The 72089-nt window shown below is 44.8% G+C and overlaps 1 protein-coding gene across 1 annotated transcript; it reads left to right on the plus strand.

Moving 5' to 3' along the window:
• Positions 1–21509: 21509 nt before the first annotated feature.
• Positions 21510–34818, plus strand: LOC121274064 (sialic acid-binding Ig-like lectin 12). The gene is made up of 6 exons (XM_041181202.1): positions 21510–21603; positions 25604–25972; positions 28943–29311; positions 31689–31985; positions 33581–33742; positions 34457–34818. Exons 1-5 carry the CDS (start codon positions 21510–21512, stop codon positions 33718–33720), a joined length of 1269 nt encoding a protein of 422 aa, XP_041037136.1. The 3' UTR covers positions 33721–33742; positions 34457–34818.
• The last annotated feature ends 37271 nt before the right edge of the window (positions 34819–72089 follow it).

Consider the following 72089-nt stretch of genomic DNA (forward strand, 5'->3'; position numbering starts at 1 on the left):
CTTGAGTGTTGTTGGAGCCGCACTTATCCAGGCAATTGGAGATTATTCCATCACACTCCTGACTCGTGCCTTGTTGATGGTGGACAGGCTTTGGGGAGTCAGGAGGTGAGTTACTCACCGCAGAGTTCCCAGCCTCTGACCCGCTCTTGTAGCCACATTATTTCCTGTTGCCGGGTTGTTGCCAGGGCCAATAGCCTTTGATGTATCCAGTATCATCAGCTGATTCCTGATGTCACGTGGAGTCAATCAAATTGTCTGAAAGCTGACATCTGTGATGCTGGGACCCTCTGGAGGAGGCCGAGATGGATCATCCACTCAGCACTTCTGGCTGAACATGGTTGCCAATGCTTCAGCCTTGTCGTTTGCACTGATGTGCTGAGCTCCCCCATCATTAAGGATGGGGATATTTGTGGAACATCCTCGTCCTGTTAGATCTTTAATTGTCCATCACCATACATGACTGGATGTGGCAGGACTGCAGAGCTCAGATCTGACCCGTTGGTTGTGGGATCGCTTTGCTCTGTCTATAGCATGTTGTTTCTGCTGTTTGGCGTGTATGTAGTCCTGTGTCTCACCTCAGCAGCTTGGCACCTCTGTTATATGTGAATCCTCCTTATAGAAACCTGCATGTACATGGATATTATCAATAAATATTACATAGATAAATGTTATTTGTAAAGACCTTTCAGGCATAGACAATATCACTTCACAGAATTACTACATGTACATAGGGAACCATTCTCAAACTGTACCGGAGTCATTCATTGGCTGATTTTACAGAGCGAGATTCCAATGAATGGAAAGCAGGATTGCTTGGAGCTGGAATCTGTTTGAGTGTTGGACTGATTGGATTCTTCATCTTCAAGTGTGTGAGAAAGTAAGTGTGAAGGTTTAATTGGTTGTTTTTGAACATGTTTTCTTCAACCTTCTCTCCTTTATGAAAGAACTTGCATTTCTATAGCACCTTTTCCAACCGAAAACCCTTCACAGCCCCTGAAGAGCTTTGATGTTCACTCACTGTTTAACATCTCATCCAATACTCACTGTTTCACAACTCAGTCCTGTAACTGGCAGTGTTGACCTGGACCATAAAATACCTTGTGACTTCCTGAGGATGTGAAAGGGGATATATAAATGAAAAAAATTATTTTGTTAGTGAATGCAATCTCTTTCCATTTTCCCTGTCTCATTCATTCTCTCTCTTATCTCCACTAATGCTCTCCTTCTCATTCTCTCTCTCATTCACTCTCTCTCCATTCTCCACTAATGCTCTCCATCTCATTCTCTCCCTCATTCACTCTCTCTCCAATCTCCACTCACGCACTCCTTCTCATTCTCTCTCTCATCCTCTCAGACATTGTTCAGTCTCTCATATTTTTAAGGAGCGCTGAGCAACATCTTCTCCTTCAGAAGATCCACCTCAACACCTGGTGTGAGCAGTGAATTGAAACTCGCTCACCGACTGTTCAGCTTTACACAGGAATCACATCACAGAGTCAGGACACAAAGGGTTAACAGTCTGTTACAACACAACACTAAGGCCCTACGTTTCAATGAAAGGGTTTTCACAATTGTTCCCCAAATCCTGATTTGTCTCACAGAGACACATCAACCCTTTCTCATTAAATACACAGAGGGAGCAGCACAGGAAGAGGTCATTCAGCCCAAGCAGAGCATGTGGGCAGTTCCTCCCCAGGCGAGCAGTCGGACAGGTCCTGGGTAAGTAACGGAACGATTGGAATTCACTTCCACGACCAACACCGTCCTTTGTTGATGTTGTGACTTTATAAAGACAGATTCCAATGATTGATGCTTTTGAAAGATTTCTACTGATTATTGGGATCCGGGTGTGAGGCTCAAGTCTGTTGTACAGAACATCTTTCTGGTTAAGTTATGCAGACAGGTTACACACAGTCTACGATTATATTCCCTCGGGTCTAGAAGATTAAGGAGTGATCTAATTGAGGGGTTCAAAATGATTAAACACTCGATAGGGTCGATAGAGAGAAGCTACTTCCTTGGGTGGGGGTGGGTGGTGGGGGTCGGGTGGAGTCCAGAACAAGGGGGCTGGAACTTCAGATTGGAGCCAGGCCGTTCAGGGGTGATGTCAGGAAGCACTTCTTCACACAAAGGGGAGTGGAAATCTGGAACTCTCTCCCCAATAATCAAACCCAACACCGAATACACATCATGTTGATTGTCACTCTGTCCATTTCCATCTCTATTACAGAAGAGAGGCGAGGGGAAAGCAGGAATCAAATCGAACCATCGTGTTGATGAATATCCAGGTCCTGTTTATGAAAACTGTGAGCGTGGTTGGGCTTTGAGGAATCAGGTGAGTCACACACCACAGGATCCCCAGCCTCTCAGCTGCTCCAGTAGCCTGGTTATTGATATGGCTGCTCCAGTCCTGTATCTGCAATGTTTTATACAGTCACTCTCAAACCCAACCAAACTCACACCCAACACCGTTCAGTATCAATAATCACACCCCGTTCAGTATCAATAATCACACCCCGTTCAGTATCAATAATCACACCCCGTTCAGTATCAATAATCACACCCCGTTCAGTATCAATAATCACACCCCGTTCAGTATCAATAATCAAACCCCGTTCAGTATCAATAATCAAACCCCGTTCAGTATCAATAATCAAACCCCGTTCAGTATCAATAATCACACCCCGTTCAGTATCAATAATCACACCCCGTTCAGGATCAATAATCAAACCCCGTTCAGGATCAATAATCAAACCCCGTTCAGTATCAATAATCAAACCCCGTTCAGTATCAATAATCAAACCCCGTTCAGTATCAATAATCACACCCCGTTCAGTATCAATAATCACACCCCGTTCAGTATCAATAATCACACCCCGTTCAGTATCAATAATCAAACCCCGTTCAGTATCAATAATCAAACCCCGTTCAGTATCAATAATCACACCCCGTTCAGTATCAATAATCAAACCCCGTTCAGTATCAATAATCACACCCCGTTCAGTATCAATAATCACACCCCGTTCAGTATCAATAATCAAACCCCGTTCAGTATCAATAATCACACCCCGTTCAGTATCAATAATCAAACCCCGTTCAGTATCAATAATCACACCCCGTTCAGTATCAATAATCACACCCCGTTCAGTATCAATAATCACACCCCGTTCAGTATCAATAATCAAACCCCGTTCAGGATCAATAATCAAACCCCGTTCAGAATCAATAATCACACCCCGTTCAGTATCAATAATCAAACCCCGTTCAGTATCAATAATCAAACCCCGTTCAGGATCAATAATCAAACCCCGTTCAGAATCAATAATCACACCCCGTTCAGTATCAATAATCAAACCCCGTTCAGTATCAATAATCACACCCCGTTCAGTATCAATAATCAAACCCCGTTCAGTATCAATAATCAAACCCCGTTCAGTATCAATAATCACACCCCGTTCAGTATCAATAATCACACCCCGTTCAGTATCAATAATCAAACCCCGTTCAGGATCAATAATCAAACCCCGTTCAGTATCAATAATCAAACCCCGTTCAGAATCAATAATCACACCCCGTTCAGTATCAATAATCACACCCCGTTCAGTATCAATAATCAAACCCCGTTCAGTATCAATAATCAAACCCCGTTCAGTATCAATAATCAAACCCCGTTCAGTATCAATAATCAAACCCCGTTCAGTATCAATAATCACACCCCGTTCAGTATCAATAATCAAACCCCGTTCAGTATCAATAATCAAACCCCGTTCAGTATCAATAATCAAACCCCGTTCAGAATCAATAATCACACCCCGTTCAGTATCAATAATCAAACCCCGTTCAGTATCAATAATCACACCCCGTTCAGTATCAATAATCAAACCCCGTTCAGTATCAATAATCAAACCCCGTTCAGTATCAATAATCACACCCCGTTCAGTATCAATAATCAAACCCCGTTCAGAATCAATAATCACACCCCGTTCAGTATCAATAATCAAACCCCGTTCAGTATCAATAATCACACCCCGTTCAGTATCAATAATCAAACCCCGTTCAGTATCAATAATCACACCCCGTTCAGGATCAATAATCAAACCCCGTTCAGTATCAATAATCAAACCCCGTTCAGTATCAATAATCACACCCCGTTCAGTATCAATAATCACACCCCGTTCAGTATCAATAATCAAACCCCGTTCAGATCAATAATCACACCCCGTTCAGTATCAATAATCACACCCCGTTCAGTATCAATAATCAAACCCCGTTCAGTATCAATAATCAAACCCCGTTCAGAATCAATAATCAAACCCCGTTCAGGATCAATAATCAAACCCCGTTCAGAATCAATAATCACACCCCGTTCAGTATCAATAATCACACCCCGTTCAGTATCAATAATCAAACCCCGTTCAGGATCAATAATCAAACCCCGTTCAGAATCAATAATCAAACCCCGTTCAGTATCAATAATCACACCCCGTTCAGTATCAATAATCAAACCCCGTTCAGTATCAATAATCACACCCCGTTCAGGATCAATAATCAAACCCCGTTCAGTATCAATAATCAAACCCCGTTCAGTATCAATAATCAAACCCCGTTCAGTATCAATAATCAAACCCCGTTCAGTATCAATAATCACACCCCGTTCAGTATCAATAATCAAACCCCGTTCAGTATCAATAATCAAACCCCGTTCAGGATCAATAATCAAACACCGTTCAGAATCAATAATCAAACCCCGTTCAGAATCAATAATCAAACCCCGTTCAGAATCAATAATCACACCCCGTTCAGTATCAATAATCAAACCCCGTTCAGTATCAATAATCACACCCCGTTCAGTATCAATAATCAAACCCCGTTCAGTATCAATAATCAAACCCCGTTCAGTATCAATAATCAAACCCCGTTCAGTATCAATAATCAAACCCCGTCAGTATCAATAATCAAACCCCGTTCAGAATCAATAATCACACCCCGTTCAGTATCAATAATCAAACCCCGTTCAGTATCAATAATCAAACCCCGTTCAGTATCAATAATCAAACCCCGTTCAGTATCAATAATCACACCCCGTTCAGTATCAATAATCAAACCCCGTTCAGTATCAATAATCACACCCCGTTCAGTATCAATAATCAAACCCCGTTCAGTATCAATAATCAAACCCCGTTCAGTATCAATAATCAAACCCTGTTCAGTATCAATAATCACACCCCGTTCAGTATCAATAATCAAACCCCGTTCAGAATCAATAATCAAACCCCGTTCAGTATCAATAATCAAACCCCGTTCAGTATCAATAATCAAACCCCGTTCAGTATCAATAATCAAACCCCGTTCAGTATCAATAATCAAACCCCGTTCAGAATCAATAATCAAACCCCGTTCAGAATCAATAATCAAACCCCGTTCAGTATCAATAATCAAACCCCGTTCAGTATCAATAATCAAACCCCGTTCAGTATCAATAATCAAACCCCGTTCAGTATCAATAATCAAACCCCGTTCAGTATCAATAATCAAACCCCGTTCAGAATCAATAATCAAACCCCGTTCAGCATCAATAATCAAACCCCGTTCAGTATCAATAATCAAACCCCGTTCAGAATCAATAATCAAACCCCGTTCAGTATCAATAATCAAACCCCGTTCAGTATCAATAATCAAACCCAGTTCAGTATCAATAATCAAACCCCGTTCAGTATCAATAATCAAACCCCGTTCAGTATCAATAATCAAACCCCGTTCAGTATCAATAATCAAACCCCGTTCAGTATCAATAATCAAACCCCGTTCAGAATCAATAATCAAACCCCGTTCAGTATCAATAATCAAACCCCGTTCAGTATCAATAATCAAACCCCGTTCAGTATCAATAATCAAACCCCGTTCAGAATCAATAATCAAACCCCGTTCAGTATCAATAATCAAACCCCGTTCAGTATCAATAATCAAACCCCGTTCAGTATCAATAATCAAACCCCGTTCAGTATCAATAATCAAACCCCGTTCAGTATCAATAATCAAACCCCGTTCAGTATCAATAATCAAACCCCGTTCAGTATCAATAATCACACCCCGTTCAGTATCAATAATCAAACCCCGTTCAGTATCAATAATCAAACCCCGTTCAGTATCAATAATCAAACCCCGTTCAGTATCAATAATCAAACCCCGTTCAGTATCAATAATCAAACCCCGTTCAGTATCAATAATCAAACCCCGTTCAGTATCAATAATCAAACCCCGTTCAGTATCAATAATCAAACCCCGTTCAGTATCAATAATCAAACCCCGTTCAGTATCAATAATCAAACCCCGTTCAGTATCAATAATCAAACCCCGTTCAGAATCAATAATCAAACCCCGTTCAGTATCAATAATCAAACCCCGTTCAGTATCAATAATCAAACCCCGTTCAGTATCAATAATCAAACCCCGTTCAGTATCAATAATCAAACCCCGTTCAGTATCAATAATCAAACCCCGTTCAGTATCAATAATCAAACCCCGTTCAGTATCAATAATCACACCCCGTTCAGTATCAATAATCACACCCCGTTCAGTATCAATAATCAAACCCCGTTCAGTATCAATAATCAAACCCCGTTCAGTATCAATAATCAAACCCCGTTCAGTATCAATAATCAAACCCCGTTCAGTATCAATAATCAAACCCCGTTCAGAATCAATAATCAAACCCCGTTCAGTATCAATAATCAAACCCCGTTCAGTATCAATAATCAAACCCCGTTCAGTATCAATAATCAAACCCCGTTCAGTATCAATAATCAAACCCCGTTCAGTATCAATAATCAAACCCCGTTCAGTATCAATAATCAAACCCCGTTCAGTATCAATAATCAAACCCCGTTCAGTATCAATAATCAAACCCCGTTCAGAATCAATAATCAAACCCCGTTCAGTATCAATAATCAAACCCCGTTCAGTATCAATAATCAAACCCCGTTCAGTATCAATAATCAAACCCCGTTCAGTATCAATAATCAAACCCCGTTCAGTATCAATAATCAAACCCCGTTCAGTATCAATAATCAAACCCCGTTCAGTATCAATAATCAAACCCCGTTCAGTATCAATAATCAAACCCCGTTCAGTATCAATAATCACACCCCGTTCAGTATCAATAATCAAACCCCGTTCAGTACCAATAATCAAACCCGGTTCAGTATCAATAATCAAACCTCGTTCAGAATCAATAATCAAACCCCGTTCAGTATCAATAATCAAACCCCGTTCAGTATCAATAATCAAACCCCGTTCAGTATCAATAATCAAACCCCGTTCAGTATCAATAATCAAACCCCGTTCAGTATCAATAATCAAACCCCGTTCAGTATCAATAATCAAACCCCGTTCAGTATCAATAATCAAACCCCGTTCAGTATCAATAATCAAACCCCGTTCAGTATCAATAATCAAACCCCGTTCAGTATCAATAATCAAACCCCGTTCAGTATCAATAATCAAACCCCGTTCAGTATCAATAATCAAACCCCGTTCAGTATCAATAATCAAACCCCGTTCAGTATCAATAATCAAACCCCGTTCAGTATCAATAATCAAACCCCGTTCAGTATCAATAATCACACCCCGTTCAGTATCAATAATCAAACCCCGTTCAGTATCAATAATCAAACCCCGTTCAGTATCAATAATCAAACCCCGTTCAGTATCAATAATCAAACCCCGTTCAGTATCAATAATCAAACCCCGTTCAGTATCAATAATCAAACCCCGTTCAGTATCAATAATCAAACCCCGTTCAGTATCAATAATCAAACCCCGTTCAGTATCAATAATCAAACCCCGTTCAGTATCAATAATCAAACCCCGTTCAGTATCAATAATCAAACCCCGTTCAGTATCAATAATCAAACCCCGTTCAGAATCAATAATCAAACCCCGTTCAGTATCAATAATCAAACCCCGTTCAGTATCAATAATCAAACCCCGTTCAGTATCAATAATCAAACCCCGTTCAGTATCAATAATCAAACCCCGTTCAGTATCAATAATCAAACCCCGTTCAGTATCAATAATCAAACCCCGTTCAGTATCAATAATCAAACCCCGTTCAGTATCAATAATCAAACCCCGTTCAGTATCAATAATCAAACCCCGTTCAGTATCAATAATCAAACCCCGTTCAGTATCAATAATCAAACCCCGTTCAGAATCAATAATCAAACCCCGTTCAGAATCAATAATCAAACCCCGTTCAGAATCAATAATCAAACCCCGTTCAGTATCAATAATCAAACCCCGTTCAGAATCAATAATCAAACCCCGTTCAGTATCAATAATCAAACCCCGTTCAGAATCAATAATCAAACCCCGTTCAGAATCAATAATCAAACCCCGTTCAGAATCAATAATCAAACCCCGTTCAGTATCAATAATCAAACCCCGTTCAGTATCAATAATCAAACCCCGTTCAGAATCAATAATCAAACCCCGTTCAGAATCAATAATCAAACCCCGTTCAGTATCAATAATCAAACCCCGTTCAGTATCAATAATCAAACCCCGTTCAGAATCAATAATCAAACCCCGTTCAGTATCAATAATCAAACCCCGTTCAGAATCAATAATCAAACCCCGTTCAGTATCAATAATCAAACCCCGTTCAGTATCAATAATCAAACCCCGTTCAGTATCAATAATCAAACCCCGTTCAGTATCAATAATCAAACCCCGTTCAGTATCAATAATCAAACCCCGTTCAGTATCAATAATCAAACCCCGTTCAGTATCAATAATCAAACCCCGTTCAGAATCAATAATCAAACCCCGTTCAGTATCAATAATCAAACCCCGTTCAGAATCAATAATCAAACCCCGTTCAGAATCAATAATCAAACCCCGTTCAGTATCAATAATCAAACCCCGTTCAGAATCAATAATCAAACCCCGTTCAGTATCAATAATCAAACCCCGTTCAGAATCAATAATCACACCCCGTTCAGTATCAATAATCACACCCCGTTCAGTATCAATAATCAAACCCCGTTCAGAATCAATAATCAAACCCCGTTCAGTATCAATAATCAAACCCCGTTCAGTATCAATAATCAAACCCCGTTCAGAATCAATAATCAAACCCCGTTCAGTATCAATAATCAAACCCCGTTCAGTATCAATAATCAAACCCCGTTCAGTATCAATAATCAAACCCCGTTCAGTATCAATAATCAAACCCCGTTCAGTATCAATAATCAAACCCCGTTCAGTATCAATAATCAAACCCCGTTCAGTATCAATAATCAAACCCCGTTCAGTATCAATAATCAAACCCCGTTCAGAATCAATAATCAAACCCCGTTCAGTATCAATAATCAAACCCCGTTCAGTATCAATAATCAAACCCCGTTCAGTATCAATAATCAAACCCCGTTCAGTATCAATAATCAAACCCCGTTCAGAATCAATAATCAAACCCCGTTCAGATCAATAATCAAACCCCGTTCAGTATCAATAATCAAACCCCGTTCAGTATCAATAATCAAACCCCGTTCAGTATCAATAATCAAACCCCGTTCAGTATCAATAATCAAACCCCGTTCAGTATCAATAATCAAACCCCGTTCAGTATCAATAATCAAACCCCGTTCAGTATCAATAATCAAACCCCGTTCAGTATCAATAATCAAACCCCGTTCAGTATCAATAATCAAACCCCGTTCAGTATCAATAATCAAACCCCGTTCAGTATCAATAATCAAACCCCGTTCAGTATCAATAATCAAACCCCGTTCAGTATCAATAATCAAACCCCGTTCAGTATCAATAATCAAACCCCGTTCAGTATCAATAATCAAACCCCGTTCAGTATCAATAATCAAACCCCGTTCAGTATCAATAATCAAACCCCGTTCAGTATCAATAATCAAACCCCGTTCAGTATCAATAATCAAACCCCGTTCAGTATCAATAATCAAACCCCGTTCAGTATCAATAATCAAACCCCGTTCAGTATCAATAATCAAACCCCGTTCAGTATCAATAATCAAACCCCGTTCAGTATCAATAATCAAACCCCGTTCAGTATCAATAATCAAACCCCGTTCAGTATCAATAATCAAACCCCGTTCAGTATCAATAATCAAACCCCGTTCAGTATCAATAATCAAACCCCGTTCAGTATCAATAATCAAACCCCGTTCAGTATCAATAATCAAACCCCGTTCAGTATCAATAATCAAACCCCGTTCAGTATCAATAATCAAACCCCGTTCAGTATCAATAATCAAACCCCGTTCAGTATCAATAATCAAACCCCGTTCAGTATCAATAATCAAACCCCGTTCAGTATCAATAATCAAACCCCGTTCAGTATCAATAATCAAACCCCGTTCAGTATCAATAATCAAACCCCGTTCAGAATCAATAATCAAACCCCGTTCAGTATCAATAATCAAACCCCGTTCAGAATCAATAATCAAACCCCGTTCAGAATCAATAATCAAACCCCGTTCAGTATCAATAATCAAACCCCGTTCAGTATCAATAATCAAACCCCGTTCAGTATCAATAATCAAACCCCGTTCAGAATCAATAATCAAACCCCGTTCAGTATCAATAATCAAACCCCGTTCAGTATCAATAATCAAACCCCGTTCAGAATCAATAATCAAACCCCGTTCAGTATCAATAATCAAACCCCGTTCAGTATCAATAATCAAACCCCGTTCAGTATCAATAATCAAACCCCGTTCAGTATCAATAATCAAACCCCGTTCAGTATCAATAATCAAACCCCGTTCAGTATCAATAATCAAACCCCGTTCAGTATCAATAATCAAACCCCGTTCAGTATCAATAATCAAACCCCGTTCAGTATCAATAATCAAACCCCGTTCAGTATCAATAATCAAACCCCGTTCAGAATCAATAATCAAACCCCGTTCAGTATCAATAATCAAACCCCGTTCAGTATCAATAATCAAACCCCGTTCAGTATCAATAATCAAACCCCGTTCAGTATCAATAATCAAACCCCGTTCAGAATCAATAATCAAACCCCGTTCAGTATCAATAATCAAACCCCGTTCAGTATCAATAATCAAACCCCGTTCAGAATCAATAATCAAACCCTGTTCAGTATCAATAATCAAACCCCGTTCAGTATCAATAATCAAACCCCGTTCAGTATCAATAATCACACCCCGTTCAGTATCAATAATCAAACCCCGTTCAGTATCAATAATCAAACCCCGTTCAGTATCAATAATCAAACCCCGTTCAGTATCAATAATCAAACCCCGTTCAGTATCAATAATCAAACCCCGTTCAGTATCAATAATCAAACCCCGTTCAGTATCAATAATCAAACCCCGTTCAGTATCAATAATCAAACCCCGTTCAGTATCAATAATCAAACCCCGTTCAGAATCAATAATCAAACCCCGTTCAGTATCAATAATCAAACCCCGTTCAGAATCAATAATCAAACCCCGTTCAGTATCAATAATCAAACCCCGTTCAGTATCAATAATCAAACCCCGTTCAGTATCAATAATCAAACCCCGTTCAGTATCAATAATCACACCCCGTTCAGTATCAATAATCAAACCCCGTTCAGTATCAATAATCAAACCCCGTTCAGTATCAATAATCAAACCCCGTTCAGAATCAATAATCAAACCCCGTTCAGAATCAATAATCAAACCCCGTTCAGTATCAATAATCAAACCCCGTTCAGTATCAATAATCAAACCCCGTTCAGTATCAATAATCAAACCCCGTTCAGTATCAATAATCAAACCCCGTTCAGTATCAATAATCAAACCCCGTTCAGTATCAATAATCAAACACCGTTCAGTATCAATAATTAATGTATCTATTATGGGTGGAATTTTTGATTTGGATCAATAATACTAAACACTGATCACTCTGATTGTCAATCTGATCATTTCTGTTTCTATTACAGAAGAAAGATGAGAAGTATCTGGAAATGAAATCTAACCGCGGAGTCAATCCTGATACAGATGATGATCTTTACGCAAACTGTGATTTTGCCGAGGATTCTGTTTATGGGAATTTATAAACTGAGCAAGAATGAGACACACACAGTGTGGGGAGAATACAGAACGGGAGAATCATTCAAAACTCCAATTTACCTTCCTAATATCCACAGGAACTCACTCCCAGGAAATAGATTTAAACCTCTTGTTACAATCTGATGGAATTTCTTCAGAATGATCTATCCAGGATGGTTGTCTGTGGGTTTCAATTTGAACATCCTCCTTCAGAATTGTCCCTCACTGTTGGAAACATCCTTCTCTCCATTCTGATTGTAAATGTCTTTAGATATCGTTCGATGATGTACCAGGACAGGACGGACAAATTCAATCCCGTGTCCGTGATTATGAGTTAATTTTCATTCTGTTATTCACCTTCCTGTCTGTCAGTGTTTACAGAATATTCATCAGCCAGTGTAGACTTCAGGAAATGCAGGATCGGTGGATAATTGCAGCAGAGGAGATCGGGATAACTTACTCACCATTTTACAGTCAAATGTATTTTCAGATATATATTTGGATTTTACACTTCATCGTTAAACAGCGAAACGAGCAACAATCTGGGAAACAGGGAAACAATTTGATTGGAGATTTGAGAAATTCCCTGCAGTTTGGAGGATAACAGATGTGCTACAGTGCCACCACTGGTGGGAGGACATCATTTCAGCGTGACATGTTTACATTGATGTTGCCAATGAACATAGGAAATTATGATGTGAAAAATTGGTTGCAGGTTTACCTTCTTCAGTATGTCATGGATGGATGAGACAGCTTTGATAACGGAATGAGATATAACTGCAATAAACCACCATTTTAGTCTTTCATTCTTGGAGAGTACAATTAGCATCCATCCTGAAGGCTGAGTGGATGGGTGAACTGTGCGATGTGTTACAGATTACAGAGACAAACATCCTCGATCCTGGTTCCGCTCTGTGTTTGATGAGATGCTTGGATCAAAGATTGGGAAAATAAATAATCCTCCTGCATTGATCTGTAACTGGTCATTTCCTCTGTCAATGTCGTGAGGAGAGAATTGGGTTTGAGGTCCAAAATCAGACACATGCTTTAACTGCCCATTGAATAGGAACAGGAGGAGGCCATTCAGCCCCCTTGAGCCTGCTACACAGGAACAAGAGAGCACCTGAAATAAAAACAGAAATGCTGGAGAAACTGAGTAGGTCTGGCAGCATCTGTGGAGAGATAAACAGAATTAGCATTTCAAGTCCGTATGACCCTTCTTCAGAGTCTCAAAGCAAAAACTCTGTTTCTCTCTCCACAGCTGCTGCCAGACCTGCTGAGTTAATGCAGCATTTTCTGTTTTTATTTCAGATTTACAGCATCTGCAGTATTTATTTTTAATGAGAAGAGGACATTCATCCCATCGATCCTGTTACACAGGAACAGGAGGAGGCCATTCAGCCCCTCGAACCTGTTACACAAGAACAGGAGGAGGCCATTCAGCCCCTCGAGCCTGTTACACAGGAACAGGAGGAGGCCATTCAGCCCCTCGAGCCTGTTACACAGGAACAGGAGGAGACGCATTTAGCCCCTCGAGCCTGCTACACAGGAACAGGAGGAGGTACATTCACCCACTCAAGCCTGTTACTGAGGAACAGGGGAAGGTCTATTCAGCCCCAAGAGCCTGTTACAGAGGAACAGGAGGAGGAGCACTCAGCCCCTTGAACCACTTACACAGGAACAGCAGGATGCACATTCAGCTCCTCGAGTCTGTTACACAGAAACAGGGGGAAGGCTATTCAGCGCCATGAACCTATTGTGCAGCAACAGGAGGAGGCCATTCAGCCCCTCGAGCCTGTTACACAGGAACAGGAGGAGGCCCATTCAGCCCCTCGAGCCTGTTACATAGGAACAGGAGGAGGCCCATTCAGCCCCTCGAGCCTGTTACACAGGAACAGGAGGAGGCCCATTCAGCCCCTTCGAGCCTGGTCCACAGGAACAGGAGGAGGCCCATTCAGCCCCCTCAAGCCTGGTCTACAGTAACTGGGGAAGGCCTATTCAGCCCCATGTGCCTGTTTTGCAGTAAAAGGGGGAGGACATTCAGGCCCTTGAGCCTGTTACACAGTCACAGCAGGAGGACATTTCAGTGCCATAAGGCAGTTATGCAGGAACAGGAGGAGGCCCTTTGAGACCCATGAGCCTTTTACTCAGCAAGAGGAAGAGGCCATCCAGCCCCATGAGCCTGTTTCACAGGAAAACGGGGAGGCCATTCAGTCCCTCAAGCCCGGAACACAGCATCGGGAGGAGGCCATTCAGCCCCTCATGCCAATAAAACAGTAACAGAAGGAGGCCCATTCAGCCCCTCGAGCCTGTTACACAGGAACAGGAGGAGGTCCATTCAGCCCCTCGAGCCTGTTACACAGGAACAGGAGGAGGCCCGTTCAGCCCCTCGAGCCTGTTACACAGGAACAGGAGGAGGCCCGTTCAGCCCCTCGAGCCTGTTACACAGGAACAGGAGGAGGCCCATTCAGCCCCTCGAGCCTGTTACACAGGAACAGGAGGAGGCCATTCAGCCCCTCGAGCCTGTTACACAGGAACAGGAGGAGGCCCATTCAGCCCCTCGAGCCTGTTACACAGGAAATGCAGGAGGCCAGTTCTGAACCCTTGTGCCTGTTACACAGGAACAGGAGGAGGCCCATTCAGCCCCCTCAAGTCTGTTTTGTGTGAACATTCGATGGTCATTCAGCCACATTCTTGGTACACAGAGGGTTAACAGTTTTCTTACTGTGACAGGAAAAGAGCTGCTTTCACACCTTGACAGCAAACACCTCACATTTTGTCTCACAGTGACACATCAACCCTTTCTAATTAAATACACAGAGGGTGCAGCACAGGAAGAGGTCATTCAGCCCAAGCAGAGCGTGTGGGCAGTTCCTCCCCAGGCGAGCAGTCGTACAGGTCCTGGGTAAGTAACGGAACGATTGGAATTCACTTCCACAACCAACACCGTCCTTTGTTGATGTTGTGACTTTATAAAGACAGATTCCAATGATTGATGCCTTTGAAAGATTTCCACTGATTATTGAGATCTGGGTGTGAGGCTCAAGTCTGTTGTACAGAACATCTTTCTAGCTCAAGGGATGAGGGAAGTGCAGAGACATGAACTTTGGGACATCCTGAGGAGCTGAAAGGTTCTATAGAAATGCAAATCCTTCATTGTTTTTCTTTCTTAAAGCCTTGTAACTTTCTGCAGAGCACCTATCATCACCTCTCAAGCCTTTTACACAGGAACAGGAGGAGGTACATTCAGCCCCTTCGAGCCTGTTACACAGGAACAGGAGGAGGCCCATTCAGCCCCTCGAGCCTGTTACATAGGAACAGGTGGAGGCCCGTTCAGCCCCTCAAGCCTGTTACACAGGAACAGGAGGAGATCCATTCAGCCCCTTAAGCCTGTTACTCAGGAACAGGAGGAGGCCCATTCAGCCCCTCGAGCCTGTTACACAGGAACAGGAGGAGATCCATTCAGCCCCTTAAGCCTGTTACTCAGGAACAGGAGGAGGCCCATTCAGCCCCTCGAGCCTGTTACACAGGAACAGGAGGAGGCCCATTCAGCCCCTCGAGCCTGTTACACAGGAACAGGAGGAGGCCCATTCATTTCCCTCGAGCCAGTTGCACAGGAACAGGAGGAGGCCCATTCAGCCAATTTAACCTGTTACACAGGAACAGGAGGAGGTCATTCAGCCCCCTCGAGTCTGTTTTATGTGAACATTCGAAGGTCATTCAGCCACATTCTTGGCACACAAAGGGTTAACAGTTTTCTAACTGTACGAGGCAAAGCGCTGCTTTCTCACTTGGCACTAACCACTTCCTCATTTTGTCTCACAGTGACACATCAAACCTTTCTAATTAAAGACACAGAGGGAGCAGCACAGGAAGAGGTCATTCAGCCCAAGCAGAGCGTGTGGGCAGTTCCTCCACAGGCGAGCAGTCGGACAGGTCCTGGGTAAGTAACGGAACGATTGGAATTCACTTCCACAACCAACACCGTCCTTTGTTGATGTTGTGAATTTATAAAGACAGATTCCAATGATTGATGCCTTTGAAATATTTCTACTGATTATTGAGATCTGGGTGTGAGTCTCAAGTCTGTTATACAGAACATCCTTCTAGCTCAAGGGATAAGGGAAGTGCAGAGACATGAGCTTTGGGATGTCCTGAGGAGGTTAAAGGCGATATAGAAATGCATGTCCTTCATCGTTTTTCTTTCTTAAACCCTTGTAACTCTCTGCAGAGCACCTATCATCACCACTCAAGCCAGTTACACAGGAACAGGAGGAGGCCCGTTCAGTCCCTCGAGCCAGTTAAACAGGGACTGGAGGAATCCCATTCTGTCCTCTTGAGCCTGTTAGACAGGAACAGGAGAGGGTTGTTCAGCCCCCTCGAGTCTATTTCATGTGAACATTCGATGGTCATTCAGCCACATTCTTGGTACACATAGGGTTAACAGTTTTCTTACTGTGACAGGCAAAGAGCTGCTTTCACACCTTGACAGCAAACGCCTCACATTTTGTCTCACAGTGACACATCAACCCTTTCTAATTAAATACACAGAGGGAGCAGCACAGGAAGAGGTCATTCAGCGCAAGCAGAGCGTGTGGGCAGTTCCTCCCCAGGCGAGCAGTCGGACAGGTCCTGGGTAAGTAACGGAACGATTGGAATTCACTTCCACGACCAACACCGTCCTTTGTTGATGTTGTGACTTTATAAAGACAGATTCCAATGATTGATGCCTTTGAAAGATTTCTACTGATTATTGAGATCTGGGTGTGAGGCTCAAGTCTGTTATACAGAATATTTTTCTAGCTCAAGGGATGAGGGAAGTGCAGAGACATGAGCTTTGGGACATCCTGAGGTGGTGAAAGGCGATATAGAAATGCAAGTCCTTCAATGTTATGCTTTCTTAAAGCCTTGTAACTCTCTGCAGAGCACCTATCATCCCACAGAGAATCAAATTAATCAGTGAAGACATTGTCTAAAAGCAGTTCTGATCTCTCGAGAGCTGTCGGACAAGAGGCGGGTTCTCATTAACTCCTTTCTCTTTCACAGCTTGAGGGTGAGCAGCTGATGAAGTATCTGGGAGTGGACAATGATCGGGAAATCTTACTTCCTCCTTTCACTTCTCCAAGGTAATATCATCGTCAGCTCGGACAGATTTATGGTCAATAGTCTTTGTTAAGGAGCATTCTTATTGAGCTGTGATTGGGAACCGATTCAGCAGTGAGCTAGTGTGCAAACTCACACCAAGTCCCATTCACCCATCACCCCTGTGCTCACTGATATACACTGACTCCCTGTCTGACAGCAGAATTGGAGGAGAGCAGAGATCTCAGAGGGTTTCAGGGTTGGAGGAGGTGACAGGGATAGAGAGTGGAGAGGGTGGATGGAGGGATAGGAAATCAATGATGAGAATTTGAAATTTGAGTCATTGCTGGACTGGGAGCCAGTGTAGGTCAGCGAGTGACAGGGGCGGCGATCAGCTGAATAGAGAAGCAGGGATAAAAAACTGGGGAATTAAGTCTATCCTGATGATAGGACTCGGATAACAATGCCCTGAAATTTGTGTCTTTTGCTGATTTTAGTCAGAATTTCCCATGAAGACAACACAGCAGCTCCTGGAATAGACAGGCTGTTCAGTGTCACACTTCCTGTCCATTATCACCTTGCTAAAAACTTCAAAAAGGTTGCAACGTAACTGAAAGAGAGAAGGAAGGCAAAGCTCTCTGTGTGTAAAACTGTCAAATATTCTGAGTTATCATGATTGTCTCTGATCTGCTGCAGCATTTAAATTTCACACAATATTAGCACTTTGCAGCTCAGAGAGAGACCATTGACTCACTGCCTGAAAGGGCGGTAGGCGCAGATTCAACAGGAACTTTCAGAAGGGGAACTGGATAAATACTTGAAGGGGACATTTTGCAGGGCTGTGGAGGAGAGAGCAGAGGTGAGAGTGGGACTAATTGGACAGATCTTTCAAAGGCCCAGCACAGGCTCGATGGGCCAAATGGCTTCCTTCTGTTCCGGTTCATTCTACAATCTGATCAATTAAGTCCCACATCAATAACTCTTAAGGCTCCCGCTGCAGGGATGGATCTTTGAGAAGGACAGGGAACAAGAGGTTTCTGGTATCATTTTCATATTTCTTGACAATTACATAAGTGTATAGATCTGTTGAATATTTGAGTCTCTAAAGCGTAGAGGTAATCTGCTGTTACGCCCAGATCTTGTGGTAGTAACCTTGTCTGGAGGTGTCTTTAATTGCTCACATTGATCTGTGGGATTGTCATTCTTGGATGTTGCCCCCGGTTTCAATTGGCATTTTACCCTTGATGCAATTGGGGAGGCTTTAAACTAATATGGCAGGGGATGGGATCCCGAGAGGAGGTTCAGCAGAGGGAGATGCACAGCCAAAATTAGAAGAGAGAGCAAGTGAACCTGGAAGGCAGAGAAATTATTGGTCCGTTAAGGCTCAAGATAGCGTGGAAAGGTTGGATTGTATTTATTTTAATGCAAGGAATCTGATGAATAAAGCAGATGAGTTGAGGCCACAAATTAACACATGGATGTTTGATGTAATTGCTGTCACAGAGACATGGTTGAGAGAGGGGCAGGATTGACAGCTCAATATTACAGGATACAGGGTCTTCTGGCAAGACAGGGAAGGAGGTAAAAGAGGAGGGGGTATCGCAATATTGATCAAGGAATCAATTATTGCAGTGAGGAGGGAAGACACCTTAGGGGGCTCCTCAAATGAAGCCATATGGGTAGAACCTAAAAACAAATATTGAGCAATCAGATTTCTGGGAGTGTTCTACAGGCCCCGGGACACTCAGAGAAATAGAAGTGCAGATACAAAGGCAAAATTCAGAGAAGTATAAAAATAATCAGGTTGTAATGGTGGGAGTTTTCAACTTCCCCAACAATAACTGGGTTAGTCATAGTGTGATAGTTTTAGAGGGGGCAGAATTGTTAAAATGCATCCAGGAGAGATTTTTAAGCCAGTACATAGAAGATCCTGCAAGAGAGAGGTCTGTCCTGGACTGAATTTTAAGGAATGTAACCAGGCAAGTGGTAGAGGTATCAGTGGGGGAGCATTGTGCAGATAGTGATCTTCATTCCATTAGATTCTAGGTTGTTATGGAAAAGAACAAGGATGGGCCAGAAATCTGAGTTCTTAATTGGGGGAAGGCCGATTTTAATAAGATCAAATATGATTTGGCCAGAGTGGACTGGGAGCAGCTACTTTTAGGGAAATCTGCGTCAGAGCAATGGGACTCATTCAAGAAGGAAGTAGGGAGAGGACAGGGCCAACATATTCCAGTAAAGGCAAAGGGTGGGACCAACAAATCCAGGGAACCCTGGATGTCGAGAGATTTACAGGATTGGATAAAGAGAAAAAGGGAGGCTTATGGCAGATACCGAGGGCTCAAAACAGCGGAAGCCTTAGAAGACTATAGAATGTGTAGGGGGACCTTAAAACGGAAATTAGTAGAGCAAAAAGGGAGCATGAAGAAACATTAGCAGGAAAAATTATGGAAAATCCAAAGTTATTTTACAAGTACATTAAGAGTAAGAGGATAACTAGGGAAAGAGTAAGGCCCATTAAGGACCATATTGGTAATTTGTGTGTGGAGCCGGTAGACGTAGGTAGGGTTCTAAATGAACACTTTGTGTCAGTGTTCACAAGTGAGAGGGACAATGTGGGTATGGAAATCAGGCAGAAGGACTGTGATATAGTTAAAGACATTAGAATAGAAAGGGAGGAGGTTCTAAGTGGTCTGGCAGGCTTAAACGTAGATTAATCTCCAGGCCCAGATGAAATGTATCTCAGGCTGTTGAGTGAGGCAAGGGAGGAGATAGCAGGGGCACTGGCAATAATTTTCAATACCTCTCTGGCCAGAGGAGAGGTGCCAGAGGACTGGAGGACAGCCAATGTGGTACCATTATTCAAGAAGGGAGGAAGGGATAAACCAGGGAACTACAGGCCAGTCAGTCTAACCTCAGTGGTGGGGAAACTATTGGAAGCAATTCTGAGGGACAGAATTAATCTACACTTGGAGAGGCAGGGATTAATCAAGGACAGTCAGCATGGTTTTGTTAAGGGGAGGTCATGTCTGATCAGTTTGATTGAATTTTTTGAAGAGGTGACCAAGTTTGTAGATGAGGGCAATGTATTTGACATAGTCAACTTGGACTTCAGCAAGGCTTTTGATAAGGTCCCGCCTGGGAGACTGTAAACGCAAGTAAGAGCCCATGGGATCGAAGGCAATTTGGCAAATTGGATCCAGAATTGGCTGAGTGGCAGGAAGCAGAGGGTGATGGTCGAGGGGTGTTTTTGTGACTGGATGCCTGTGTCCAGTGGGGTTCCACAGGGATCAGTGTTGGGTCCCTTGCTGTTTGTGGTACATATAAACGGTTTAAACTTGAATGTAGGAGGGTTGATCAGTGAGTTCGCAGATGACATGAAAATTGGTGGGGTGGTAAATAGTGAGGAGGATAGCCTTAGATTACAGGAGGATATAGACGGGCTGGTCAGATGGGCTGATCAGTGCCAAATGGAATTTAACCTGGATAAGTGTGAGGTGATGCACTTGGGCAGGACAAACAGGACACGGGAATACACAATGAAGGGAAGGACCCTGGGAAGTAACAAGGATCAGAGGGACCTTGGTGTGCATGTCCACCGTTCTCTTAAGGGAGTAGATAAGGTGGTTAAGAAGGCATATGGAATACTTGCCTTTATTAGTCGAACATAGAATATAAAAGCAGGAAGGTTATGCTGGAACTGTATAAAACGCTGGTTAGGCCACAGCTAGAGTATTGCGTGCAGTTCCGGAACCCGCATTATAGGAAGGATGTGATTTCACTAGAGAGAGTGCAGAGGAGATTTACCAGGATGTTGCCTGGGCTGGAGAGTTTTAGTTATGAGGAGAGATTGGATAGACTGGGGTTAGTTAACCTGGAGCTGTGGAGATCCAGGGGGGAACATGATTGAGGTGTATAACATTATGAGGGACATAGATAAGGTAGACAGGAAGGAAGTTTTCCCCTTGGTGGAGGGATCAATAACCAGGGGGCATAGATTGAAGGTAAGGGGCAGGAGGTTTAAAGGGGATGTGAAAGAGAGTTTTTTCACCCAGAGGGTGGTGGAAATCTGGAACTCACTGCCTGAAAGGGTGGGAGAGGCAGAAACCCTCATAACATTTAAGAAGTATTTGGATGTGCACTTGCGATGCCATCGCATACAAGGCTTTGGGCCCAGTGCATTAATGGAATTAGAATAATTAGGTACTTGTTTGACCGATGCAGATTCGATGGGCCGAAGGGCCTTTATCCGTGCTGTAGACCCCTCTGACTCTATGGGCTGAATTTCCTACCTGTCGGGTGGGTGGGCCTGAGTATTTAAATGGGGCAGGATGATGTCGGGGGTTCCTCCTGATGTCATCCCGCATCATCATAGTGTCGCTGAGCAGGCCCCGCCCCCTGCTCACCAACGGGAAAATTCAGCCCGATGACTCCATGAAACAGGACTGTACGGTGTTTGAGGAGCGGGAATGGATCTGATTTATCCTTGGTTAGGCCTCACCGCTGAGCCTTTGTCTGTAATGACTCCATAGGACCCTGGTCCTGAACAGAAAGCTTGGAGATGAAGTCCCGTCCTTTCATTCAGGATACCCTCCATTGTGTTGTGTGGCACTAGCACCATGCTGGATGAGCAGGTTATTGTTGAGTCAATGCCTCTTACTGTCCATTACACCTTTATCACTTTGCTTATGATGAAAAGTAAATTGATAAGGTGGTGATTGGCCAGGTTGGATTTGTCCTGCTGGATTGGGCATACCCCTGGGCAGTTTTTCACATTGCAGGTTTAGCAGGCCCTCCCTTCGATGCGCTGTAAAGGATATTGTCCAAGAGCAGGCACAGTAGAGTGTCGAGAGCCACAGTCAAAATGTTGTCGGTGATCTCAAAGCCTTGTAAAGACTCTGCCAGCCAACAGCCTGAGATGGACACACATGTGGACAGTACTGACACCTGCCAATTGGCCTCTCATGTTCTTACCTTGACAGGCTGTCCCCACCATTTCCCACTGCCAAGTTGTTGAAGAATATCGGATCACAAAGATTCCAGTATGATGCCCTGCCTGTCTTTAGAAATGAATCCCCGGGAGATGCCTTGCTCATCCCAATAAGGTCAAGTTGAATCAGGAGATACTTCAATGATGCTTCCTCAGTTTCTGTAGTGCAGAATCTTTCACCATTCCCTCTTGCAGTGGCTGGCATTTGTGTTGTGCTAAATGGACTAGATCAATTGACAGACTTGCATTCTCCAACAGGTGTAATGTTGGAGCTCCTTTGAAACTGCCAATATTGTTGAAACGTTCTGCATATTTCAATGTTATGTCATGAACTGAGGTGAAAGGGTAGTATGTGAAACAGGGACAAACATAAATACATTGGCTTTTGGCCAGACCAGACAATCCTGGCAGTGGGTGGGGCCAGAAAATCCCACCCCTATGGGACATTTTCAGTTTATTTGATGTGCCCAGAGAGATCAATAAAGACAACAATCCACTATTTATTGGCAAGCCACATCAGGATATGTGTGAAAGGTGGAATATCGATCACCACTCCTCGTCTCGTCGTGTACATCATCGCCATTTCCTGGTTTGTCAGTCACCAAATGTATATGTTCCTGATGGGTCATTCTTATTGCTTGAAGGTTCCCCGTTGTGTAGGGTCTGTTTGGATCAGCGCACGGCTCTTTGTAGCTGCATCAGCGTTTGCTCTAATGCCCTGCCGCTGTCAATGGCCCTTTCTGCCACAGGCCTTGCAGGATTGGTGGAAAGCTGGGCATTTCCTTGGTGCCTGCAGAAGGCCACACCTTCCACATGTCTCACTAGGTTTGGATGTTCTAGTGAGTGTGTCAACAATTGATGTTGTACTGAGGACCTGTAAGCTTCGCTGACCTGCGAGGATCACTTCGTATTTATGCCCATCCTTGAGTAGCTCTTCAATGCTATAGGTTTTGGTCTTATCTAGCAGATCTTTCTAGAATGTTTCCATGGGAGTGGATGCGATCACCAACTCAACAACTCTGTCTGCAGACTCTGTGTTTGAAATCACAGTGAGTACCCTTTTCTCTACATCGGCTGATGAAATGGTCTATGGATTGTGTAGACTGATGAAATGACATAAACTCTAGTTGATGAATATGGACTTTAACCTGAATCTGAAGCTGTCTTTTAACCCTCGATTTTAACCCTCTCTGATGCTGTGTCTCTGTTGTGGTCTGACCAAAGCATCGAGGGTCGTCTCATGCCATGTAGCTCGATCTAAGGCTGTTCACCACGTCATACCTGTACTGAATCTTGCTGCCAGAATGTTTGGCCACCGCTGATCACCATGTTGTGTTTTTATGATGATAAAAAGGCACCAGCCACTGATACAGAATTGGGTAAATACATTGTGGGTTCATTTATTTAGAATAGGGACATGAGAACAGATATACAAGGATAGAAAGCTGGGAGACACCTGCAGCCAAACTGTGTGAGCTGTGTTCTGCTCACAGGCCAAAGTGAAACTTGGACTGGATGGTGTTATCATCCCAGCTGATCTTACTACTGGGCAAGTTAGATCCCAGGGTGGAACTCAGCTTGATAGGTCCTAACTTTTATTTTTTATTTAGGAATGTGGAGTGCGGCTACTGAACAGAGTCACAGGAGTCATCTGATGAACTTCTAACAAAAGAATAAAACATTTATTAAACGAGGAAAGTTAAACTATATTACATTACTCCTTCACCCAGATCTATACATTTACTGATTCATAAGTAGAACACAAGTTACAATAACTATCTTATACTCTCATGTTCACACTAAGTACACAGTCCATGTAAACCAATAGATGACCTGTGGTCAGGGACACCACATTCTGAAAGAAATTGACAGAACCCACTTGGAACAAATGCTATGGGTCTCTCCTCATCTGACCCCAGACGCTTGTTACACTGTGAGCCAACCAGTCTCACTGAACTGAGATATCCATATGAGGGTTTCCAATCTGTACTCTCCAAGAACTCACTTTGGAATCTTCTCCAACATGACACTTTCACTCAGACACCTTCCACAAGGGTCCACTTTCACTATTTCAAACTCTCCTTCCCATGTTGCTGCCCCCTGGATCGCCACGTGCATTCAGCCTTCCTTCCACGCCCTGTCTCTCCAATGCTCAGCCGTGTCAATGGCACACCAGGATTCACATGGCCTTAGTAATGAGTCACCAACCTGTGGTGTCTCCTAGGATCTTCTGGCTTCTCGCAAGCCTATTTTGCTTTAGGCCTGTGTCCTGCTGCTTTCTCCCTTTATGCTTGAAGCCTTCTTCTGCTCCTCACTCTTAACTTCACTTAACAGGGCCTTTTCCAGATTTGACTAGAAGGTTTTCTTGGGCCCTTTCTCCTGTTCCACTCGATTGTTTTGGCTCCTTCTTTACTTTGGGACTGACTATCTGTCCCGCTCCTTTGCTGCTTCTCCTGGCAACTCCTTTCAGCAGAACTGAAAGTACTTATCTGTTTTTCTCTGTCATGTGGTGCCTCCCTCTGAACCACTGTTGCCAGGCAAGAGCATAGTTTTTTACACCTTGTGTTTGTTTTGACTTCCCTTCAAGAGTCATAAAACCTCATTGGAATGCTGGCTTCTTTTAAACTCAACTTCCCCCTTTTCTCAACACTCAAATACAGAAATACAAACTAAACCTGAACTTAAAGATATACCTTAAAGATAAACCTTATGCCTAACACACACAAATACACATAGAACTTCCTTAAGCCAACCCCAGTTCCTAAAAATCACATGACACACTTCCCATCGAGTGATGTCATGCTGCTATCCCTGAAAGGCATATTACAACAGTGTTACCACTTAGCAGGTGATTCTGCCAGGCAGACCAAGTCCACAAGAGAAATCTGGTCACATGATCATTATGATTTTGCAATTTGTATTTATTATGAGATGTGTGCACTGAATTCAGAAGCAATAACTCCACGAAGACCTTTAGAGATTTAAAAGAAAAAATTAAAATATTTGACATCAAACCAAAAGATTTCAAGCACATACATAAGACTAAAATGACTGATATAATAAATCCTAAAATTCCTAATTAACCTGACTCCCAGTTACACTCCCTTTAAGGCAATGGACCAAAAATAGATGTTAGATTTAAAACAAACTCAGCAAGTTAACACAATGCCCTGGACAGTGGAATTTCAAATGGATTTTCCCCAACTTCAGTTCTGTAACTGGGAGCAGGTTTGTGAACAAACAGCGTCCTGAGGACCATGAACCAATGTAGAATGAACTTGTCCACTCCGGTGTCCAGGATTGTCTTCCATCCATTATGTAACCTTGGAGAGTTCCCTGTGTGTCCTGTAGATGGTCCACACTGCAGCCACTGTGCCCTAGTGATGGAGGGGGTGGATATCAAGTCTTGTGGATCTACAAACCATCCAGAGTTAAATATTGATATTTCTCTCCCCAGTTGGACTGTCACAAGAGTGGAAAGGTGACACTCCACGAGAGGTGACAGCGCAGGAAGGTTCATGTGTACAGATTCCATGTAATTACACTTACCCATCACATTTGTTAGAGAAAACACGTGTCGGAATCTGGAATATGAGAAGGGACAAATGGAATACATCATCTATAGCCTTTCACTCCAAGGATCACAATCGCGAGTTACCACGGTTCCACCATCGGACCCGGCTGTCTGGAGACCTGAAAGATGGCAACTGTTCCCTGATTATAAACAACATCAGATGGGGAGATGCAGGACAATATTTTTTCAGAATAGAATTTGACAGCAGCAATAGTTACAGCATCTATCCTGTAACCCGGCTTCACGTTTCTGGTAAGTGCTGTGTTATAATTACTCAACAATTCACATTCAACACTCAATGGGAAATAATAGTGTTTGATTTGCTTGTTTTTTGGCCGTGTTAACCAGTGTCACTATTTTTAATGATTTGTCTATTTCTGCTCCCAGATCCATGAGCTTATTGTGTGTGATTGAATCCACATCATAGCTGTAACGTAAACCGAGCTGAGGGGTGATGACACCTCCCCCCTGAGTGAAGTGTCTCCTCCCCACTACACCTTCCACCCCTCACACTGTCCGTGTAAACCCCCATCCCATCTCCAGCCTCTCTTTCCCCTCCAAAGTCCTTGAACGTGTTTCCATCTCCCGATTCCGGTCCCATCTTTCCCGGAACTCCATGTTTGAATCCCTCCAATCAGGTTCCCACCCCAGCCACTGTGCTGAAACAGCTCTTATCAAGGTCACAAATGGCATCCTGTGTGACTGTGACAAAGGTAAACTTTCCCTCCTCCTCCTTCTCGATCTGTCTGCAGCCTTTGACACGCTCGACCACACCATCCTCCTCCAACACCTCTCCACTGTCGTCCAGCTGGGTGGGACTGCTCTCCCCTGGCTCCATTCTTATCCATCTCATCGTAGCCAGAGAATCACTTGCAATGGCTTTGCAGCATCATCTGAACAGTGTTAGTTTTCACCTGTCCACTGAGGATCCCCAGCTCTACCTCACCACCACCTCCCTCGACTCCTCCACTGCTGCTAAATTATCAGGCTGCTTATCCGACATCCAGTACTGGATGGGCAGAAATTCCCTCCAATTAAATATTGGAAAGACTGAAGCCATTGTCTTCATTCCCCACTCCAAACTCTGTTCCCTCGCTACCAACTCCATTCCTCTCCCTGGCAGCTCTCTGAGATTGAAGCCAATCTGTTCACAGCTTTGTTGTCCCATTTGATCCTGAGATGAGCTTCCGGCCTCATATCTGCGCCCTCACTAACACCGTCTATTTCCACCTCCGTAACATCGCACGACTTCACCCTGTCTCAGCTCATCTGCTGCTGAAACCCTCATCCACGCCTTCATTACCTCCAGACTCGACTGTTCCAACACACGCTCCACACTCCATAAACTTGAGGCCATCCAAAACTGCTGACCAGGTCCTTACTCACACCAAGTCCCATTCCCTTATCACCCGCTCTGCTCGATGACTGAGTCTGGCTCCTGGTCAAGCAAAGTCTCAATGTCACAATTTTCGAATATTTTTCCTCCTCTCCTTTACAGTAAGCTTCACCTCTTCCTTCATCCACGGCAACCCTCCCTCTCTCAGGAGCCTCCTCCAGTCCCTACAACCCTCCCTATCTCTGCAATCTCCTCCAGACTCAATTCCCCTCCCTATCTCTGTAACCTCCTCCAGCCCCTAGTACCCTCCCTCTCTCTGTAAGCTCCTCCAGCCCCAAAAACTCCCCCATCTCAATAAACTCCTCCAGTCCCTACAAACTTCCCTACCTCTGAATCCTCCACCAGCCTCATCAACCCTCCCTACCTATGCAACCCGTCCAGCCCGTACAACTCTCCCCATCCCTGTAAACTCCTCCTACCCCGGAACACTCTCTGCCCCTGCAACCTGCTCCAGTCCCTGCACCCTCCCTATCTCTATGACCTCCTCGAGCCCCTACAACCCTCCCTATCTCTATAACCTCCTCCAACCCATACAACCCTCCCTATCTCTATAATCTCCTCCTGCCCCTACAACCCTCCCTATCTCTATAACCTCCTCCAACCCCTACAACCCTCCCTATCTCTATAACCTCCTCCAACCCCGACAACCCTCCGTGTCTCTATAAACTCCTCCAGCCCCAACAACCCTCAGAGATCTCTGCACTCCTCCAATTCCGGCCTCTTGAGCTTCCCCCGTTTCCCATCGCTCCACCATAGGCGGCCGTACCTTCAGCTGCCTGGGGCCCTGAGCTCTGGAATTAACTCCCTAAACCTCTCCCTCTATCTCAATCTCTCTCTCTCACTCTCTCTCTCTCACTCTCTCTCTCTCTGTCTCTCTCTCTCTCTCGCTATCCCTTTTATCTCTCTTTTAAAATTCTTCATGACACAACAACATAAGAAGGTAACAATGTAGGAACATAAGAAATAAGGACAGGAGCAGGCCATTCGGCCCCTCGAGCCTGCTCTCACTGATCTGGTTGTGGCCTTAACTCCATTTCCCTGCATGCCCCCAAACCCTTGACCCCCTTGTCGATCAAAAACCTGCCTCACTCAGCCTTGAGTCTATTCAATGGCCCAGCCTCCACTGCTCTCTGGGGAAGAGAATTCCACAGGGTAGCCCCCCTCTGAGAGAGGAAATTCCTCCTCATCTCAGTCTTAAATGGGAGAGCCCTCATTCCCAAACTGTGCTCCCTGCTTCTAGATTCCCCCACGAGGGGGAAACATCCTCCCAGCATCCACCCTGTCAAGCCCCCTCGGAATCGGATATGTTTCAATAAGGTCACCCCTCATTCTTCTAAACTCCAATGGATACAGGCCCAACCTGCTCAACATTTCCTCACAGGACGAACCCTTTAATCCCAGGAATCAGCCCAGTGAAGCTTCTCTGAACTGCCTCCATTGCAAGTCTATCCCTCCCTAAGTAAGGAGACCAGAACTGTACACACTGCTCCTGATACAATCTCCCCCTGTGCAGCAGTTGCAAGACTTCCCTCCTTTTATACTCCATCCCTTTGCAATAAAGGCCAACATTCCACTTGCCTTCCTCATTCCGTGGTGTTCCTGACTTTCTATGATTCATGTACAAGGACTCCCAGATACCTCTGTACTGCATTCTGCAGCCTGTCTCCATTTAAATAATATCCTGTTTTTCTATTCTTCATGCCAAAATAATTTGTTGCAGTTCTCCTCAGTATTGACCATCCCCCCAATTCAGCCTCATCAGTAAATTTTGAGTCTAGTGGATCCACAAACTATCCAGAGTTAAATATTGATATTTCCCTCCCCAGCTGAACCCTCACAAGAGTGGAAAGGTGACACTCCACGAGAGGTGACAGCACAGGAAGGTTCGTGTGTACAGATTCCATGTCATTACAGTTATCCATCGTGTCTGGAAAACCAACCACGAGGTGGAGTCTGGTTTAATAACGAGAAACAGATTCCCTGGACTCCCATAGCCTTTCACTCCAAGGATCACAGTCACGAGTTACCACGGTTCCACCATCGGACCCGGCTGTCTGGAGACCTGAAAGATGGCGACTGTTCCCTGATTATAAACAACATCAGACGAGAAGATGCAGGACCTTATTTTTTCAGAATAGAATTTGACAATGGTCCGAGCCATAACTATTACCCTGTAACCCAGCTTCACGTTTCTGGTAAGTGCTGTGTTATAATTACTCAACAATTCACATCCAACACTCAATGGGAAATAATAGTGTTTCATTTACTTGTTTTTTGGCCGTGTTAACCAGCTTCACTATTTTTAATGATTTGTCTATTTCTGCTCCCAGATCCATGAGCTTATTGTGTGTGATTGAATCCACATCATAGCTGTAACGTAAACCGAGCTGAGGGGTGATGACACCTCCCCCCTGAGTGAAGTGTCTCCTCCCCACTACACCTTCCACCCCTCACACTGTCCGTGTAAACCCCCTTCCCATCTCCAGCCTCTCTTTCCCCCTCCAAAGTCCTTCAATGCGTTTCCATCTCCTGAATCTGAATCTACTGAATGGGCAGAAATTCAGAAATATCAGGCTGCTTATCCGACATCCAGTACTGGATGGGCAGAAATTCCCTCCAATTAAATATTGGAAAGACTGAAGCCATTGTCTTCATTCCCCACTCCAAACTCTGTTCCCTCGCTACCAACTCCATTCCTCTCCCTGGCAGCTCTCTGAGATTGAAGCCAATCTGTTCACAGCTTTGTTGTCCCATTTGATCCTGAGATGAGCTTCCGGCCACATATCTGCGCCCTCACTAACACCGTCTATTTCCACCTCCGTAACATCGCACGACTTCACCCTGTCTCAGCTCATCTGCTGCTGAAACCCTCATCCACGCCTTCATTACCTCCAGACTCGACTGTTCCAACACACGCTCTACACTCCATAAACTTGAGGTCATTCAAAACTGCTGACCACGTCCTTACTCACACCAAGTCCCATTCCCTTATCACCCGCTCTGCTCGATGACCGAAACTGGCTCATTGTCAAGCAAAGACTCAATGTCCAAATTTTGATCTTTGTTTCCCACTATCCCTCTAATCTCCTCGTACTCCTCCAGTACCTACAACCCTCCTTGTCTCTGTAACCTCTTAAAGCCCCTACAACCCTCCCTATATCTGTTACCTCTTCAAGCTCCTACCGCTTCCCTATATCTGTAAATTCATCCTGCCCAACAAACCTACCAATCTCTGCAGCCTCCTCCAGCCACTACAAACCTCCCTATTTCTGTAACTTCCTCCTGCCCCTAAAAGCTTCCTTATCTCTGCAGGCTGCTCCAGGCCCTACAACCCTCCCTACCTCTGCAAACACCTCCAGACCCTACACTCTCCCAATCTCTCTTAACTTTTCCAGCGCCTTCAACCCTCCCTATCTCTGTAACCTCCTCCAGCCCCTACAACCCTCTGATGTCTCTGCGATCCTCCAATTGCAGCCTCTTGACCATCGCCTGATCCCATCACTCCAACATCGGCGGCCATGCCTTCAGCTGCCTGGGGCTCGAGCTCTATAATACCCTCCCTCAACCCCTCTCCATCCCTCTCTCTCACTCTCTCTATCTCTCTCTCTCTCTCACTATCCATTTCATCCCTCTTTTAAGATTCTCCATAACACCGACCTCTTCTGGTCAGCTGTTGCTAGTATCTCCACATGTGTCTGGGTGACATACTTTGTTTTATGACGCTCCTGTGTAGCACCTTGGGGTGATTTGTCATGTTAAAGTTGTTGTGTAAATATAAGTTGTTGCCCTTTGACCCTCGACCCCAGCTCGAGTCTTATTTTTGAGGGAATGTACAACCTCCTTAGATTTCTGACTATTGATTATTTTTGATTATTTTTATTGAGCCAATGCCAAGCCCCGATACCGAGCGAGAGCCTCCTCATTTGCTGAGTTTAAGGTGATGAGTCAGCCCCTTAGTCCGTAGAGGGGACTCTCCTCGGTAATGTGCAGCCTTGTTTGTGTCTCTCCACAAGCGCATGAGGGGTTTGTACAGAGGCTGCAGCGCTGGAGGGGGTCTGCACAGGGGTCCTGGCCTGTCCTGAGCTGGTTTTAGCAAGGACCACTCTGGCCTTGGCAGCTGAAAGCCAGCCATTGGACAGAGGGGGCCTGTCACAAGGAGCCTGTTAGTCACTCCCCCCCGTGTCTCCTGTGCTCGGATCCAGACCATGTTGGCTGGTGGATCTGGCTCAGGAAGGGTCCTCCCCATGGGACCCCCAGATGGAAGGTGGGTCGAGCGGGTCATTCACTTGCATGTTTATTCTGCAGCTTTAATATTTTAAGATGGTAAGAATGCAGGAACATAAGAAATAGGGACAGGAGCAGGCCATTCGGCCCCTCGAGCCAGCTCTCACTGATCTGGTTGTGGCCTTAACTCCATTTTCCTGCCTGTCTCCCAAACTATCAGGATCGTTAAAACAACTCAGTTCTGATATCATCCTTGTAAAAGTGCTTTCTCTTGTGGGACTGTGATTTCTAATTGAACTGATGCTTCACGTTATATTTCTCTAAAAGGATCCATTCTCTGTCTGTTAGATTTCACAGATAAACCCACGATATTCCCTGCTGAAATTATTGCAGGAAAGCGTGTGGATGTAAGCTGCACCTTCAACACAACGTGCAATGGAACAGCAGCACCTGTCTTAACCTGGGACACGCCCACTGACGTACCTGGATCAGTTTCAAACACTGTAACTCAGCATGGTGTCACTCTGACCTATACTTCTGTTCTGACCCTGATCCCATCACTCAAACACCACGGACACACTCTTAGCTGCAGAGTGAGATATCCATCTGTTTCATCGGAGCGGTCCCTCGTACTAACTATGCAAGGTCAGTTGCGATATGCTTCATTCTACATCAGCACTCCCTCAGCGCTGACCCTCTGACAGTGCAGCCTGTTCTCAGTATCCACATTCTCAGGCCTCTCATTGAGCTTCACAGTCGATAGAAGTTAACTGATCTTTATTTTATTATTGCTGAATGAAGAGACAAGCTGTCTTAGCTTTACATCTCACACGCATTATTTTCCATGGCAACACCTCCACCAATCAGAGACCACTTGCCAACCAATCAGCACTCTCTTCCCATTAAGTCTAAGTTGTTGTTCACTTTCTGTTTGTAAACCTGCAATCTGTCTTGTTGAGTCCTGCCCTAACATCTGAATATCACAATGAACAGAACAAGTTCCAACAATGAGCTGTGGTTGGTGATTGCTCACGTTACATCCAGGGACAGTGGAGACTATCAGTGTGTGCCAGAGAATGAACATGGAGCAGTGGAGGGGTTCATAACCATCACTGTCGAATGTGAGTGTACACAGACTTCAACATCTCTCTCTGATTCAAACACTACACAAACACACATAAATATACAGACCTAAATAGACACCCGCAGACACACAATCCCACATCTATGAGCACACACAAGGACACACTCACAAACAAACACACTAACACATTCTCCCCCGTGGGTGACCTGACCTCCCTCAGTGCTGCACCGGAGAGTTGACTTAGATTCTGGGATTTGTGTTCCCAATCATATTTCTGGAAGAACATGAAAATTGCAAAGTCTATTAGACACTCAGATGCACAAAGATACTCACAGATACTGTCTGCCTCTCCAACTCTCTCTCTCCCTTGAAGAATCTTCCTCAAACCAAACCCTTTGACCAGTCACCTGATCCAACTCCTCCTTTTGTGATTCTGTGTGAAATTTTGTTTGAGAATCTGACAGTAAGAGAGAGATGGAGAGGTTTAGGAAGGGAATTCCTGTTGGTGAAAAGCTTACATCATGTTCTCACCTTTCCAGTGCCCTTATGTCACATGATGTCCAATGTCCTTGTTCATAATGGGGATTGCTTATGTAAACATCACGCTGTAGTTACACTCTCCCACCAGTGGTGGCACGGTCGCACTTAACCCTTGCATCGCCCAGCTTTTCAAGCAATTTCACTACCCAATTTGCTACTACTCACCTCGACCAATCCCTGTGGGAGCGAGTTCCACATTCTCCCCTCTCTCTGGGTAAAGATTGGAACTGTTTATTAAGCGGGGCGTCTAAGTCCGTGGGGGATTCCATCTCGATCCTGCCCGATTCGCACACACGTCCGAGATGGATTTCTATCCTGCACTAAACGTTTCCAGAATTTTCTACAGCACAATCCTGTACACAGCGATGGAGAGAAACATTGGACAGGGAGTCAAACAGCAAAATGATCCATTCTCACCAATGTTCCACACTAAGGGGAAAGTTCAGATTGTCCACTCTTAGAGTGCTTACAATGAAAACATTCATTCCACATTGAATCCCAGTGGATGGGTCAATATTACAGCAAATGTTGCAGTGAAATGAAGCTTGATTGTTCAGCCAGAGTGAGAGCTTGAAAGCGGAGAGTCAGTGATGATTTCTTTCTGTGTGTTCTCTAGACAGTGGAGGAGAGATTCTGCACGTGATCCAGATCCTGGGAATACGAGCTGTGATATTCTTTGTAGCTGTGGTTATCACTATTGCTGGAGTCTGTGTCTGGGAGGGACAAACAGTGAAAGGAAGTCGACAGACTGTTTAAAGCTTTGTACAGCAACAATCTGGTCAGTCAGTGCGGACAAATAACGTGTGATATTGGGTTAAGTTATAATGAAACTGGTCAGTGTCCTGGTTACAATCACCTCCATATCATCGAGTCATTCCGGCACAGGAGGAGCCCATTCAGCCCATCGAGTCCATGCTGTCTCTCTGTAGAGCAATCCAGTCAGTCCCATTCCCCCGCTCTATCCCCGTATCCCTGTGAGATTATTTCCAAGTGTCCGTCCAATTTCCTTTTGAAATCGTTCATCGTCTCCGCTTCCACCATCCTCGTAGGCAGCAAGTTCCAGCTCATTACCACTCGCTGTGTAAAAAAGTTCCTCCTCACATCCCCCCCCCGTCCAAAACCTTCAATCTGTGTCCCCCAGTCCTTGTACCATCAGCTAATGGCAACAGCTTTGCTTTGTCTACCTTATCTAAACCCGTCATCATCTTGTACACCTCGATCAGATCCCTTCTCAATCTCCTTTGCTCCAAGGAGAACAACCCCAGCTTCTCCAACCCAACCTTGTAGCTTAAATCCCTCATCCCTGGACCCATTCTGCTCAATCTCCTCCCCACCCTCTCAAGGACCCTCACTTCCTTCCCAAAGTGAGGAGAACAGAACTGGACACAATACTCTAGTTGTGACCTAAGCAGAGCTTTATAAATGTTCAGCGTAACCTCCCTGTGTCTGTACTCAATCCCTCGATTTATGAAAAGCTTATTCTTTCCATTAGCACAAACAGCAATTTCCAAGCGGACTCCCATCAGCAGACAGAGTGCAATGAAACATCGGCATGCCTGCTTCTTAATGTACGGAGAGAAACCTGGAACGAGAGATTCTCCTTCTTCTCCTCAGCAAGCTGAAACTTTTCCTTATACCTGGTGCTCCCTAGTCCTGCTGTGTGGACACATCATAACCACGGCATTGTCTGGCTGTGTGCAGCCAACATGGTCGAATAGGAATGAACAGAAATGTGACGTTGCTAAACTCTGTTCTCTGATTGGAATGTGCTTTCTGAATGCTGCACCTTTTTCATGCTGCGATAGATTGTAAGAAGCATTTGGGTTATGAATAAAATTACATTGATTAACACAAGTGATTAAAATGCTCAGCCTGTTCTGTAGATATTTATAGATTAAAATTCTTATTTTGCTGCAAAATTCTAGGCTCAAACACACTACTTCATGTTGTCACATTTTCCAATCAGATGAATTCCTGTGCCCAGCTTTATAACAGAAATTTCCAATGTAAACATGTCACATTGTACTTGCACACACTTGCCAGTGGTTGGTGTGATATGAAGGCTGCCTTGCTGCTCAGAAACAGTGAGAAATATTCCTGTTGTGTGCATGTACTTCATGTTTGCATGAAACACAGGCATCAGATGCAATTTTGTGCAATTTGTACAATGTTCTTCAGACAGCGCAGCACTCCCTCAGTTCAGAAACTCTGACAGTGCAGCACTCCCTCAGTTCAGACCCTCCGACAGTGCAGCACTCCCTCAGTACTGACCCTCCGACAGTGCAGCACTACCTCAGTTCAGACACTGTGACAGGATAGCACTCCCTCAGTACTGTCCCTCCAATAGTGCAACACTTCCACACTACTGACCCTCTGAGAGTGCAGCACTCCCTCAGCACGGAGTGTTGACCTACATTATGGGACTGAAATCCCTGGAGTGAGACTCAGACCTGTGATTTAGGTAGGGTTGTGGGGGCTGGAGGAGGTTACAGAGGTAGGGAGTGTTGTAGAGGCTGTAGGAGGTTACAGAGTTAGGGAGGGTTGTGGAGGCTGTAGGAGGTTACAGACATAGGGAGGGTTGTAAGGGCTGGAGGTGGTTACAGAGATAAGGAGAGTTGTAGAGGCTGTAGGAGGTTACAGAGATAGGGGGGGTTGTAGGGTCTGGAGGAGGTTACATAGATAGGGAGGGTTGTAGGGTCTGGAGCAGGTTACAGAGATAGGGAGGGTTGTTGGGGCTGGAGGAGGTTACAGAGTTAGGGAGGCTTGTAGAGACTGTAGGAGGTTACCAAAATAGAGACTGTTGTAGGGGCCACAGTAGGTTACAGAGATAGGAAGAGTTATAGTGTGGAGAGTAGGTTTTAGAGTTCAGGAGGATTGTAGGGGCTGGAGGAGGTTACAGTGATTGTGAGAGTTGTGGGACCTGGAGGAGGTTACAGAGATAGGGAGGGTTGTAGGGTCTGGAGGAGGTTACATAGATAGGGAGGGTTGTAGGGTCTGGAGCAGGTTACAGAGATAGGGAGGGTTGTAGGGTCTGGAGGAGGTTACAGTTATGGTGAGGGTTGTGGGGCCTGGGGGAGGTTACAGAGATAGGGAGTGTTGTAGGGACTGAAGGAGGTTACAGAGATAGGGAGGGTTGTAGGGACTGAAGGAGGTTACAGAGATAGGGAGGGTTGTAGGGTCTGGAGGAGGTTACAGAGATAGGGAGGGTTGTAGGGACTGAAGGAGGTTACAGAGATAGGGAGGGTTGTAGGGTCTGGAGGAGGTTACAGTGATAGGGAGCGTAAAAGGGGCTGGAGGAGGTTACAGAGATAGGGAGGGTTGTCGGGGCTGGAGAAGGTTACAGAGAAAGGGAGGGTTGTAGGGGCTGGAGGAGGTTAGGGAGATAGGGATGGTTGTAGGGGCTGGAGGATGTTACAGAGATAGGGAGGGTTGTAAGGGCTGGAGGATGTTACAGAGATAGGGAGTTTTGTACGGGCTAGAGGAGGTTACAGAGATAGGGAGGGTTGTAGGGGCTGTAGGAGGTTACAGAGATAGGGAGGGTTGATGGGGCTGGAGGAGGTTACAAAGATAGGGAGTGTTATGGGGGCTGGAGGAGGTTACAGAGATAGGGAGGGTTGTAGGGGCTGGAGGAGGTTACAGAGATAGGGAGGGTTGTAAGGCCTGGTGGAGGTTACAGAGATAGGGAGGGTTGTAGGGGCTGGAGGAGATAACAGAGAGAGGGAGGGTTGTAGGGGCTGGAGGAGGTTACAGAGATAGGGAGGGTTGTAGGGGCTGGAGGAGGTTACAGAGAGAGGGAGGGTTGTAGGGGCTGGAGGAGGTTACAGAGATAGGGAGGGTTGTAGGGGCTGGAGGAGGTTACAGAGAGAGGGAGGGTTGTAGGGGCTGGAGGAGGTTACAGAGATAGGGAGGGTTGTAGGGGCTGGAGGAGGTTACAGAGATAGGGAGGGTTGTAAGGCCTGGTGGAGGTTACAGAGATAGGGAGTGGCTGAGGAGGGATTGAAAACAAGAATGAGAATTTCAGGGGAAATGACAGAAGGAAATTATGTTAAGTTCATAGAGGGCGACAATATGAAAGGCACAAACATAATAATATCAAACTGCGGAAGAGACCAGTCTATCTGGGTGGTAGACGTAGAGTCATGTGCAAGAAACACCTCACCCAGAGGGACATCTCTTAGCTTACCTTCGACAAGGAGAAGAAGTGACTCAGCTGCAGAGAGAGCAGCAAAGTCAGAGTGAACAAGACAAGTCGCAATTTCATCTGGGAGCTTCCCATCTCTGCCTGTCTCTTCTGATCTTCTGGCTCTGCTTTGATGCTTTGGTTTGTAACTAGAGGAGTTACTGTTCTTTATACCTGAAACACTTGAAGAGGACAGCCGGGGGTGGGTATCTGTGTGGTATCACACCCATTTCTGGATATTGCAGTGTCGATGTTCCCTGTCCCACTGGCCTGGGACCAGCAGTAAGGTCACTGGGATATTGACTGTCTGGCACCGAGAACTATCAGTCCCTCCACAACGCCCTTCACCTTGTGCAAATATGTGTTCATATTGACGCAACACAACATAGCAAAAACATAGGGGCTGGTTCTTATGTCGGCAAATCAGGTGAAGCGCAGGCCCCCTAACCCCTTCCTCCTCTCATTGCTCCTCCTTCCTGACAGACACTTACTATTTGTCCTCCTGACGCGTGATTGGAGCCGCTGGGACAGACAATTAGCTTCACTTCTGCCCGACAGGGAGAAACGCCCGTGTCCCCTCTCCCCTTTCATCCGTCCTTTTCCCGAAAACCCTTCACCTGATTCCTTCATCCGCCTGTCCCTCGCTTGTCACTGGATTCAGTTTGTGCCGTTAACCAGCTCTGCCCATCTGTCCCTCTGTATCATCCACACCTTTTGAAATTGTTCCCCCCACTCCAACCTCCACAGTATTTTGCCTTTGTAAGTTGCAGCAGGGCTCTGGGGTGCTGGATGGACGGTTCAATACCCTTTGCCGGTTGTTTCAGTAGGAAGATAATTCAGTGTTGGGGTTCCCAGCTTATGAAAATTGTGTGCGTTGCTTTTATTTTGGACAAGGGGACTCGAGGGGGAACTGATTTACGCTGAGGTTTAGGGGTTAACAGCCATGTCATGTGTTGATCGGTCAGTGTTTACCATGTGGAGACTGTCTGTCACCAGCTTTGTTAATGGTTTATCCAGGAACATTGAAGGGCATGAACGTTCTTGCTTTGTATGGAACAAGTCACCAGCTGGGTTCAGACATCGACTCAGACTCACATCAACATAAACTGGCTTCTGACAGGTAAGTTTCTATTCCATGAGGGCAGGAGGAGGCCATTTGGCCCCTCGAGCCTGCTCCAACATTCAATGAGCTCATGGCTGATCTGCAAACTAGCCCCATATGCCTTTGTCCCATCTCCTTTAACACCGTTGGATGCCAAAAATCTATCAATCTCACAGGTTTAAAATGAACAACTTGATCGTGCATCAGTTTCCGTTTGGGGAAGAGAGTTCCAAATTTCTCCCACCCTTTGTTCTTCCTAATTTCACTCCTGAAAGGTCGGCCTCTCCTTTTTAGGCTCTGTCCCCGTGTCCCAGACTCCCCCCAACCAGGGGAAATGGTTTCTCTTTATCGACCCCAATCTGTTCACCTTTATATCATGCAAACTTTCATCAAATCTTCTGCTTAACATTCCAATTTCCAGGGAATACAAGCCGAGTTTGTGTTTAATCTCTCCTTGTAATTTAACCCTTGGAGTCCCGGTCTCATTCTGGTAAATTGACACTGCTCTCCCTCCGAGGTCAATATATCCTTCCTAAGGTGTGGGGCCCAGAATGTCTCACAGTGACTCCAGGTGTGGTCTAGCCAGGGCTTTATGTAGACTGAAGCATGACCTCTACCCCCTTATATTCTAATCCATGAGATAGAAAGGGCAGAGTTCCAGAATTGTTGTGTTTATTCGACAACAGAATAACAGAGGAAGGTTTCCTCTCTGCCCTCTTCAGCCCCACTGGGAAGGTCAGGATGAGAAGGTTGGGCAGGGTCCCCTGTACTGGACACTCGCTGAATCTTCCAACCATAGTTCTGGGCTGGATTTCAAAACACATAGACAAGGATTCAGTGTTCTATCACATTCTGCCTTTCTCTCTTTTCCTCTCGTTCTCTTTCTCTACCATCCTCTCTCTCTATCTATCTATCTTTCTCCTTATTCTCTCCTCCTTCATCTCTATCACTTTCTTTCTACTTCTTTGTATGTCTCTCTCTGCCTCTCTCTCTCACTCTTTCTTTCCTTGTCCTTATCTCTTTCAGTGTCTCTCTCTGTCTCTCTCTCTCATTCTTTCTTTCCTTGTCCTTATCTCTTTCAGTGACTCCCTCTTTCTCTCTCTCTCTCTCTCTCTAAATGTATCCCTCTCTAACAGTTTGGCCCAGTACTCTTATTTCCCTGTTTTACTAGTGTTTCATTTGAAGGTATACAAGACCAGATCAGACCAGAATTTTTATTTTCCAGTGTTTACTGTGTTTTTTTCATTCTGGGTCTCTCTCGACTCTGTCTGCCCCTCTCTGTCCTTTTATTTCATTCTTTCATGTGATGTGGACATCGCTGCCTAGGCCAGCATTTATTGCCCAACCCTAATTGCCCTTGTTCAGAGGCCACTTTTTAAAAGCCAACCACATTGCTGTGGGTCTGGAGTCACATGTAGGCCAGAGCAGGTAAGGACAGCAGATTTCCCTCCCTAAAGGGCATTTGTGACCCAAATACAAGAATCAGCAATGGTTTCCTGGTCATCATCGGACTTTTAATTCCAGGTTTTTATTGAATTCAAATTCCACCAACTGCTGTGGTGGGATTGTAACCAGGGTCCCAGGAGCATTACGCTGGGTCTCTGGATTACTGGTCCAGTGAAAAGACCATCAGGCCCCCACCTCCCCACTCTTCTCTTCCTCCATCTTTCACACTTGTTCTCTCTCTCTCTCAATGTCCTTCTCTCTTCCACCTCTCTCAGTCTCTCTCTGTCTCTCAATTTCTCTATCACTCTCTCTCTCCCTGTCGTTCTCTCTCTGACTGTCTCCCTCCCTATATCTGTAACCTCCTCTCTCTGTCCCTTTCCTCCAGCCCCTACAACCCTCCGTTAGGCAGCCTCCACCAGCCCCTACAATCCTCCCCATCTCTGTAACCACCTCCAACCCCTACAACCCTCCCTACCTCTGTGACCTCCACCAGCCTTGACAATCCTCCCCACCTCTGTAACCTCCTCCAACCCCCACAACCCTCCCTATCTCTGTAACAACCTCCAGCCCCACAACACCCTTATACCTGTAACCTTCTCTAGCCACTGTAACCCTCCCTATCTCTCAAGCCTCCACCAGCCTTGGCAATCCTGCCCATCTCTGTAACCTCCTCCAACCCCCAGAACCCTCCCTATTTCTGTAATCTCTTCCAGTCCCTACAACCCTCCCTATCTCTACAACCTGCTCCACCCCCTGCAAACCTCCCTATCTCTGTGTCCTCCTCCAGCCCCTACAACCCTCCCTATTTCTGTAACCTCCTCCAGCCCCTACAACCCTCCCTTTCTCGGTGTCCTCCTCCAGCCCCTACAACCCTCCCTATTTCTGTAACCTTTTCCAGCCCCTACAACCCTCCCTATCTCTGTCACAGCTTCCAGCGCCTACAACCCTCCCTATACCTGTAACCTCCTCCAGCCCCTGCAACCCTCACTATCTCTGTGTCCTCCTCCAGCCCCTGTAACCCTCCCTATCTCTTGAAGGGTTCTCAAAATTCCCACATTTTCCATATCATCAACAAGGATATCACTTTTGGACCTTTAAACTGCTGAGTTAAGTGTAAAACCCTGCAGACAGGAGGCTGGGCCCATGAAGACCTGGGGCTGCACATGTCCGGGCTTATTGAGAGCAGTGTGGAATGTTTGGCCTGAAACCAGACAACGAGAGGAGACAGAATACGCATTCTTCCCTTTAATACAATCAACCCAGAGAAAGTCTTCACTTCACATGGAACTGAAGCCCATCAAAATCAAGTTGTCTGCTACACTTTGTGACAAGCCCCGAATAAGTCCAAGGTCTAAAACCCAGGGACTGGGGGCGATTCAGACGGCTCAGAATTCGCAGGTGAAGCTGACACACACCACCACACACTACAAGGGGCTGAATGTCCTCTTCCTGTTCCTGTGTAACAGGCTCAAGGGGGCTGAATGGGCCTCCTCCTGTTTCTGTGTAACAGACTCGAGGGGGCTGAATGGGCCTCCTCCAGTTCCAGTGTAACAGGCTCAATGGGGCTGAATGGCCTCCTCCTGTTCCGGTGTAACAGGCTAATTGGGGCTGCATGGGTCTCTTCCTGTTGCTGTGTAACAAGCTCGAGGGGACTGAAAGGGCCTCCTCCTGTTCCTGTGTAAAAGGCTCAGTGGGGCTGAATGGCCTCTTCCTATTCCTGTGTAACAGGCTCGAGGGGCTGAAAGGGCCTCCTCCTGTTCCTGTGTAACAGGGTCAATGGGGCTGAATGGGCCTCCTCCTGTTCGTGCGTAACAGGCTTGAGGGGGCTGAATGGGCCTCCTCCTGTTCCTGTGTAACAGTCTCGAGGGGGCTGAATGGCCTCCTCCTTTCACTGTGTAACAGGCTTGAGGGGGCTGAATGGCCTCCTCCTGTTCCTGTGTAACAGGCTCGAGGGGGCTGAATGGCATCCTCTTGTTCCTGTGTAACAGGCTCGAGGGGGCTGAATGGCCTCCTCCTTTCCCTGTGTAGCAGGCTCAAGGGGGCTGAATGGCCTCCTTCTGAACTGTAAAATTGTTGTGATACTGTAACTGCCTCTTTGGTTTCTTTCAGCTGAATCTTCAGCTCTTCAGTCTCTTCCTTGTATCTCTTGCCTTCGGTATCAGCAGCTTCAGGCTCTGTGATATTATTCACTTCCATCATGTTGGTGCGCTGCCTGATGGGCTGTCTCGATTTCGCCCTGCATTGCTTTATTACCCGCCCCTTTCTTGTGGCAGTGATGGCATTCTGCCCCCTTGAACCTGCAGGTGTCCGGTACGTGCTCACCCCCCCACCACATCGAGAACAGGCCAACTTCGGAGTTGCTGCTGAAATACTCCCACGAAGCCTTTTAGTTTCTGGAGCGGCAGAGACTGTCTCTCGCTTGGCGGCTGTCTCTCTCTCTCTCGCTCTCTCTCTCTCTCTCCAGTTTGAGCCTCACGCCCGGTGGTTGTTTCCTGTCCCAGCTGAGGACTGGTGCCATGTTGCACATCCTGTAAATCCCGCCAGTCTCTCCCAGCACTTTCCATGCCTGGCGCTATTTCCATGGTGCGCTTCAAATCGACGTCGGCTTCTGCGAGTAAACGGCTCTGAATGGTGTTGGGGTGAACGACACAAACCAATCGGCCCCGCAACTTGTCATTGAGTGTGTCTCCGAGGTCCCAGTGCTCAGTCACCTGCTTCCACTTCACTGTATAGGTTGCGATGGACTCTCCCGGGGCCCTTACTCTGGAGTTAAACTTAAACCTCTGCATTATTACCCACGGCTTCGGCTGAAAATACATCTTCATGAGGACGACTAATTGGTGAAAAGATTTAGAATTGGGTGTAATACACGTCACTGTCTTCAGCACTGAGACTGTCAATCCTCACCGAACAATTCTTCCCTTCCAAGTCGCCGATTATTTTAGCACGTCCCACGAATGTGGCCATCCCATAATTGGGATCTTTGGTGTATGTGATGGTATATTTCCATCTATAGCAATATTTAAACCAAGCTCCGTGCAGTGCTGTGTAAGAGTGGGAAGGAAAGTCAAAGCTACACGGAATAACCACACAAGAGCTGCTGATGGCCCTCCGAGGCAGCGCCTTCATAGACCATCCCTCTGACGTCTCTCCTGAAAGGCAACAAGGGAGGGGACAGGACATCAAAAAGCAGAATATTACTTCAATGGAGAGAGTCTACAGAATGCGACACAGAGGGATCTGGGTGTCCTTGTACATGAATCACAGAAAGTCAGCATTCAGGAACAGCACGGAATGAGGAAGGCAAGTGGAATGTTGGCCTTTATTGCAATGGGATGGAGTATAAAAGGAGGGGAGTCTTGCTACAACTGTACAGGGCGTTGGTGAGATTATATAAGGAGCAGTGTGTACAGTTCTGGTCTCCTTACTTAGGGAGGGATAGACTCTGCATTGGAGGCAGTTCAGAGGAGGTTCGCTGGGCTGATTCCTGGGATGAAGGGATTTGTCTTAAGAGGAAATGTTGAGCAGGTTGGGCCCTGTATCCATTGGAGTTTAGAAGAATGAGAGGTGATCTTATTGAAACATATAAGATTCTGAGGTGGTGGGGGGTTTGACAGGGTGGATGCTGAGGGGATGTTTCCCCTTGTGGGGGAATCCTGTGAAGCAATAAGGATGTTTTACTGCATTTAAGGCGCTATATAAATGCACTGTCATTCCTATTGAAACAAGCTCTCTCATGCAAAAACAGAAAATGCTGGAAAAACTCAGCAGGTCTGTCAGCATCTGTGGAGAGAGAAACAGAGTTGTCGTTTCGAGTCCGTATGAGGCTTTTTCTTATGCTATATTCTCTGACTCGCTATTCGCACACTCTCTGTGTGATCACTAACCCTGTTCTCTAAAATTAAATGCTCACTTCCTCAATCCAGGAAAGAATCCAATTCCCTGAGTTCCGATCAGTAATGAATTTGTACCTTGCAGCATGCTGATGAAGATCAGTATCAGACCAAACTCTCCCATCTTCAGTTCCTCATCTAAATGGAAAATGATAAAGACAGAGACTTTTTCAGAAATTGTCCCCAGCGTTTCTTCCTCAAACAACAACAACTTTTGGTTAAATAGCACCTTTCAGGGAATTAAACAGCCCCAGGGAATAAACTAATGTGAAGACAAGGAAGGAGAGATTGAGAAGGGACATTGCAAACCGATTCACCAAACACGGCAAAAATTCATTGGTCCCTCATTCCCTCTGCTGGGTGTCCAGCTTTTTCTCTCAGTGAGTTTAGCCCTCACAATCTCTTTCACACTCTTCTGCACTATCTCTCTCTCTCTCTCACACACACATTCTCTCTCTAACACTCACAATCTCTCTCTATCGCACTCTTCTGCTCGATCTCTCTCTCTCTCACACACATTCTCTCTCTAACACTCACAATCTCTCTCTATCACACTCTTCTGCTCTATCTCTCTCTCTCTCACACACATTCTCTCTCTAACACTCACAATCTCTCTCTATCGCACTCTTCTGCTCTATCTCTCTCACTCTCACACACACATTCTCTCTCTAACACTCACAATCTCTCTCTATCGCACTCTTCTGCTCTATCTCTCTCACACACACACACCTTCTCTCTCTAACATTCACAATCTCTCTATCGCACTCTTCTGCTGTATCTCTCACTCTCAAACACACTCATTCTCTCTTGCTCCCTCTCCCAAACACTCTCTCTCACACAAGCACCCTCTCTCTCTCAAACACGCTCTCTCTCACACGCGCACTCTCTCCCTCACACACACACACTCTCCCTCACACGCGCACTCTCTCCCTCACACGCATACACTCTCTCTCACACACACTCTCTCTCACGCACAAGCACCCCTCTCTCTCTCAAACACGCTCTCTCTCACACGCACACTCTCTCCCTCACACACACACTCCCTCACACGCGCACTCTCTCCCTCACACACACACACTCTCCCTCACACACACACTCTCTCTCACATGCACACTCTCTCCCTCATACACACACTCTCCCTCACACATGCACACACTCTCTCTATCTCTTTTTCTCTCTCACACTGTCTCTCTCTCTCTTTCTCTTTCTCTCTCTCAGACACTCTCTTTCTATCTGATATGGAAGGGTTGGTCACGGACAGACGGAGCGTGTGAAGACTCAACAAGCTAATGGCAGGTGAATAGCTGGAAAGGTGTCTTTTCAACACAAGGTTTAGACACAGAACTCGATGTTCGATCGGGTATTTCAAAACAGAGAAACTCTTTACAGGGTGAATGGACCTTGTCAATAATCCATCCAGCCAACCTCGCCTGGAGATTAGTCCAATATTAGACACTAAATCGAGGCCCCCGTCTGCCCTCTCGGGCGGGTGTGAAAGATCCCACAGCCACTATTTGGAGGAAGAGCAGGGGGGAATTCTCCCCGGTGTCCTGGGACCAATATTTATCCCTCAACCAACATCACTAAAAACAGATGATCACATTGCTGTTTGTGGGAGCTTGCTGTGCGCTAATTGGCTGCTGCGTTTCCTACATTACACCAGTAACCACACATTGTGAAAAGGGTGAACTCAATTGTAAAGTGCTCTGCGACCTCCAGAGATCATGCTATATAGAAGAGATTTGACAGGAGCAGCAAGTGTTTTACTTACAGGAGAATGAGTCCCCAGGGTTGTAGAGTCAATCCTGTCAGATGAATGACTAACTGGTGACACTTCAGGGAGCTGATCTAATTCTGGAAATGTTCAGTTTACCAGGATTGGAGGAGAGATGATCTTCCTCTCCTGACTGCATCGGACAAGAGGTGAACTGGCTCTGGGAGGAGGGTCAGTGTTAAGCCAGTTTTTCCGTGTTTGAGGGAGATGTGAAACTGGGGAAGTCACGTGGTTTTTTGGTGTGGTAACTCCATGTCTTTATTTGGTGCAGCACTCATTTAGTTCATGTCGTTGTTTCAATGCTTCAAAACCACAGCGCATTCTGGACTATTTCTGCCTGACCTGCTGTCAGATACACACAGTCTGACAGAGATGAGGAAAAGTGGTCCCTAGCAACGTGTGAAACTGTGAACTCAGCTCAGTCAGAATGCACACACACACACACACACACACACACATATGTCAGTATTGAGGAAGTGCTGCACTCCCAGAGGGTCAGTACTGAGGGAGTGCTGCACTCCCAGTGGGTCAATGCTGAGGGAGTGCCACACTGTCAAATGGTCAGTGCTGAGGGAGTGCTGCACTGTTGGAGGGTGAGCGTTGAGGAAGTGCTGCACTGTCAGAGGGTCAGTGCTGAGGGAGTGCTGCACTGTCAGAGGGTTAGCACTGAGGGAGTGCTGCACTGTCAGAGGGTCATTACTAAGGGAGTGCTGCACTGTCAGATGATGAGCACTGAGGGAGTGCTGCACTGTCAGAGGCTCAGTGATGAGGGAGTGCTGCACTGTCGGAGGGTGAGCGCTGAGGGAATGCTGCTCTGTCAGACCTGCCATATTTCAGATGATGTTTGAAATTAGCAACATGCCTCATGTATAATTATATCTCATCAGCTCAAAATAGATTATTCCGGTACGTTTCACTTTACTGTAAATTTTTTGCAGTTTCATTTCTTTAGAAACCAGGCTTGTGTTATCACTATTTTTAAATAACGTTAATAATAAAGATGCGACAATACACATGCACACAGGTACACACACACACACACACACACACACACACACACTTTCACACACGTTCACACAGATACACACACACACTCACACAGACACACACACACACACACACACACAGACATGTCATAATTAAAAAGTTAGAGTCCAATAAAAATGTAAAAGAATATATGGTTAACACCTTTCCTTGTCTTTGAGGTGTAGATTGTTGAAGGTTGCAGCTATTCAAAGTTAATTGGTTTCCTGTGGCATCCTTGTGGTGATTTGATTCAGATTTGCACTTTGTTGAAGATGCTCTGTTAGCTTCAGAAAGAGAGAGAGAGAGAGAGAATTTCTGCTCTTTTCCAGCAGTGTTTTTGGATGACTGCCATCTTTCTTTTTCCTCCTAATTTCTCTTATATCTGCTTGACTGAACCTGTTGTTAAACTCCTGTCTGTATATTCCCAAAAGGGAATTCGATCAGCATGTCTTGCATTCATTGTTGCAGACCAAGCAATCCCATTTTTGATCTTTGCATCTCTGAAACATTTGATGCATTTCAAGATATAAATCAACAGGAGATGGAGGCATTTCATCCTCCACAAGGGTTTTTGAATGGTTGATGAATATCTGCATGATGAGCAGGTCCCATTACCTTGATAGACCTACACTGATCAAAGTCCAGCGCTTTGCATTTTTAAGGGAGCCCCTGTTTCAAGTGGACACTGACACACCTCAGTGAGAACTTTCATGCAACATGTCTGTCGTGCAATTCATTTGAAGCTTTCCAGAGAAGTGATCAAGTTTGCAGTATCAGCAATCAGGTGACTCGTGACAGCCATTTTTGATCAGTGCCTAATCTTGTACTTTTAAAAAACAGGTCTACTTTAAACAGTTCAATACATTTTTGGCTGGTTGGTTAAGTTGAAGGAAGCTCTGTTATGACATAACAGATGGTAAATGCTGAGCTGTTCAAATCCCGGAGGGAAACTTGAAACAGCTGTCACAAATAATTTCTAACTTGTATGTTTTGAGATGTAGGCTTTGAATTCAGTAGTAATGAGGTTAAGAGGTTTAACAGGTAATTATGGTTGGTTGAAAAAAGGGGTTTAAAATATATTTTCCCCCAAATGCAATTTCCAAAACAAGTGTCTTTGGTTGTTAAGAATGAACCAATTAAACCACGTTTGGTTGTGTCAAAGAAAGAGTAAGTTTATTAGTTACCTAACTGGAGAAAAAATAATAAAAATGGGACACATTTTAATTTTTTAATTACACACACATACACACACTCACACAGACAGGTGCACAGACACACACACACAGACACACACACACAGAGAGGCTCACACGCACAGACAGACAAATGCACACACACAGACACATGCTCACACAGACACACACCACACACACACACAGACAGGCACACACACACTAACAGACACACAGACACACACACACAGACACACACCACACACACACACAGGCAGGCACACACACATACACACAGGCACACAAACAGACACACAGACACACACATAAACACACACACAGATATCAGAGGTAAAATAATTATAGAGTCCAATAAAAAATTAAAAGGGTCATTTACTTGTACTGCAGCGTAAGCTGTGAAGTTTGAAGCTGTTTTAAATTAGTTGGTTTTCTGTAGATTCCTGTATTTCATCTGGCTCAGACTTGCACATTGTTGAAGACACTCTGTTAGCTTCAGACAGAGAGAGAGAGAGAGAGACAGAGAGGGAGAGAGAGAGAGGGAGAAATCATTTCTCTTTTCCAGCAGTGTTTGTGGAAGACTGCCATATTTCATTTTCCTCCTCCTTTCTGTTATGTCTGCTTGGCAGAACCATTTGTTAAACTCCTGTCTGTATTTTCCTGAAGGGCTTTCAATCAGCATGTTTTGCATTCATTGTTAAAGGCCAAGTATTCACATTTTTTATCTTTGCATCTCCAAAACATTTGATGCATTTCAAGATATAAATCAACAGGAGATGGGGGTATTGCATCCTCCACAGGGAGTTTTGAATGGCTGATGATTGTGCGCTTGGTGAGTAGTTCCCACTGTTTTGATAGAACTACAGCTGATCAAAGTCTAGCACTTTGCATTTTAATGCCTTCCTTTTAAGAGTGTCCCTGTTTGAAGTGAATCCTGACACACCCCAGGCATGAACTTCCATGCAACAGGTTTGAAGTGCAATTCATTTGAACCATTCCAGAGAAGTGATCAACGTCACAGTATCAGCAATCAGATGACTTGTGTCAGCCATTTTTGATCTGTGTACAATCTTGTATTTCTTTGCAAAACAGGTCACTTTTAGACAGTTCAATACGTCTTTGGTCTGTTAGTTAACTTGTAGGAAACTCTTAATCACAGTTTGCTGTCAGGATATTGTCTTTGTGTGTGTGTTTGTGTGTGCGTGAGTGAGTGTGTGTGTGTGAGAATGTGTGTGTTTGTGTCTGTCTGTAAGTGTGTGATCGTGTGTATGTGTGTTTGTGTATGTGTGTGTGCATGTCCGTGAGTGTGTGACTGAGAGTGTGTGTGCGTGTCTGTGTGTGTCTGTGTGTGTCCATGTGTGTGTGTGTGTGTCTGTGTGTGTGAGTATGTGTGTATGTGTGTGTCTGTCTGTAAGTGTGTGAGCGTGTGTATGTGTGTTTGTGTATGTGTGTGTGCGTGTCTGTGTGTGTGTGTATGTGTGTGTGTGTCTGTGTGTGTGTTTGTGAGAGAGAGAGCAAGCGCTTCACAGAGTGATAGCTCCCTGAGTGTGGCCGGTGTGTTTAACATTTAAGCCACACTGACAGGATGTGGTTAAAAGGTGAAAGCACAAGGAGTGAGTGTCTTTCCCAGTGACTGTCTCTCTGTGGGTTTCCTGTGGGTTTCTGTGAACTGCCTGTGGTTTTAAAAAAAATCTTCCAACCCCACATGCACAGCATCAAATAAGGATTTGGAAGCTGCAGCTCAGAGATTAACTAGCCCCCCCAAGAATTCACAGCCCCTCAAACACAGATTAACAGCATTAATCCTGTCCGTCAGCCTCCTCACTCATTGCCTCTTGTCTCAGACACTAGAAAGTGGAAGTTAAGGCTGGATTTTCACTCCCGGGTTGGGGGACACAGAGACGGCAGGAAAAAAGAACAAAATAGGTCTCGAGCACACAGAGCTGCAAGGGAAGGGTTGTGCTGCAGCTCAGGTGTGAGACATGGCACATTCCCTGGATGCAGCATTGAGGCTTGTTTGTCTACACAGCTGATGTAGGTGCACATGGAACACATGTGAATGAGCACTGTGATGCACACACACCGTGGAGAGTAATATCCCTCCATGCACTACATATCAGGCTAACATCAACTCATGTTGTCATTGCTGACCAACATGGTTGAAGAAAGTCACAGAGACGGCTCATCTTAAACCCCTTGATATGATCACTCCTTAATCTTCGAGACTCGAGGGAACACAAGCCTGGTTTGTGCAACCTGTCCTCGGGATTTAACCCTTTCAGCCCCGGGATCGTTCTGGTGACTCTGCACAGCACCCCCTCCGAGGACAATATATCTTCCCTGAGGTGCGGGGTCCAGGACTGAACCCAGTGACTCCAGATTGGGTGTGAGGGGACCTTAATAAAACTGTGCCAGACACTTCAAAAATCTCTTCAATTCAACCTTGTAAAGGCAGTAGGAAAAATCCCACGGGGCCATTGTATCTTAACAACATCGTAAACTTGGCCAAAAGAATCCCCCTGGTCTCCCCTGAGTGTTACTCATATTATAAACACAAAGTATACAGCTCCTCCAGTCTCTGAGAAGCAAAACAAGGACACTAGAGCACAACCACTGGCAGGAGGCTGTAATTACAGTGTGACATGTTTACATGGGAATGTTCCATTACCAATGACACAGGAATCTAAATAATCAGAAGGGCATGTGACAACAGGAAGTGGTGCCTTGGAGATTGGAATTATTCACTAGAGTTCGTATTTAATTTGATAAAATGTACAGGAATGTCAGAGCATTTTAATTGCTTCTTTTTTTTATTCATTCACTGTCACTGGCTAGGCCAGAATTTATTGCCCATCCCTAATTGTCCTTGAGAATATGGTGGTGAGCTGCCTTCTTGAGCTGCTGCAGTCCATGTGGTGTATGTACACCCACAGAACTGTTTGGGAGGGTATTGCAGGATTCTGACCCAGTGACAGTGAAGGAATGGTGATATATTTACAAGTCAGGATGGTGAGTGACTTGGAGAGAAACTTCCAGGTGGTGGTGTTCCCATGTGTCTGCTGCCCTTGTCCTTCTAGATGGTAGTGGTCATGTGTTTGGAAGGTGCTGTCTAAAGAGGCTTGGTGAATCCCTGCGTTGCATCTTGTAGATGGTACACACACAGCTGCCACTGTGCGTCAGTTGTGGAGGGAGAGAATGTTTGTGGATTGAGTGCAAATCAAGCGGGGCTGCTTTGTCCTGGACGGTGTCGAGCTTCTTGAGTGTTGTTGGAGCTGTGCTCACCTAGGCAAGTGGAGAGTATTCCATCAAACTACTGACCTGTGCCTTGAGGTTGGTGGACAGGCTTTGGGGAGTCAGGAGGTGAGTTACTCACCACAGGATTCCCCGCCTCTGGCCTGCTCTTGTAGTCACAGTGTTTATATGGCTAGTCCAGTTCAGTTTCTGGTCAATGTTAATTCGCAGAGTGTTGATAGTGGGGGATTCAGCAATGGTGATGCCATTGGACGTTAAGGGGAGATGGATATATTCTCTCTGGTTGGAGATGGTCAGTGCCTGGCACTTGTGTGGCATGAATGTTACTTGCCACTTGTCAGGCCCAGCCTGGATATTGTCCAGGTCTTGCTGCATTTGGACATGGACTGCTTCAGTATCTGATGAGTCATGAATGATGTTGAACATTGTGCAATCAACAGCGAACATCCATAATTCTGACCATCTGATAGAATGAATGTCATTGATGAATCAGCTGAAGATGGTTGGGCCTAGGACACTACACTGAGCAACTCCTGCAGTGATGTCCTGGAACTGAGATGACTGACCTCCAACAACCACAACCACCTTCCTTTGTACTTGGTATGAATCCAACGAGTGGAGAGTTTTCCCTGTGACATGACATGGCAGATGATGTGTTCTTGGTGCTCCAAATCCACAAGGGAAAATTGGTCACGCTATCACAATAGTTTTGCAATTTGTATTTATTACAAGATGCGTGCACTGAATTCAGGAGTAATGAGTTGACCACAACCTTTAGAGATTTTAAAAATTCGATTAAGATATTTATTAACAAAATAAAAGATTTCAAGCACAGACATAATACCACAGTTAGTTACAGCTAAAATAAATTCTAAAATTCCTAATTAACCTGACTCCCATTTACAGAGCCCGTTTAAGGCAACAGTCCAAAATAAGATTTTAGATTAAAAACAAAACCAGCGAGTTAACACAGCACACACTTGACAGTGGAATTCTAAACGGATTTCTCCAACTTTATTTACTGAACATAACAGTCTTATGCAGAAATGCCTGGAGGCTTCTTCAAACCTGTTTCATACGCTCCTGTTAGATCTTACATGGCCCCCAACATAGCCTTTCATTCTCCTTTATAAATGTTTCTCACTCTTTGATGTGTAAATTCTTTGGAACTGTACCTTTCCCATAATATAAACTTTCATGTTGCCAATATTGTCAATGACGTTTGGGTAAAATTAAAAAAAAACTACTTAGCTTTGCTTATTGGGCTTGTCCTAAAGAGACCAACATCCCTTTGAAATCTAAACAACCCCTTCACACCTTCCATGCTAAGGCAGCCTCCATGTTCACTCATTAGCACACAGACAGACCCATCTACACTCACACCCAGAAACCTAGTTTGCAACAAACCAGAAAATTATTATGTAAATTATTGTACTTTCGTACCACCCCTGATTCACATTGACTCCTGTTTTGTTAGGGATCCTAGATGCCACACTCGGTCAAATGATGCCTTAATGTTGAGGGCAGTCACTCTCACCTCACCTTGTATTAACAGATGTAAAATTATGTATAATTCATAAGCTTCTCACAATCTTTGACAGCATGGAAAAAGGTGCAGCATTCAGAAAGCTCACTCAGAACCAATCAAAAAGTTGAGCAACATCATATTTCTGTTCATTACTATTTGGCCATGTTGGCTGCACACACCCCACAGACCCGCTCCCTGTTTCACACTCAGTTTTTCTGGAACCTGGTCTGCGTGTATTCTGCGTCCTCGCTCCTGTGCACAGTCCTGTCACCGCTGGGCAGCTTTGAAAAGTTAATGTTGGCGTAGAGAAGCTCGTCTGGTTTTTAGGGGTTCCCATGTCCAACATCGCCTCCCACTGGACCTTCAGAGAGATCCCAGGGAGCTGGGGTCTCCCCCTCGCTAGTTGTGTCTCTGGTTGTGTCCCGGGGCTCAGTAATCAGCACATTCTGTTCATCCTACTGAGAAATGGAAACAGAAGACATCCTCACATCATTTACTGGCACTGATAGGGTTAAATTAATGTGCAGACTCATTAGTGTCAGTCATGTCTCAGTGGGTTTAAGCCTTTCTTTCACTCTCTTTCTCTGTCTCTCTTTCTCTCTCGCTCCCTCGCTTCCTCTCTCTCTTTATAATTTAATCCCTATCGCTCTCCAACAGTGCAGAACTCCCTCAATACTGACCCGCTGACAGTGCAGCACTCCCTCACTACTGACCCTCCGACAGTGCAGCACTCCCTCAGTACTGACCCTCTGACAGTGCAGCACTCCCTCAGTACTGACCCTCTGACAGTCCAGCACTCCCTCAGTACTGACCCTCTGACAGTGCAGCACTCCCTCACTACTGACCCTCCGACAGTGCAGCACTCCCTCAGTACTGACCCTCTGACAGTGCAGCACTCCCTGAGTACTGACCTTGCGACAGTCCAGCACTCCCTCAGTTCCGGCCCCCTTGACAGTGCAGCACCCCTTCAGTGCTGACCCTCCGACAGTCCCGCACTCCCTCAGTACTGACCCTCCGACAGTGCAGCACTCCCTCAGTAATGACACTCTGACAGTGCAGCACTCCCTCAGTACTGATATTCTGAACCTCCGGCACACCATCAGTACTGACCTTCCGACAGTCCAGCATTCCCTCAGTACTGACCCTCTGACAGTGCAGCACTCCCTCAGTACTGACCCTCCGACAGTGCAGCACTCCCTCACTACTGACATCAGGTGCCTTGTCATTATTGTGTTCAGGTTTCTGGTCAAAGAGTGAGTGATGGAGGGAGACAGGGGCAGGGAGCGAGAGACAGTGCTGACCACTGAGCCATTGCTGACTTCACAGGTAGATATCTGTGTGTAACGCGGCTGAGAATCTGGTATACGTGTTGTCTACACACTGAGGTTGAAGCTTTGGAGTGAGTGTGAACAGCTCCTGTACCTGGTGCTTTACAGAGAGTGACCTGGGGGTCAATGCAATGTAATTGGTCCCTGAAACTCTCGCCTCCATTGCGGTCTTTCTCCTGCAATAACACAATATCACACTGTGGTTATCATACAGCAGAGGGTCAGTGCAGCACAGACACAGAGCCCACTGTAAACTTACACCAACGACTGGACTGTCTCTTGTTCCAATAAGGGATATCAGCGTGACATCACTATAATGGACGTGTGTCATGTGATCCAATCTTAGCTTCACTTTTGCTTTGAGCGGAACACACACTCACAGCTCTGATGCCTCCAAGCTTTATCCGTATGTATAACTGTTCTCGTGCCGAGTCTTGATAAACAAATCATTAACATTCTCACCAAATCCCTTATGAGTGATTGGTGCTTTATGTCTTATACAGTAAATAAGCCTAAGGTATAATATCAATATAATAACACACCATATCATTGACCCCCGTCCACCCCTGCTCTTCCCCCCATAGCCCTTCAAATGACCCCCTTCAAATATTTATCCAATTCCCCTTTTGAAAGATCCTATTGAATCTGCTTCCACCGCCCTTTCAGGCAGCACCTTCCAGATCACAGCAACTGATTATTATTGATCTGGATAACGGGCAATGAAAAACACTCTCTGGATCATAAGGGACAAAGAGACCAGTTACGGAGAGGTGTCTGGCACTTAACACAAGGGAAACAATCACCGACTTCAGGAAAGAACATTGAAGCAAATATTTATCCAGGAGTAATCGTGCAGAGTGAGGAATCTCTGGGTCTCGTGATCGTTTACCTGGATACAGGACAATGAAAGGTTCTCTCCGGATCATAGTGGACACAGGGACCACTTACGGAGAGGGACCTGGTGCTGATCCCAAGGGAAAGAATCACCGACTTAAGGAAAGAACATTGAAGCAAATGTTTATATTAAAATCAAGTTAAATCTTCAGACTTACTTTCTCAAACAGATGAAGATGAAGATTCCAGCCAGGAAAACACTCAACATGATCCCAGCCTTGAGCAATCCTACTGTCCATTTACAGGAGTCTCTACCTGTAAAAACAGCCATTAATTACTGCACTACAGGTTTAGAATGATGCTCTGATGTATCTCGAGAAGCGATACACTCACTCAATGTTTACTCATTCTCGGGCAATGCTGACATTTATTGTCCATCCCTAGTTTCCCCTTGAGATGGTGGTGGGGGATCTTCCTCCTGAACCACTGGTTTGTCCCAAACTGGGAGACCAGTTCAGAGGGCAGGTAAGAGTTAACCATGTTGGTGTCTGAGACTGGAGTCACATCCACATCGAGACATGCTTCCCTCCCTAAAGGGTATGTAGTCTCTACACGTGTAACAACCAACCTCACTGAAATAATCGACTATCAGGTCATTAACACACGGTGGTTTGCGGGATCTTGCTGTGTACAAATCAGTACCTGTGTTTCCTACATTACAACAGTGAGCTCACTTCGATAATGCTTCATTGGCTGTTGAATGTTTAGTAATTTCGAAGCAATTTATGAATACAAGTGTTGCATTTGAAAGTAATCCATGTAACATTTATATATAATATTTATCAATGTAATCCATGTAACATTTATATATAATATTTATCAATGTAATCCATGTAACATTTATATGTAATATTTATCAATGTAATCCATGTAACATTTATATATAATATTTATCAATGTAATCCATGTAACATTTATATATAATATTTATCAATGTAATCCATGTAACATTTACATATAATATTTATCAGTTAAAGAATGAGAAGTTCAGCGATTAAAAGGGTTGTTCAGGACAGTTAGAGAGAGAAAGGTCGTCAAGTACGGAGATTGGAAACGAAGACCTGACAGCCTTGTCCTGACAACCATTGAAGGAGAAACTGAGAGCAAAAACAGAAAGGGAGAGGAAAAATTGGATGTTTGGATAATGTGGACTGAGCGAGGATTGAAGAAAACTGGATTAAAAACAACACGATCCCAATGGCTCCACAGAGACCACGGTGACAACAAACAAACAAATGTATCTCCACACTCACATTCCACAGTGATGGTTATGAACCCCTCCACTGCTCCATGTTCATTCTCTGCCACACACTGATAGTCTCCAGTGTCCCTGGATGTTACGTGAGGAATCACCAACCACAGCTCATTGTTGGAACTTGTTCTGTTCATTGGGACATTAAGATGTCGCCACGTCAGGTTAGAAGCTGGGAAGCTCTCGACAGAGCAGATTATCACTGCAGAATTCCCCTCAATTATATTGATCGATGAAGCGTTAATCATATCAAGAGAAGTAAATGAGAGATTCTGTGGTGCATCTAAGAACAAATCAAGTGTTTAATGTGAGCAAGCACAGTTTACAGCAAGACTCCATGTATCCTCTCTCTGTATCTGATGTCTGTCTGCATTTCCAGGTACCTTCCCTTCATATAACTTCCACTGTCACATTTATAATGGGCACTGCCTATGTAAACAGTCAAACTGCAGTTACATTCTCCCACCAGTAGAGGCGCTGTCCACCTAGAATGAAAGAACCTTCCTTTCACATCCTCAGGATGTCCCCAAGGGCTTGACAGGCAATGATTGTATTTGATCGATGGAGCACTGAGGGGTAAATCTACAATTCTCTGTTCAGGAGGTTGTTCATCCTATTCAGGGTCTTGCTGATCTGGAGTTTACCTTCCTTCAACACAGAATCGGAGCTGATACCGAGACTCCAGTGCAGCCCTGAGAGAGGAGAGGGACATCACACATGTGTATGTGTTTGTGTTTCTGCACAAGTGAGTGCGTTTGTGTGTGCGTGTGTGTATGTGTTTGCACATGTGTGCGTGTGCCTGTTTGTATGTATCTGTGCATGAGTGAGGGTGTGTGCATGTGTATGTCTATGTGTGTGCAAATGTGAGTGTGTGTGTGATTTGAATCTGTGTGTGTTTCTGTGTATGTGTTTGAACGTGAATCACTGTGTGTGTAAGTGTGCGTGTATGTGGCTAGAAATGTGTGTGTGTGTGTGTGTGTGACTGTGTGTGTGTGTGTGTGTGTGTGTGTGTGTGTGTGAGTTTGTGTGAGTGATGTTGAAGTTTGCATTAACTCACGTTCCGCAGTTATGGTTATGGACCCCTCCGCTGCTCCATGTTCATTCTCTGCCACACACTGATAGTCTCCAGTGTCCCTGGATGTAACGTGAGGAATCACCAACCACAGCTCATTGTTGGAACTTGTTCTGTTCATTGGGACATTAAGATGTCGCCACGTCAGGTTAGAAACTGGGAAGCTCTCGACAGAGCAGATTATCACTGCAGAATTCCCCTCAATTATATTGATCCATGAAGCGTTAATCATATCAAGAGAATTGATTGAGAGATTCCGTGGTGCATCTAAAAACATATAAAGATTTTAACGTGAGCAAACATAGTGCACAGCAAGACTCCATGCATCATGTCTCTGTATCTGATGTCTGAATGCATTTTCAGGTAACTTCCCTCAAGATAAGGTCTTATGCCACATTTTTAATGGACACTGCCTATGTAAACTGTCACACTGCAGTTGCATTCTCCCACCAGTATAGGTGTTGTCCATCTAGAATGAAAAAAGCTTGTTTTCACATCCTCAGGATTTCGCCAAGGTCCTGACAGGCAATGTTTGATTGATGGAGCACTGAGGGGTAAATCTACAATTCTCTGTTCAGGTGGTTGCTCATCCAGTTCACGGACTTGTTGATCTGGAGTTTACCTTCCTTCAACACAGAATCAGAGCTGATACCGAGACTCAAGTGCACCCTGAGAGGGGAGAGGGAACTCACATTTGTGTATGTGTGAGAGTGTGTGTGTGTTTGTGTTTCTGCACAAGTGAGTGTGCTTGTGTGTGTATGCATACATGTATCTGTGTGTGCGCATGCACGCATATCTGTGTGTCTACGTCTGTCCAAGAGTGAGTGAATGTGCATGCGTGTGTCTATGTGTGGGCATGAATGTGTGTGTGTGTGTGTGTGAGTAGTGTATATATATTCCTCTGTATGTGTTTGCACGTGTATGACTGTGTGTGTATAAGTGTACATGTGTGTGCCTACACGTGTGTGTGTGTGTGTGTGTGTGTGTGTGTGTGTGTTTGTGTGTTTGTGTGTGAGTGATGTTGAAGTTTGTATTAACTCACATTCCACAGTGATGGTTATGGACCCCTCCACTGCTCCATGTTCATTCTCTGCCACACACTGATAGTCTCCAGTGTACCTGATGTAACGTGAGGAATCACCAACCACAGCTCATTGTTGGAACTTGTTCTGTTCATTGGGACATTAAGATGTCGCCACGTCAGGTTAGAAACTGGGAAGCTCTCGACAGAGCAGATTATCACTGCAGAATTCCCCTCAATTATATTGATTGATGAAGCATTAATCATATCAAGAGAATTAATTGATAGGTTCCGTGGTGCATCTAAATACAAATAAAGGTTTCATTGTGAGCAAACACAGTGCACAGCAGGACTCAATGCTTCATCTCTCTCTATTTGGTGCCTATGTGCATTTCAAGGTTTCTTTCCTTTTTTAAGTTCCTATGTCAACTTTAATAATGGTCACTGCCGGTGTTTTTCTTTTTGCACATTCATGGGAAGTGGATGTATGTATCTAGACCAGCATTTATTACCCATCCCTAATTGCCCTTGAGGAGGTGGTGGTAAGTTTTTCACCTCCAGAGGATTCCCAGCCTCTGACCTGCTCCAATAGCCACAGTATTTATGGCCGGTCCAGTTAGTTGTTTGGTTAACATCCCCCAGGATGTTGATCGTGGGGGATTCAGTTATAGTAAACTCACTGAACATCAAGGGGAGATGGTTAGATTCTCTCTTGTTGGACATGATCACTGCCTGGTGCTTGTGATGCATTAATTGTCATTTCACAGCCCAAGCTGAGTGTTGTTCATCTCTTGCTGCGTGTGGATATGTAAACTGTCACGCTGTAATTACAGCCTTCCACCAGAGGAGACACTGTCGGGCTAGAAGAAAAGAAAATGTCTTTCACATCCTCAGGATGTTTACGGAGATTTGACTGTGGAGGAATTGCTTTAGAATAATGGGGTTTTGTGTGATAAACCTACAATTCTCTGTGCAGGGGGCTGCTCGTCCAATACAGGGTCTTGTTCAGCTGATGTCGTCAGTGTTTTAGAACAGAATCTGGAGCAACACTCCAGTGCAGCACAGGGAGAACAGACAACTCACACATGTCTGTGTGTGTGTGAGCATGCACACGTGTGATTCTGTATGTATGCTTCTGTGTGTGAGCATACAGGCGTACACACCTGTGCACATGTGGGATTGCACATGAATGCTTGTTTGTGTGCACGTGTGTGTGTGTGTGTGTATGAGTGTGTCTGTGTATATGTGAGAGTAATGTTGAAGTTTGTGTTAACTCATGTTCCACAGTGATGGTTATGAATCCCTCCACTGCTCCATGTTCATTCTCTGCCATACACTGATAGTCTCCAGTGTCCCTGGATATAACGTGAGGAATCACCAACCACAGCTCATTGTTGGAACTTGTTCTGTTCATTGGGACATTAAGATGTCGCCACGTCAGGTTAGAAGCTGGGAAGCTCTCGACAGAGCAGATTATCACTGCAGAATTCCCCTCAATTATATTGATCGATGAAGCGTTAATCATATCAAGAGAAGTAAATGAGAGATCCTGTGGTGCATCTAAGAACAAATCAAGTGTTTAATGTGAGCAAGCACAGTTTACAGCAAGACTCCATGCATCCTCTCTCTGTATCTGATGTCTGTCTGCATTTCCAGGTACCTTCCCTTCATATAACTTCCACTGTCAAATTTATAATGGGCACTGCCTATGTAAACAGTCAAACTGCAGTTACATTCTCCCACCAGTAGAGGTGCTGTCCACCTAGAATGAAAGAAACTTTCACATCCTCAGGATTTTGCCAAGGGATTTACAGGCAATGAATTGTATTTGATCGATGGAGCACTTAGGGGTAAATCTACATTTCTCTGTTCAGGAGGTTGCTCATCCAATTCAGGGTCTTGCTGATCTGGAGTTTACCTTCCTTCAACACAGAATCGGAGCTGATACCAAGACTCCAGTGCGGCCCTGAGAGAGGAGAGGGACCGCATGTGTGTGTATGTGTGTGTGTTTGTGTTTCTGCACGTGAGTGCGTTTGTGTGAGTATGCATGCATGTGTCTGTGTGTGCATGTGTGTATGTGTTTGCGCATATGTGAGTGTGTCTTTGTGTATATTTCTGTGCATGAGTGAATGTGTGTGCATGTTTATGAGTATGTGTGTGCACGTGTGAGTGTGTGTGTGAGTTCAGTGTGTGTGTGTTTCTGTGTATGTTTTTGCACGTGTATGGCTGTGTGTAAATGTGCATGTATGTGTCTACACATGAGTGTGTGTATGTGTGTGAGTGATGTTGACGTTTGCAGTAACTCACGTTCCACAGTGATGGTTATGAACCCCTCCTCTGCTCCATGTTCATTCTCTGCCACAACTGATTGTCTCCAGTGTCCCTGGATGTAACGTGAGGAATCACCAACCACAGCTCATTGTTGGAACTTGTTCTGTTCATTGGGACATTAAGATGTCGCCACGTCAGGTTAGAAGCTGGGAAGCTCTCGACAGAGCAGATTATCACTGCAGAATTCCCCTCAATTACATCGATCGATAAAGCGTTAATCATACCAAGAGAAGTAATTGAGAGATTCCGTGGTGCATCTATAAACATAGAAAGATTTTAATATGAGCAAATATAGGGCACAGCAAGACTCCATGCATTATGTCTCTGTATCTGATGTCTGAATGCATTTCCAGGTACCTTCCCTCAGGATAAGAACTTATTTCACATTTACAATGGGCACTGCCTATATAAACTGTCACACTGCAGTTACATTCTCCCACCAGTGGAGGTGCCCATCTAGAATGTAGGAAACTCCCTTTCAGATCCTCAGGATGTCCCCAAGTGCTTCAAAGGCAATGAATTGTATTTGATCAATGGAGCACTGAGGGGTAAAACTACAATTCTCCATTCAGGAGGTTGCTCCAACCAGTTCAGTGTCTTGATGATCTGGAGTTTACCTTCCTTCAACACAGAATCGGAGCTGATACTGAGACTCCAGTGCAGCACTGGGAGAGGAGAGGGAACCCACATGTTTTTGTGTGTGTATGTGTGTGTTAGCTTGTGTGTGTATGTTTCTGTACAATAAGGATCTGTGTGTGTGCACGCACTCATGTGTGTCTGTGCATGTGTGTGTGTGTGTGCTTGTGTGAGTTGAGATTGTGTGTGTTTCTGCATGTGTGTGTGTGTGATGTTGAAGTTTGCATTAACTCACATTCCACAGTGATGGTTATGAACCCCTCAATTATATTGATCGATGAAGCATTAATCATATCAAGCGAAGTAAATGAGAGATTCTGTGGAGCATCTAAGAACAATTAAAGATTTCATTGTGAACAAGACTCAGTACTGAGCGAGTGCTGCAGTGTTGGAGAATCAGTATTCAGGGACTGCTGCAGTGTCAGAGGTGAATTTGTATCAGTTAAAGACTATTGATTTGTTGCTAAACACAATGCAGTTGTGGGATCTTGCAATGTACTATGTAGAGCTTTCTAGCTAATGTAGAATGAAGATTGTCCGTTCTTACCTTGCACAGTTAGTATGAGGGTCCGCTCCGATGAAACAGATGGATATCTCACTCTGCAGCTGAGAGTGTGTCCGTGGTGTTTGAGTGATGTGATAGGATCAGGGTCAGAACAGAAGTATAGGTCAGAGTGACACCATGCTGAGTTACAGTGTTTGAGACTGATCCAGGAACATCAGTGGGAGTGTCCCAGGTTAAGACAGGTGCTGCTGTTCCATTGCACGTTGTGTTGAAGGTGCAGCTTAAATCCACACGCTTTCCTGCAATAATTTCAGCAGGGAATATCGTGGGTTTATCTGTGAAATCTAACACACAGAGAATGGATCCTTTTAGAGAAATATAACGTGAAGCATCAGTTCAAATAGAAATCACAGTCCCACAAGAGAAAGCACTTTTACAAGGATGATATCAGAACCGAGAGATTACAATGTTCAGGAAAGATTTTCTTGCTCTTTGGCAGTAGTGTTCCTGTCTCTCAGCTTAATACACGTTCACTCCGAGACATGTGAATTGAAAACACTGGATGAGAGAAGAGGCTCAGACCAGAGATTGGAGTTAAAAGCAGAATACTGTGGATGCTGGAAACCTGAAACAAAAACAAAAATTGCTGGAAAGACTCAGCAGGTCTGACAGTATCAGTGGAGAGGAAGACAGGGTTAACGTTTCGAGTCTGTATGACTCTTCATCAGACCAGAGGTTTGAGTTCACTGGCTTCTCATTTCCTCAGTGATCTGGGTGATTTATCACATTGTGGTTTGTTGGATCCTGCTGTGCACAAACTGCCTGTTGTATTTTACATCTGTGACTACAATTCAGGAATAATTTCATTGGCTGTGAAGGGATTTTGATCCTCCTGAGGTGGTAAAATGCGCTGCAGAAACGCACATCTTTCTTTTATCGATACGTCAGACTTTTAAACAGGACAGGAGAGATTGATGGGAGTGGATAACCTGATAATACAGTTAATGCTTTTCATCGTTGATATTAAAGTGAGTATTAGAGGTTGCTTTAGGACTGAACTGGAAGCTATCACCAGGTTATTGAGAATCAGACAGTGTGTTATAATAAGCTGTGTTTTGTGTTAATATGTAAACGTCACAGTTTGTGTTATTTCCCATTGAGTGTTGAATGTGAATTGTTGAGTAATTATAACACAGCACTTACCAGAAACTTGAAGCTGAGTTACAGGATAGTAGCTGTATCTATTTCTGCTGTCAAATTCTATTCTGAAATAATAAGATCCTGCATCTTCCCGTGTGATGTTGTTTATAATCAGAGAACAGTCGCTATCTTTCAGGTCTCCAGACAGCCGGGTCCGATGGTGGAACCGTGGTAACTCGTGACTGTGATCCTTGGAGTGAAAGGCTGTAGACAATGTTCTCCATTCCTCATTATTAAACCAGACTCCAACTCGTGGTTGGTTTTCCAAATGTGATGGATAACTGTAATGACATGGAATCTGTACACACGAACCTTCCTGCGCTGTCACCTCTCGTGGAGTGTCACCTTTCCACTCTTGTGACAGTCCAACTGGGGAGAGAAATATCAATATTTAACTCTGGATGGTTTGTAGATCCACTACACTTGATATCCACTCCCTCCATCACTGGGGCACAGTGGCTGCAGTGTGGACCATCTACAGGACACACAAGGAACTCCCCAAGGTTTCACAACGGATGGAAGAGAATCCTGGACGCAGGAGTGGACAAGTTCATTCTACATTGGCTCATGGTCCTCAGATCACTGTTTAGCTTTTTATCAAATTATTCATTCATGGGATTTATTACCCATCCCATGTCCATCAGAGACATTTAAGAGTCAACCACATTGCTGTGGATTTGGAGTGACATGTAGGCCAGACTGGGTAAGGGTGGCAGATTTCCTTCTCTATAGGTGATCAGTGAACCAGGCTTTTTAATCCCATTCATCTGCTGTGATGGGATTTACACCCTGGGCCCCAGAGCATCACCCTGGGCCTCTGGAATACTAGCCCAGTGACAATACCTCTCTGCTACCGCTTCCCCTTAGTGAAGCCAGTCTTCCACCCAACACAGAGTCTACAAGACACACCAACTGAGATCCATTCAGTGCTGATTTACAAGACAGGACAATGGATTAGGAGCCCTCAGAACTCCCCCCATTATCACCGTCATGAATCACTAATTAGCCTAACATTCCTGTCTGCTCTTCAACACAGCTGATTGGCTAATCTGATTCAATCTGATTGGTGTTCATTCCCTCTTGAATGTTTAAGGAATCACCAATCACTCGGCCTCTAGTTATTCTCCTGCCCACAAGAGGGAACATTCTCTGCTTACCCAGTCAATCAAAACCTTTCATCTAATCCTAGTGGTGCTTGAGTATATAGTCGGGAATCCAGGGCAATGGAGCCTCAGGAGAAGAGATGGAAACCCTGTGAGGTGGAACGTCACTGAGGCCATCCGAGTTGAAGCGACTTTTGGACAGAATTCCAAGGCAAGATCTTCGATGTTGAAGATTGTAATCCCTCATGAGAGAAATAGAGTTTCAGTGAGATTGGTTGACTGACAGAGTTCACTGATGTCCGGGTGGGTTGTTGTGAAATCCATGGGATCTGTCTTGGTCGTGTTTACAATTTAATGAGTAGTGTGGCTGTGAGACCACAGTTTGCCTGTTAATTCACACGAGCTCATATTAATCCAGAATGTTAGGGTATAAGGTGGATATTGTGAATTATTTTATCTATCTGAGCTGGTGCAGTAAAGTTTTTTTTTGTTTAAAAGCCATGGAATCTTGTAGCTTTATTCTCTTTGCAAGCGTCTTAAATCTCAAACCTCGGCTACTTGAAACAAAATATTATTGGTTCCTAACTGTCAATTATCAAAAAAAATTGGGTGTCTGTTCCTCCATCAGCAACTCTTCAGAATCCTGCTGAAGTCATGGATATTTCAGAAGGACAGGGAACAAGAGGTTTCTGGTATCAGCGTTTTGTGTGGGGCCCAGTTCAGTTTGAACAAATAAACAAGACCATCTTTGAAAGTCATGAACCCAACACAGCGGCACCTCCGACACATGCAGAGCTCAGGCTAGAGGTGCTTTGTTAGTGTGTTTCACAGTCTCTGCTGGAGTGGGGTCAGTGCTGAGAGGGTCTGCTCATGGATCATAACAACCTGGACTTGCACCTTCCAAGTAATAAGATTTTTAAATTTATTCATTCATGGGATGTGGGCGTCACTGCCAAGGCCAGCATTTGCTGTCCATCCCTAATGTCCCTTGACATAAACTCTGTACCAGAGTAGAGACAATCATGATAACTCAGGATATTTGACATCTATCCACATGGGCAGCTTTGGCTTCTTTCTCTCTTTCAGTTATCTTACTCCCTTATTGAAGTTTCTAGCATGGTGAGAACTGGATGGTTTGCTCGGACATTTCAGAGGAACCACGTTGCTATGAGTCTGGAGTCACATGTAGGCCAGACCAGATATAGACAGCAGATTTCCTTCCCTAAAGGCCATTAGTGAACCAGATGGGTGTGTATGACAATCGATGATAGTTTCATGGTCTCCATTACTGAGACTAACTCCCATTAGTGTAAACAGAGTGAACAGTTTTCCATTTATCCCACCTTTCCCGTTCTCTCCGGTATTTTACACACTTTTGCTCGATAATTTGATTCTGCCAAGGACCCCTTGGAAAATCATGGACCCCAATTAGACAACCGATGGAATAAGGAATCTCTTTGGATCCTCATTGTCTAATGGATTATTTCTGATCCAAACCCCATCTTGTTGTATTGTTGATTCCGATGCAGCATTGTAGACTGACTTGTCCCCAAGCTCAGCACTGACCCTACTCCAGCAGACACTGTGAAACACACTAACAAAGCGCCTCTAGCCTGAGCTCTGCATGTGTCGGAGGTGCCACTGTGGTGGGTTCATGACTTTCAAAGATGCTGTTGTCATTTTTTTTGTTCAAACTGAACTGGGCCCCACATGAAATGTTGATACCAGAAACTTCTTGTTCCCTGTCCTCTGAAACATCTGTGATTCAGCAGGATTCTGAAGATTTGCTGACAAGGGTCTTAAATCTTCTGATTGTTGAATGATACAACACAGGAGGAGCTCATTTGACCCATTGTGCATGTGCTGGCTCTTTCCCAATTCCTCTCCAGTACCTTTCACACAGCCCTGCAAATTTGCCTTCAAGTATTTATCTAGTTCCCCTTCTGAAAGTTCCTGTTGAATCTGCTTCCACCGCCCTTTCAGGCAGTGAGTCAATGGTCTCTCTCTGAGCTGCAAAGTGCTCAGATTCTGTGAAATTTAAACTGTGCAGCAGATCAGAGACACTCATGATAACTCAGAATATTTGACAGCTTTACACACTAACAGCTTTGCCTTCCTTCTCTCTATCAGTTATCTTGCTCCCTTATTGAAGTATCTAGCATGGTGAGAATGGACAGGAAGTGTGACTCTGAACAACCTGTCTATTCTAGGAGCTGCTGTGTTGTCTTCATTGGGAAATTTTGAATAAAGCCAGCAAAGGACACAAATTTCAGGCCATTGCTACCGGAGACCTCTCATTTGGATAGGCTTCACCCCCCAGGCTTTATCCCTGCTTCTCTACTCAACCCATCAATCCCCATTGCTCACTGACCAACGTCCGACAGCACCTGAATTTTAAGAATCTGTTCTCGCTGCTACAAACCTGCCTATCCCTGTAAGCTGCTCCAGCCCCTACAACCCTCCAAGGCCTCTGCTCTCCTCCAATTCTGCTGTCAGACAGGGAGTCAGTGTATATCAGTGAGCACAGGGGTGATGGATGAATGGGACATGGTGTGATATTGTACACTGGCTCACTGCTAAATCAGTTCCCAATTAGAGGTCAATAAGAATGATCTTTTACAAAGACTATTAACCAAAGGTCTGTCCGAGCTGACGATGATATTACCTTGGAGAAGTGACAGGAGGAAGTAAGATTTCCCGATCATTGTCCACTCCCAGATATTTCCTCAGTTTCTAACTGTGAAGTTCTGAAAGAGAAAGGAGTTAATGAGACTTCACCTCTTGTCTGAATGCTCTCGAGAGATCAGAACTGCTTTTAGACAATATCTTCACAGACTAATTTGATTCTTTGTGGGATGATAGGTGCACTGCAGAGAGTTACAAGGCTTTCAGAAAGGAAAACAATGAAGGTCTTGCATTTCTATAGCACCTTTCACCACCTCAGGACGTCCCCAAGCTCATGTCCCTTGAGCTAGAAAGATGTTCTGTATGACAGACTTGAGCCTCACACCCAGATCTCAATAATCAGTAGAAATCTTTCAAAGGCATCAATCATTGGAATCTGTCTTTATAAAGTCACAACATCAACAAAGGACGGTGTTGGTCGTGGAAATGAATTCAAATTTTTCCGTTACTTACCCAGGACCTGTCCGACTGCTCGCCTGGGGAGGAACTGCCCACACGCTCTGCTTGGGCTGAATGACCTCTTCATGTGCTGATCCATCTGTGTATTTAATTAGAAAGGGCTGATGTGTCACTGTGAGTCAAAATGAGGAAGTGGGATCAAAGTGAGAGAACAGCACTTTGCTGTGCACTGTCAGCAAACCCTGTGTCTGTATAAGAATATAAGAGCAGAACAAGTAGGATCAGCTGGACAATCTGACATTTTTATTCCTTATATTACATCCACTCATTTTTTTGTCCCCTCACTGAAACTATTGTTCTCCCTCTTCAGCCCCTTTGTGTCCTCCTCAGAACTAGCTTTCCTGCCCAGCTTATATATTTCCTACCTATCTTCACCACACAGTCAGAAAATCTGCCTACAGTACCATTAGTCCCTTCATCCAAGTCACTAATGTAGATTGTGAATAGTTGAGGCCTCAGCACTGATCCCTGTGGCTCTCCACTAGTTACAGTTTACCAAGCTGAAAATCACCCATTTATCCTGGCTCTCTGTTTCCTGTCAGTTAGCTAGTCCTCTATCCATATTAATATATCCCCCCCAACACCATCCAATTTCACCCTGTGCAGGATCCTTTGATGTGGCACCTTATCGAATGCCTTTTGGAAATCCAATGTCATGAAGAGATATTTTTGTGTAAAATGTGCTTGGAAATTATTATCTAAAATAGAATTCTAGTGGTGGCCCATGTAAAGGTGTGTGTCTGTGTGTGTCTTAATTGGATTAAAGCCAGCTCGTCTCTGTGCTTTAATGTTTACTAGTTTTTAAAATGTTAATTGGGTAAATTGTGAGGAGAACAGTTCATTTGCAATTGTTGAATAAACCATTCAAGACTGGGGGTAAAATCTTGCACCTAGTTAGAAGGAGCCAAAAGATGTGTTTTTTCTTGAACCCACAATCCTCGGTGGTCTTATTCCTACTGAATTCAAAGTCTTCATCTCGAAATTACAAACAGCAAAATTGGGTTATAACAGTTGTTTCAATTTTCCCTCTGGGATTTGAACAACTCAGCCTTTACCATTGGTTGTGTCATAGTCCCAAATACACCACATCTACAGGTTCCCCTTTATCCAATCCACTTGTTACATCCTTGAGGAAATCTAATTATTTTTTCAAACATGATATCCCTTTCACAAACCCATGTTGACTCTATCTGATTGAATTATGGTTTTCTAAATGTCCTGCTGCTACCTCCTTAATAATGAATTCTGGTATTTTCCCAATGACAGATATTAGACTAACTGACCTGTAGTTTCTTGCTTTCTGCCTCCCACCTTTATTGAACAGAGGTGTTTCATTTATGTTTATCCAATCCACTGGGACCTTCCCATAATCTAAGGAATTCTGGAAGATTACAACCAATGCATCCATCGTCTCTGCAGCCATTTCCTTTAAGACCCTCACATTCAGGCAATCTGCTCCATGGGACTTGTCAGCATTTGTCTCATTAGTTTTCTAAATACTTTTTCTCTGGTGATAGTGATTGTTTTATGTTCCTCCCTCCTTGTAGCACCTTGACTTTCTCCTGCTATTTGGGATGGTTTTAGAGATTTTTACTGTGAACACAGACACAAAATTCTTGTTGAAAGTCTCTGTCATTTCCTTGTTTCCCATTATTAATTCCCCAGTCTGATTTTCTATGTGTCCCATTATTACTGTAGCTTCTCTCTTATCTTAATGTACAACATCTCACTGTCATTGTTTATGGTTCTTGCTAGTTTACTCTCATATTATCATTTCTGCCTCCTTATATTTCTGCTGGGATCCTTCCAGGATTTAGGTCAGATTTTTGCCCTCGGCAGGGCTGCACAGGGCTGGGGGCGGTGAGGAATCCGACTATCGCCCGCGATCAGCTCCGCGCTGCGATTTTACGCGGGCGGGCTAATTAAGGCCTGCCAGCATAAGATGTGGCTGCAGAATGAGTGCAAAGGGGCGGGCAGGGGTGGGTGCTTAGTGACTGCTTGGACCAATGGTGACCCAGCGGCCGATTCAAATCTGGCCACGGCAACCTTCAAAAGGCTTCCGGTGAATGCGGGTGGAGGGGCATTCGGCCCTGCGTTTCCCTGATGAGTGATGCTGCCCTCCTGGAGGGTGTGGATATTGACCCCACTGCTCCCCCTCCCCCACTCCGCCATTCTATCCTGGGAGACCTGCCATGTTCCTTGTTCCAGCTGCGATGGGCAGCCCTTCCACACTTTCCTGTGGGCCCCGCCCTTCATGTGTAAAAGCGCTAAGTTAGAGCAGTGATGGGGAACTGAACAGGGGGCATGGGATAAGTGTGGGGGTCTCACAGCCAGAACAGATGCTGCCTCGGGAGGGGGGGTAGGTTTCACCAGCTCTCTGTCTTAACAACATCGTAACCACAGTGTGAAGATTGTCCCCATTCCCTGTATCTTAATAATATTGTAAAGACAACTGGGAGATGTGCTGCAGTCTCTGAGAAAGAATTTGGTGCGCCTACAGCACCACCACTGGCAAGAGAGTGTAAGTACAGTGTGACATGTTTACATGGGAAATTTTCATGATAAATGTGGACACAGGAATTTACATAATTTGGTGGGGAAATGCAATGACATGAATTAACAGATTGGAGCAGGAAGGTTGTCCCAGAGTAAGATGTTTAATAAAAATATATCTGTACAGAGTTGTCTGGGCATTTCAATCCCTTGTGACAATAAATGTAATATTATAGAAAATGCAAAAGCTTCTTGTAATCTATCACAGAATAAACAAGTTGCAGAATTCAGAAAGCACATTCTGAAATGTTAACAAAGTTCAGTGATGTCACATTTTTGCTAATTACTATTCAGCCATGTTGGCTGCACGCAGTCAGGCAGTCCCTCGGTTGTGATGTGTCCACACAGCAGGACTGGGATGCATCAGCATCAAAGGACATGCTTAGTTGTTGCCGTGCAATGCATTTATTGCGAGCCTGTTGCACACACGCCCTGTCGAAGGATTCTCCGTGTTTCCATTCTGAATCGAGGCAGATCAACATTACTACAACAACTTGCATTTATATAGCACACTTAATGTAGCAAACTGTCCCAAAACTCTTCAGGGGATTGTTAACCACATATAAATCCATCTCTGAGACAAATAATGAGATATAAGGGACAGGTGACAAAAAGCTGAGTTAACAAAGCCAGTTAATAAAGACCATGTTAAAGGAGGAGAGAGATAGACAGAGATGCAGAGGGAGAGAGACAGAGAGAGAGAGTGATAGAGAAGCAGAGGGAGAGAGACAGAGAGAGAGACAGACAGAGAAGGAGAGAGAGATAGAGAGACAGACTGGGAGAGAGAGAGACACTGAATCTCTGTCCCCAATGACTCAGCATCAAGTCGTCTCTGGGGAAACATTTCATTCCAAACCACACCAACCACAGACCCATTCAGTCCCTTCCTCCCTCTCTCCCCCTGTCCCCCAGTGGGTTGTCTCATGTTCCAAGGAATCACAATCCCTGCCCCTACATCCTCACCCCCTCTTCCCGTTTCACACTCAGTTTCGCTTGAATCTGATCTGTGCGTATTCCGTCTCCTCTTCCCTGTGGACAGACCCATCACCACTGGGCACCCTGAAGACTTGGGGATTGGCGTAGAGAAGCTCGTCGGGTTTGTCGGGGTTCCCATATCCAGCATCGCCTCCCACTGGACCTTCAGAGAGACCCCGGGGAACTGGGGTCTCCCCCTCGCTAGTTGTGTCTCTGGTTGTGTCCCAGGTCTCAGTAATCAGCACATTCTGTTTACCCTACAGAGAAATGGAAACAGAAGACATCCTCACATCATTTACTGGCACTGATAGGGTTAAATTATTGTGCAGCATCGTTAGTGTCAGTCGTGGCTCAGTGGGTTTAACCCTCTCTCTCATGTCATATAAAAGAAACCACCTATGGCAAGGGCAGCACTCCCTCAGTACTGACCCTCTGTCAGTCTCGGACTCCCTCAGTACTGACCCCCGACAGTGCAGCACTCCCTCAGTACTGACCCCCGACAGCGCAGCACTCCCTCAGTACTGACCCTCTGTCAGTCTCGCACTCCCCCGGTAATGTCTCTGGCCAGTGCCGGCTTGGATTCTGCACTCAGGTGTCTGACGTGAGGCTCATTAACATGAACCTTGTAATCAGAGAGAGGATGAGAGGGAAGAGAAAGAGAGAAAGGGATAGAGATAGGGTGTTATTAATCTATTAATGTATGTAATGTAATTGGAAATTGTCTTTTTAAACAGGGGTTTAGTCTGTGGGTGTGTCTGTGAGTGTTTTAATTGGATTAAAGCCAGCCAGTCTGGGTACTTTGATGTCAAGTAGTTTTGAGATGTAAACACAGAGGTAAAGGGGTAATTTGCATTTTTAAACAGAGCATTCAATGTCTGGGAGTGAAATCTTAAACGAATCAATGTTTATATTACTAATAAAATTGATACGATGAAGGGTGGAGTTCAAAGGTCCTGATGATTCAATGAGAATTTACATTCAAAGAGAAGTGCTGGGTATAACTTGAGCAGTTTTGTGTGTGCAGAGCAGAGGCTTCTAACATCAAAGCATCTGTAAGCCTACACCTGTCTGCAAAGGAACCAAAGTGAAAGGAACCTCATTTGGAATTTGTGAGGTGAAAATGCTTTGCTGGAATCTGCTTAAAGTCTATGGGTTGTCTTAGAGGAGATTAGTTTGAGAATTTGTTAAAAAGTTATGATAATACTAGTTTGTAACCATGTGCATATGTTTAACTTGTGTAAATTAATAAATGTCTCATGTAGATTGATATAAAACCATCTCAAGAACTGGTGGTCTTATTCCTGAATTTAGAGCTGCATCTCAAACATTCCACTGGGAAATATAGGTTATGACAGTTGTTTAAAGTTTCCCTCTGGGATTTTAAACAACAGCCTTTACCAGTTGCTGTGTCATAACAGAGAGACAGCGCGATACTGAACCATTGCTAACTCCACAGGTACAAATCAGTGGGTAACTGGGCTGGGAATCTGGGACATGTGTTGTCTACACACTGAGATTGAAGCTTTGGAGTGAGTGTAAACAGCTCCTGTACCTGGTGCTTCACAGAGAGTGGACTGGGGGTCAATGCAATGTCACTGGTCCCTGAAACTCTCTCCTCTGTCATTGTCTTTCTCCTGCAATAACACAATATCACACTGTGGTTATCATATAGCAGAGAGTCAGTGCAGCACAGACACAGAGCCCACTGTAACCTTACACC

The sequence above is a fragment of the Carcharodon carcharias genome (genome assembly GCF_017639515.1).
Source record: "Carcharodon carcharias isolate sCarCar2 chromosome 29 unlocalized genomic scaffold, sCarCar2.pri SUPER_29_unloc_22, whole genome shotgun sequence".
Classification (NCBI taxonomy): domain Eukaryota; kingdom Metazoa; phylum Chordata; class Chondrichthyes; order Lamniformes; family Lamnidae; genus Carcharodon; species Carcharodon carcharias.

Excerpts from the sequence above, each read along its gene's own strand:
- LOC121274064 (XM_041181202.1), top strand. The coding sequence starts at position 21,510 with ATGTCATCCCGCATCATCATAGTGTCGCTGAGCAGGCCCCGCCCCCTG. Across the intron at positions 21,604-25,603 it reads TGACTCCATGAAACAGGACT|TTGGACTGTCACAAGAGTGG; the intron begins GTACGGTGTTTG and ends TTCTCTCCCCAG. Across the intron at positions 25,973-28,942 it reads AACCCGGCTTCACGTTTCTG|CTGAACCCTCACAAGAGTGG; the intron begins GTAAGTGCTGTG and ends TTCCCTCCCCAG.